A 60,978-nucleotide genomic window follows, 5' to 3' on the forward strand; every position below is an offset into this window, starting at 1 on the left:
TTCTGTTGCATCTTGATGTTAACTAGGTGTTGTGATGGTAAGTATGGATCATCAGTGGCTTTAGGTGTTGTCATCGATAACGTCTGAACATATGGTTGTGCATGCTGTAACTGACAAATTGCTTTCACAGAATCTGTACTAATGTTGGAGGTGTTGGTACGACCAAGTAGTTCTGGAAGTCTGGAAAGTGCATCTGCATCAGCGTTGTTGGCACCAGGTCGATAGACGATGTTAAAGTTGTAAGATGACAAACTAGCTATCCAACGATGACCAGTGGCGTCTAGCTTTGCTGTTGTTAAGACGTAAGTAAGTGGGTTGTTGTCTGTAACCACGGTAAATGTGTTGCCATAAAGGTAATCATGAAACTTCTCTGTTACTGACCATTTCAGAGCAAGGAATTCTAACTTGTGGACTGGGTAGTTCCTCTCAGTCTTGCTAAGTCCTCTGCTGGCATAAGCTATGGCTCTTTTCTTTCCTTCTTGTGATTGGTAAAGTATTGATCCAAGACCAAGCATAGATGCGTCTGTATGTAGTTCAAAAGGTTCCTTGTAACGTGGATAACCAAGAACAGGTGGCATCGCAAGTTGACTTTTGAGCTTCTGGAAGGCATCTTCTTGTGGCTTGTCCCAAACCCATGATGTAACTGTTGGCTTCTTAAGTTTTCGTTTACTATACTTCTTTGGTGCAGGCATCAAGTCTGTGAGCGGTCTTGCTATCTTGGAGAAATCTTTGACAAACTTGCGGTAATAGCCGACAAAACCAAGGAAGCGACGTACCTCTTCTGGCGTTGTTGGTCGAGGCCAGTTGATAACTTTCTCTAATTTATCTGGATCAGGTGAAATACCATCTTTAGAGACAATGTGACCGATGTACTTAACTTTGTCTTTGAAGAATGCACATTTCTTTGGCGAAAGCTTCAACTGTCATGGCTATCGTCCCGTGGAAAAAAAAGTACAGATACAAAACAAAGGAAATTAAACTTGACCGCGAAATATTAACAGCCAATCAAATACAATGATTCAAGTAAATCCCTAATGAATATTCATAAAATAACGTGAATATTACTATACATAAAAGTAAGGTTTGCAAGTAATAATTTAAACTGAATATACAATATTCAAAATATGTAATTAAATAGATGATTTTTACAATATATAAAATGATCATAAAAATCACTCTGCTACATTCTCCCCGATGTAGGAAAATGACTTCCACGTCATTCCGGTCTGTTTCCCCCTTCACTGAAGGTTGACGTCCTCGGCAAGCCATTAACCAGTTCGCATGATGTCGAGTATGGTTCTTGACAACTCAATCTCTAAAAAGTTTTTATTTTCAAACCCCAAATCTCAGAAGAATATGTCAATATAGGAGACACTTATACCGTCAATATAGGAGACACTTATACCGTCAATATAGGAGACACTTATACCGTCAATATAGGAGACGCTTATACCGTCAATATAGGAGACACTTGTACCATAAAAAGTTTTAGTTGTAAATCTTTTATAGGTATACTAATACATTACAAATTTCCGTATACAACGAATATGATATAGATTTCGCCACTGCATCAAGTTTAAAATGATATTTATCTGTTGAGAGGAACTGATAAAGTATCTTCATTCTAATGGAAAAGTATTGACCTGTTCACCTCAGCACTATTTATGTCTTTTTTCTGAGGAAAAAGTAACTGGATTTCCCTTCATAAATTTAAGGGACTGAGTATTTCACTCTTTATTCTCGGGAGAAAATATATCCTTGTAAATTCTTTCTGAATTTGTCTTAACCGCAAAACTAAGGGACATATGATACATACCTGTATATTCTCAGTGAAACGGACTGGCTATTACAGGTAACCTCTATATTCGATGGGGAAAGTATTTTCCTGCTTTATATCTTAGAGACTGAATATTTCCCTCTAAATTCGCTGGGGCAAGTATAATTGTATGGCATATCTTAAAGGGACTGATTATTTGCCTTTTATTCGCTGGGGAAAGTATAATTGTATGGCATATATATTAGGGACTGATTATTTGCCTTTTATTCGCTGGGGAAAGTATAATTGTATGGCATATCTTAGGGACTGACTATTTTCCTCTATATTCGCTGGGAAAAGTATTTACCTAAATATCTTATGGACTGATTATTTACCTCTTTCGCCATCTTGGAGTGTAAAAAACAGAGAACCTAAGGTCCAAATGTTTAATCAAATTAACAAAATTTGATACAATAATGCAGATAACTAATATGAATGCTCATTTAAGATAACAAAGTTATAAGATTATAACTTATAAATATTAATAATTTTAATTAGTGTAGATTATTTTTGCTTGATTTTTAATGTTTTTAAAAGGGCATTTTCAGGGGAGGTAATTCTGAAATAGTACATTTTCAGAAGGAACCTACATGGAATTTTGCTATTTTGTATTTTAGCCGGAAAAAACGTACTGTGCCTATTTTCTTTTAATATTCTCAAAGAGAAAAACAAAAATATTCTAAAATTTATTTGAAATCAATTTATAATATAAAAAAAATAAGATGTGGCATGATGGCAAACTGATGAGACAACTCTTCACAAGAGACCAACATGACACAGAAATTAACAACTATACCGTAGGTCACCGTACGGCCTTCAACAATGAGCATAGTCAGCTATAAAAGGCCCTGAAATGACAATGTAAAACAATTCAAACGAGAAAACTTAATCTATTTTACCGATTATTTGGTGTGTTTTTATTATTAGTTTAGTTAAGTTCAATATTGACTCGACTTTGTACTCTTTATTGTACCGAGTTTGAAGTCACATGGTTGTCACATGGCAGTATTGAAGCAAAAATATTACGAAATAAGTAAATTAAATTTTATATTTTCACCGGATTTTTCTCAACCAATAGCCTATTTTAATATTACCGACTTTTGATTCTGGAATTTATAAATTTTTTCTACACGTTACCTTCTTTGTGGTAGCACATCCTAGTACTTGGCCAAGCAAGATAAACTATACAAGATATTTTATATAATTTATAAGATATATCTTATGTAGTTTATGAAATACCTCATATAATTTATAAAGATATCTTATATAGTTTTTTGAGATATCTTATATTTTAAACCATATGAAATATTTTATGAACTATGTGAGGTGTCTTATAAAGTATATAGGATATCTTATAAAGTATATGATATATATGAGAAACAAATTTGGTTGATTATATAGGGAATCACTGAAGCGTGACGGGAGCGGGCCCCCTCTTAGGCAGTCAGTGGGCCCCCATTTATGAAAATTTCTAGATCCGCCACTGCAATTGTCTCAGAATTGTTTATCCTATATACCATAATATTAAGGTATATTAGGGGGGGGGGGGATCTGATGCAAGAGCCTGTGCGTATATGGTTCAACATTCTAGTTTCACATGAAAATGCAGAATGTATTTGCAGACTGAAATATTTTTATTTGGAATAATTTATTTTGATTTACTTGATTGTGCTGTTTCTGATTATATTATATATTTTCTTTCAGATTGCAATTGTGCAAGTCTTTTTCAAAAAAGATATATTTTTTGTATCTTTGCAACATTTTGGATTTTACGTGCCGTAGTAGACGATGCCATTCTAGTAGTACTTAAGACACCAATATTTCAACAAGTGATACCAAGGAGTGAAAATAAAAGCAATTATTTATTACTTTGGTATGCACCACCATTTTGGGCTCGAAACGATATGATTAAACCTCAGAAAGGATTGAAAAATTGTGTATTCAAAAATTGTGATATATTATTTGACAAGAGTTTGATAAATAAAAGCGATGTTTTGTTATTTCATCAGGCTGATCTGAAAACATATCCGCCATTTAGAACTGAAAATCAAATGTGGATATACATGACGTTAGAGTCTCCAGTACACATGCGCAAGGTCAATAGAAACCAACCGTGGAATGATGCATTCAACTGGACAATGAGCTATCGAAAAGATTCGGACATATTTACCCCCTATGCAAAATTGTCTAAAAGATTAACGCCTCTAAAAAAGAATTACACAGATATCTTTAAAAAGAAATCAAAGGACGTGGCTTGGATAGTTAGTAATTGTCTTGCACATTCAAAAAGGACGAGGTACGTGCAAATGATGAAGAAATATATCAATGTAGACATATTTGGAAACTGTGGAAAACCGTGCACCAGAACGGGCGATAACTGCATGAAAGAATTAAGTAGACACTATAAATTCTATCTTTCATTCGAAAATTCTTTGTGTGAAGATTATGTAACAGAAAAGGCATTCAAATTGTACAAGGACGATTTCAATATAGTTCCTGTAATAAGGGGAGCTCCTAATATTAAGGATATTTTACCAAATGATACCTTTATTTCTACCTCGGATTTTAATTCTACAAAAGTATTAGCTCTTTATCTCAGGGATGTAGCACTGAATAAAACCAAATATTTATCCTATCTTCAAGCTAAAGACAGGTATACGACCTATTCGATCCTCGACTCGCATGTAATAGAAGAGGGAGCATGCGCATTGTGTAAATTATTGAATAGTGATAACAAAAGAAAAGGTACTGTAAATGTAACCCAATGGGCGTTGAAGAAAAAATGCACCAGTCCTGTTGATATAACTTAATGATAATATACTCTATTGAAAATAAATAATTAATAAACAAAAACTGATTGAAGACTTTTCAAAAGATATACAAAATAGTTTATGATTCATATTGTAGTAGACACACGTCGTCAATGTATTTAAAAACAACAATTGCATAGAAGAAAAACATCTCATTACCCGGGAAGTCGGCCTTTTATTCAAACTAATATGTCACGATTGTTCGGATTATTAGGTCTTGTCTCTTTTCTGTGGAAGGACCTATTGATTTTGTTCTGATTATGGTCTTTTTTTCTTCCTCCGCCACTTTTATTTCTTGTGTGTAAATTTTCTTTCGCAATTAAAAGATGTATTTAATCATTTCGAGGACAATCAATCCTATTAGATGTAATTGACAATGATGGGTTGCTTCAGAAGACTAAATATTTCATATTTTTCATCCCGATCAGGCAAACTAGTTCTTTTATATATATCTTTAAAAGTTACAGAGGAGATCATAAAACAAGAAAAAGTCAAAATTTTAAATATGACCTTGACCTTTGACCTCAATTTCATTTTTGTGAACACATGATCTCAAATCAATATACCTAAGATCTCTATCACTTACCATTCATGCTATACATTAATCTACCACTTAAATATGTCAAATAGAGGAGGGGAAATAACTCTCATACGCAGTCTTTGTACAGCTTTTGTCATAAGTGGACAAAACATCCTGAAGATATATCGAGCAATTTGGTTAAATACATTTGTCGCTTTCTTCAGTGTTCGTGGAGATAACTACTACATATTGCAAAGTTTTCGGTTAAGCACTGTGTTTTTCAAAGGCACTTACACTGTACACGTGCGATGTCATATACAAAACATTGATTATTACTCCAACTTGGTACATGATATGGCCATATGGTCTTTTGCAAAATACTAATCTTGAACGTCATACAAATTATCACGAATCAAGACGCTGGTAATTTTGGGGTGAACCCCCTGAGGTATTCACGCTTATATATATTGATGAGTTTTGGAAGTGTATATGGGCCATTCGATATCCGTGGAATAAATGCTGTCCCTCTACCACGCAGCATTATATATTTCAACAATCAAATTTAATTTGCAGATTGGAAAATAAAACAATAAAGACTAGGCTGCAGTTTAAAAATCGTTTACATGTTAGAATCTTTTTGCCTTTTGACAAAACATATGTGTTCTTAATAATGTGATTGTTTATTAAATATCAAGTATAATATAATAACACAATTATATAATTCATGCTTTGAGATACACGTTGTGTGTGTAGTATTTAATACGGCGTGCTGTTGTGCATTGTGACAATAAACTTGGGAATACGGTTAATTGATTTATAATGTCCCAGAATAAACCGATCATTTCTGAACGTTTATTATTTGATATTCTGTATATTCATTGCAATGGATTAATTTTGAACAGAGACTGAATTTATTCCTAATAAAATAATTTTACATAATTAGAATGTTCATATATGTTTTAGTCAAGTTAGGAAAAGAGATGTTTTATTAGACCAAAAAACCATTTCAATTTTAAAATAAACTAGAACACACCCGCGAAATCGCGGGGAAATAGAGCGTATTTAAACTGTAAAAAAAAAATACTGACTGGAGAATTTCAGGAGAGATATCAAAAGTCAAAGGTACTTAGGGACTGGGCACATTTTTTGCCCTCCACCTATTTTCAAAATACCGATTTTTATACCTTCTGTTTTTCTGTAATCTATGAACATGCATATATACTTTAATTGCTATACAGAGAATTTCAGGAGAGGTATCAAAAGTCAAAGGTACTCAGGGACTGGGCACATTTTTTTGCCCTCCCCCTATTTTCCAAATACCGATTTTTATACCTTCTGTTTTTCTGTACTCTATGAACATGCATATATACTTTAATTACTATACAGAGAATTTCAGGAGAGGTATCAAAAGTCCAAGGTACTTGCATATATATATATATATATCAGTGAACGCCATGAATAGTAAAGAGCCCCCCCCCCCCCCTTCCCCAAACCCACCCAAGATAACCATTGGAATCTATAGTAAATTATAACAAATACAGTTATTCAGTTATTCATAGTAAATGTATGTATACAGAAATATATCCGCAGTGACCGCCGTTGATAGTAAACCATAGGCGGATCCCAAAAGGGGGGGGGGGGGGGCGTTGAAAAAAAATTTGTTGATTATATGGGGAATCACTGAAGCATGAGAGGAACGCCCCCCCCCCTTTTTAGGTCAGTCAGTGCCCCCCTCCCTTATGAAAAGTTCTGGATCCGCCACTGTAAACTAATTGATAGTAAATAGTATACACCTATTGACTGGGTGTGAGGGTAATAGCAAGTTTGTTGTCCCTGAGGTACCAACTATTGCTCGAGGCAAACTTGCTATTACCCGCACACCCAGTCATTAGGTGTTTTATTATACTGAACAACACAGCCATTAAGTATTTTATATATATACCAAATAAATAATTTTCTAAAAGTGTATATATATATCATCTGAAAGAAAACAAAAATGTCACATAACTTTATATGCACATGATGAACTATACTTTTTTTTATAATTCGTTTTGTATTAATAAATATTTCATTAATTTCAATCAAGACAAGAAATACTTATGTTAAACTTTCTGTGCTTAAAAAAAATTCTAGCTAAAATACACCAAACGCAAATTAACTTTTTATATACGGAGAGCGAACCCATATTAAGAATAAGGTACTATATTTTAGATCTTTAAAAAATTCCCAGTGAAGATTTTTTTTTCTTTTTTATAATTGCTTCTTATAAGTGAAATTACAATCAACACAAACAGATTCCACCGTTTACAATATTAGCGGGAGTTTGACGTTGCAAAGCATACGTAACCAAGCAGAGTAGTCAATGACATCATTATCGTCCAATGAAAAATAAGCATGAAAAGTACGGGAAAGATGATTATGAAACTATTAACCGGTGTAATAGTCTTTGAAACTATTGACTGGCAAATGGTTCTGTGGAATGAAATAGCACAACTATTTCATTACTTTTTATATAGAAAAAACACACTGAAGTATAATAACAAATATTATTCATTTTCGTTTTCCTCCCAAAATAACCCAAACTGATACACGTTAAGCAAGTATGATACATGCTAGAACTCAAAATGATAGCAGAAAGCAAATTTATATACTTTATTCATAGTCTTTGTATCATATGTTCAAGGTACAGAAAAGGAATTTATAGTAAATTATAACAAATACAGTTATTCATAGTAAACGTATGTAAGTATGTACAGAAATATATCTGCAGTGACCGCCATTGATTATAAACCATAGGCGGATCCCATGGGGGGGCCTGGAGGCCCTGCCCCCCATTTCGTTGAAAAAATTGGTTGATTATATGGAGAATCACTGAAGCATGAGAGGAACGCCCCCCTTTTTAGGTCAGTCAGTGCCCCCTCCCTTATGAAAAGTTCTGGATCCGCCACTATAAACTAATTGATAGTAAATAGCAAATATTATTCATTTTCGTTTTCCCCCCAAAATAACCCAAACTGAAACACGTTAAGCAAGGATGATACATGCTAGAACTCAAAATGACAGCAGAAAGCAAATTTATATACTTTATTCATAGTCTTTGTATGTTCAAAGTACAGAAAAACACAAACCGGAAGTCTAATCTGACTTAAAGTTTTGTCCAATGACGGGAAAATATCCGGACGCATTCTTTTTCGTTTTTATCCCAAAATAACCCCAACTGAATGATCATAAGAATGGATGACAAATGCGACTATACATGTTACCTATAGGACACAGAGGCATGATGATTAATTTATTGTGGAAGGAGGAGAAGCGACACCCAAAATGAGGTCTTCTCGTTTAATAGTATAGATGCATTCAGATTATAATGCAAACTGAATATTTACGTTTATATTATGATTGGTTTGTGCAATTTGTATTATACATACGGTTTCGTAGAAACTGGAATTTGCAAGTTAGGAAAAAATGATGAACACTCCGAAGTTATAAATAAAACAATCGAGCCTTAACATGTATAATCAAATAGTAGCTGTATATTATACATTTTTCTTTTCCAACCATACAACACTCAAAACACTGCTTTCAACTGACTTGTGCTGGAACTTGCACACAATTACTTACTTTTAATAAAGGTGTTTGAACATCACCAATATTCTATTCAGTCAATTATTTCAATTAAAAAACAAACACACAAAAAATCGGATGGTCGACCCGCCAGAAGTTTTGGGTTCACGTATTGCTTTTTTTTTAAAGCAACTTGTTTTCAATAATGATGTTTGGGAGGAAGAATAAATTCCTAAAAACTGTAAGATTGAGTCTTGCGTACTAAAGCTTTCGCTACAGGAAAAAAAGTGGTGGTAGGGACTCATTTTATGTTTTAAAAAACCCCACTAAAACAGTTCTACTAGTACTATGTATAGCTTAACATGTCAAGAGAAGAATTATTTGACATCTTACTGAATGAGTATAATTATTAATTATCCGAAATATTTTATATCTGTTCATGATTTCACTGTTTTGTTTTGTGTTGTTATACTCTTTTAGTCGTGCTTATTATATATATCATGTATATGGGCGTTTTTCAATAAAAGCGTACATTTCAGACCTAAAAAAAATGGAAAATCAACTTGTCTAAAATTTAATTTCAAGAGTTATTTTGAATACCTCTATAATAGACCTGTTTGTAAACAAAAAGTGCAATCTTAAATATTCTTTAAAATGATATTATTTTCATAATTTGTGTACTGTTTCGTAGGGGACATGTCCCCTACGAAACTTCTTCTAAACACACATATTTTTTGCAATTTTAAATGTTTCCTATAGACATTCCAGTTTGTTTACTTTAAATACTAGAAAAATATCATTTTTTTTCTGAATTAGGGAGCTACCATTTGATTTTTATGGGGGGGCTAGGATGAAATTTGAAAAAAATAGGCAGGACAGGAGTTTTGAGTAAAAAAAAAAGGCAGGATGAGAAACTTGTTAAAAAAAAAAGCCAGGATGACAATTTGTGTAAAAAAAGTCAGGATAAACTAGTAAAAAAAAAGGCAGGACCGAATAGTGTAAAAAATAAAAAGGCAGGACAGAGATTACAACTAAAAAAAAAAGCAGGACAAAATTTTTCATCCTAGCCCCCCCATAAAAATCAAATGGTAGCTCCCTTAGAAAATCATTTTTATCGATAAAGATTAGACAGTACTTCACATATGAAGGTTCAACTCATGTTACGTAGTGGACATTTTGATGCGTTTCGTAGTGGACAAAACCGTTTCGTAGTGGACAAAAAGTTTCGTAGTTGACATCAACCCTATTATATGTTAATAAAAACATAATAAAAATTACATGAAACTAACCCTTGTTATTTGTTTTGCACGAATATAATTGAAAAAAGATTAAAAAAAGACTACATGGTAGTGGTAGTGTCCACTACGAAACGTTTTTCTCCCATACTTGTTTCGTAGGGGACCGTTTCGTAAGGGACGTATTCGCATGCTTTATTTTTTTCCCACAATCCCTATATTGCAGTAGTAACAAGACTGATTGTATTCATCAAAGCATTTATCAAGCTGTACACTGATTTTTTTTTTCATAATTTTAAAACCAGATACTGAAGGAGATTTGACCCGTTTCGTAGGGGACATTATCAAAAATACGGTATCACTCTGGTCCATTTGATGTGCTCAATTTTTCTTACCAACAATTTAATTGCCGGTATAAAAGCATCACTTCTTTTGCAAACAAAAATTACATTGATTTTATAAAACTGTTTATTGGCAAATTTTAATGACTTCGTTTCGTAGTGGACAATTTGTGAGGGACACACCTTCTGAAATTAAAAAACCTATATTGAAAGCTGTTTATTAGAATATGTTGGCTCTGAACATACTTTTGAATTATTAAAGAACTTATGTAAAGTAAAAAAAACATTAATTTCTTCATTTTTTAACGATATTTTAGAGTATGAATGTTGAACAGGCGGTCTAGGGACATGCCATTTTGGTTGTTTTGGACCATTCAGGAGTCAATATCTTATCAATCCCTCTAAAAAATAAACTGTTTCTTTGCTTAAAAATGTTAAATCTAATTCAATGTACTGACTGCACAAAAAATTACTTGCAAAGATCAAACACATTTTTTTAAAAGTGGCTAGGACAAGAAAATACGTTTTTATTGAAAAACGCCCATATATACCTTATTCATATATTTAACAATAGTACGGGAGCACATGTATTTGTTTTAGTAAAACACGTGTGTTTGTTTATTGTTTACATCAACACGTGTTTTTAGAATACCTGTAATGTTTACAATACAATTCCATTGGACAATATTTTGTCGCATTGCGACTTAAAAACAGGTATTCTAGGTATCGTATGATTTTTGGCCCGTGTTTCTCGTGCTTGTTGTTTGATTAATAGTTATCCCATAAGGACGCGGTGTGTCAGTGTAAGATCACCCCGATGGCCGGAGGCCAGAGGGTGATCTAACACTGACACACCAAGTCCGACTGGGATAACTATTTTACATCCAAGCTGTTTTAGATTAGACGAAAAACCATTTACAATTCATAAAATCTAGTTTAGAACGCCACACAACCATAACAATATGCTTAATATATTACTATATGATGTATACCCTTTTTGACCCCCAAACACGATGAGTAGATATCAAACAATGTCAACTCGCCCCACTTGCCAATCGGCCCACACTATATCGCCACTTTATAAAAATATCGTCCCAATCTTGTTTACCGACTTGCCCCACTTTGAAAAAGTGTAAAATCAAATTGAACAATCAGTCTGAAAACTTACAAATTAACGTAAAAGGTTAAAACCCCACTAAATAAAGGTTTGACAACTCGCCCCACTTATAAAACATATCTTGCTTCCTTTAAGTATGTCAAATTACTATTATTTCGTATCCAGTCCTCCTGGTGTAGTGTTATGTGTCGTGGCTTGATATGCTAAAGGTCTTGAGTTCGAATCCCAGCATATCCACTGGATTTTTTCTACGTGAATTTTGATAGATAGTCTTTTCCGTAAAATTAATTAAGTTTTATAGTGGATTTTACATTCCCGCCAAAATGTTACAGAACAAAGGAAAGCATGCATAACAAAGAAACTCAAACTAGGGTGATCTGGCAGGGGTGATCCGGCTCAGATCACCCCTGTTAGAACAAAGGAGCTGGGATGTAATATAAATTAAATGGAATTTATAATGTTATTATTCGAAGTACTGCCTTACGCTGGTTAGCATACGCCGTACTTCTGCATTGCCTGTATGACCCCCCCCCCCCCCCCCCCCTCCCAACCTATCAACTAGACCATCTATTGTTTTTCATGTTGAAAGTAGTAATTTAGTTACAATGATTTATTTAACTTGTATTTCTCGTTTTGTAGATTGGTGTATATTTTGTATATATTATGGATGGCTGACTGTGATCGAGCCAGTATGACTGTTTTTTAGTAGTGTCTCAATAATGAGAATAAGCCGTTGTGTGCTTGGATGGCTTTGAAACGAACTGTTTGATTTAATATTTGATTTACATTCGTTAATAAAAGTATGCTACCCTCACAAGGAGAGCTCATTTCTGATACATGAGTTGAGTTTTATTCTCGAGGTTTTATTGTATAAATAATTTATGTTCGTTTATTAAGTCTGGCGAATTAGAACATACTTTTGGTTGACCTCTTCCAGACTCAACACAATTCGTTAGTTATCAAGAGCAATTTCTCATGACCTGCGCATATATATAAATAAAATACACATCATGAGGTTCCAAAAAAATGTTTTTAAAGTGTTTTCTATAAATTATTACAGTCCTAGAATTTGATTCATCCAGATCAAACAAGCTTTTTAAAAATCTACTACTTGTATTAACATTTATTTTTAGATTGACAAATATTTGTTGTATTTCGTATAAATAGGTCAGTATTGCTAAACACAATTTTCTAGTAGCAGTGTGATAAAAACACATGGATAGTTTATTAGTAAGTATATAATATATAGAATAACATTTGTTGTAGCAGAAAATTATATTGTGTATAAATTATACATTGATTATGTATTATTGATTGATTGATTTACGGTCGTGTTAATATTATGCACAAAAATAGAATAATTATTATTATAGCATGCATAGTACGATGTAGTAATTTGTAATGTTTTACACCGATTAGTCATTGCACCCATCCCGTACTGACAATTTACTAACATATTCACGCTAGTGCAGCTTGTTTTCAAACCAGAGATTGTTTGAGTGTTGTCTTCTAGGCGAGTGATATGAGAGCCAAATTTACATTTTTAATGCACCTACCTAACACACGGCTAAATTATATATCACTAGAAAGCTAAGAATGTGTACTTTCTAAATATCCCGGTCGTCAAAAGAAATTATGGTGCATTTTTTTTAAATCGAGGTCAAAGGTCATGGGTGCAATTTCAATTCACGGATACTTCCAGTTGTAAAATCGAGTCAAAACAAATGCAAAAACGAAACAATTTTATAGGAATGCTGTATTACTGTTGGGAAAATATATTTCTATCATAATATTAATTAATATTGGTTGATTTTAACGGTAACGCATGTTAAATATAACGTTTTCTCTCGGAGTCTTTGAAAATCAACATTTAAGTCACACAAATGTATCTGTAGTCGCCCTTGCATTATCTAAATCATATAATACCTCCATATCATTTGATTGCACGTATTTACAAACATATATATCTGCAAATTTGATATAAATAATCCGAAACAAAATATTTGAAGCAAGGGGAAAATATAACATATGACGTATTTTTAATTGTTTAGAAAAGTCCCATGATGAGCTGTTTATTAAAATTGAGGAAGCGAATGGTCTCCTGTTAGTTTGAAAGCCTGACAACCATAGAGCAGATTTTCTTTTATATATGTTGCAATATGTTGATATATAAAAAGAAGATGTGGTATGATTGCCAATGAGACAACTATCCACAAAAGACCAAAATGACACAGACATTAACAACTCATACATCACTAAATCAGATATGATAAGAGTACTAACAAACATAACTAAAATGAGTAAAGTGCTACTGGTATATTTATATCAACAAAATTTTACTTCAGTCGGCCGCCGTGTACCTTGAGATATATAATTAATCAAACAACACTTGACAAAGTAGTTTGTACTCTTTTTAAATAGTACACTAGTGATGACGTTCGGCTACTTTGGCACTAAGTATTACGGTTTTTTTTATCGTGTTTCACCGCTTCAAACGGAGGACAAGGCTATCCTAATATTGAACCTTTTATTTGGCTTTCTAATGTTAAAATCCCGTAGTCGAAACGTCGGACCAATGGGATGTTGGACCATTTAGGTGTCGGAATATTGCGATATCGGAATATTATAGCTTCATTTTAACTTGTAATCTCATCATTCTTATCGGTCAATATATCAATACAAAGACAACTTCCTTGGCATGGGCATATATCAGTACACGCTTTGCCCTTTTAAATATACATCTTCAGAGGTTTTGCTCAAAGCGGACACAAGATCTACTATATACAGATTGAATTAAAAATTTGGAATAGACATGAGGGATTTGTCAAAGAGACAACAAGCCACTAAAAAGCAGGCAACGGCCAAAAACCACCAATGGGTCGTCAACGCAGCAAGAAACTCCCAAACCCGGAGGCGTTCTTCAGCTGGCCCCTAAATAAAAATGTACTACTTTGAAATGATAATGGACGTCATACTAAGCTTCGAAATATACTCAAGAAGTTAAAATAAAAAATCATACAAAACTAAGAAAGGCACGATGCTCCTGACTTGGGACAGGCGCAAAATTGCGGCGGTGTTAAACATGTTTTTGGAAATCTCAACCCTCCCCCTATACCTATACCAATGCGTGAACAGATCAAATCTGTACAAAGTTGGATGACATCATACCGGACCGATGTTGCCTTTTAGCCAACCAAAGTCATACGGAGATCTTTTATTGTTTCTGTAGTTGGGTCGACATTGTCTTGGATAAAATTTTAACCCCCAGAAGAAAAATAATGCCATGTAGAATGTATACCCCATTTTCATTGTTTCTAATCTCCTGATCAGTCAAACTTGTTAATCAATAGTTATCAAAGGTGTGTCCATAAACACGGTGCATTGGTAGTGATAAACCTAAATGAAAAAGAGTAAAAAAAATATTTATAGATAATATACATTCTACTAAAGCCATACATCTAAGAACTTTGTCAATAGGAATATCGTACGCTTTATTAACTGCCGCAGATGTGCCATCATCCAAAAGACAACACAGAAATGTTTTTAAAGCAGGTGGCATAATTTCAATTGAATAATCCAGTGAAATAGTTTTAGATAATGGATATTCATCTGATTGGATTACAACTTTACCCTATATCTGCTTCCGTAAAGTAGCTGCACTAAGTGCTTGCAACCAGTTTCGCAGTCACTGCTCAGATCTTTAAATTTTACAGACCGAATATCACAGTCATTTTAAACGAGTAATTTTCCGTCATTACGGCATAAGACAAAATTATAGAGCTACTGTATACAATATTGGATGTACCTTGGCCTTGTTGAAGCTGTATACATGTAACTATGAAGCTGATAATATGTTGTGTAGTTTTCTCGGCGGCGATCCTCGGGCAGAAATTAAGCCCGGTTAACTGATCAAGTAATTGAAGTTGTTAACCAGAATACTTCCTTGTGTACAGGCACGTCATCTTTAATCGTCGAAATGTTAGTAAAAGCTGTTTTATGTTTTAAAAGAACTAAATAGCTCTTTAATTTCTGATTTCAAATTTTGTAGCAAATATTTAGAGATGCAAGCTCGATGGTATAAAGATTTAATAGTAAAATTATCATGAGTTATTTTGTAAATCAGATCATTGTAGGAGATATATGTAGTAACACTCAATACAGCTTGAGTTTGCTCCTCAGAGGATACGTTATGAAGTTGTGTAACTTGCTTATAGGCTTTATACATTTGCAAAATATACACACAGACAAATCAGAATGAGTTGTAGATCTACTGTCCTCGTTGATATATGAGAAGATCTACTGGTCGGTAGAATTGGTACATGTAGTACAAAGTCTTTGTACAGACAAAACAGAAGTTGATAGGTTGTGCTTACTTTTGAAATATTTATAGCAACTCTTATGATATTTTGTATTTTCAAATGGGATGTTTTCATTTTTTTCATATTCATCGACCAGTCTTCTGTAAACTTCATCTTTTCGTTTTCCCACTGCGGCAATACAACTGTATCTTCATTTAAGTGTTAACTACATAGTTTCTATGCAGTAAATATATGACAGACTATGCATCTGTGTCAATAAATGGATAGTTTTTTTGCTTTTCAGCAAAGTAAGGGTTTCATTGTGAACTGGACTGTGAAAATTTGACACGACTCGGAAGATTTTCTACAATTTTCCGATACGATTCCTTATTTAGAAAGAGGTGAATTCTACAGAACTCAAAAACTATGTTTTACTTTTATTTGATCTTTATTTTGGACGATTTTATATCTATTTAAGCTACACTGAAGTTAAAGATAGAAATAAAACCGTTTAAATATGATTTATCGTACTCTAGTAGCACTATTAAGTACACGGAAATCGACTAATATATTCAGTAAAAAACGATAACGAAATAGATAAGGGATTACGGAAATTATAGTGATTTTACCCAACATCATAAAATTACAGAAATTCGTGATTTTAAGAAATGTTGAGATAAAGTCTTGATCTTGAATGAAAAAAACGATAACTGATGAGTAATTTGGTGTCATCTAAAACGGATAGATTGCAAAAACATTTAATAAAAATTTAATTGTAGATCCGAAAAGGTCGGGATTATGAAAATTTTCGTACAAAATGTCAAATATTTAGAAGGAATAAAAAAGCATGCGGACTTACAGTTGTAAATGTTGTTTTTCATTATTTTAAGAATCTAATTCACTTAATTATTCTGTCTAAAAGAAGAGATACGACTAATTTCTTTTGCTTGAAAAACATGTCGTAATTATATAATTTTCAACTAATTTCTGAAATAAACGTCAATTTTACAAAAACTGCACCGTACGATTTTGTGACGACCGGGCAAAAATCAAAGTTTAATCATTATTCTTTCATTTAAAAAAAAAAATAGCCGTGTGTTAAGTGGGTGCATTAAAGTCCTTAACTAGACGTCTTTTTCAAATATTACACTCGCCTATTCGGCAAATGTTGGTTATAAAAATATACATGGACATCCCTGTCCGTCTCCCACCCGGCGGCAGTAAAACGCTTGTCGTTCGGCTGTAAGGGGTGTATAGTGGCGGATCCAGAAATTTTCATATAAAGTGGGGGCCCACTGACTGCCTAAGACATGTAAGAGGGGGGCCCGCTCCGGTAATGCTTCAGTGATTCCCTATAATCCAACCAAATTCTTCCCAGAAAGGGGGGAGGTGTGGACCCCCTGGCGCCCTCTATTAAAATCCTCCTCGGGGTGTACTACTGATGAATACGCAGACACGTCCAGTCGAAATGGGGAAACATTCTGCTCCTATTTAACATATTTTCATTTAAAGTGGTAGTAAAAATTTCTTATCCCTTCATCCCAGTCAACTATTACATGTGATCACATGTATACCATGTATACTGAGGAGGGGCAATAGGGGGTCCGTTAACATGTTAACAACACCTCGATTTGGGCAAAAACAGTTAAAAAAAAATGCAAAAATGCTGATAACAGTTAATAAATAAAGTAGGTTGAAAACAGTTAACAGCTTAAATTGATCTCAGAAAAAGTTAACAACACCTTGAAAAGGGCCATAACAGGTTAACACAAAAAGGTCATTGTAGGTAGATCTGAGTACAATTTGGTAAAATGCCATGACTTTTAACGAAAAAAAATCCAATTAAAAGTAACCATAGCTATAATTAAAATGCAGACCCATAGATTTTGAAAGAGCAGGGTCAATAAAGCAACAGTAGGAGCTGACTTGTAAGAAGTCTATCATAATGCATTAAACCGGCAACATGAAGCTACTTAAAAGGAGGGAGGGCGGCATAGCGGAATTAAAACCGCCCTTGACACAAGGTGAGGAACGAATTTCACAAATCCAGAACTTATTATACCAGGTAAGGAACAAATCTCACAAACATGGAACTTATTTTACTAGGTAAGGAACAAATTTCACCAACCCAGAACTTATTTCACCAAGTAAAGTGTGGAACTTATTTCATAGAGATGGAACAAATTATATAGAAATTGTCTGTGAAAAAAGTTCTCCCAGAACATATTTCCTGTGAAATTAGTTCCACTGGAACTTTTTTCACAGGAACAAATTTTGGCTCACATATACAGATGAACAGTGAAGGATGAGCCGGAGTGGGTCTCATTTGGGGTCTAAGCGTGACGCGGGATTGCCGATTTTTTGTAAGCATGACACGTGAAAGTGAAATTATTGTGTCGTGAAAACGGGATATGAGGTCTTGCGGGACCCGGAAAATAACAAAAAAATGAGAATTGCTTACGTACATAGTGTAAGCGGGATACGGGAATCTGACAAAACAGTAAGCGGGATCCGGGATCAGAACCCCTCAATGATACCCCCATGAGAGAGGGACATCAAATGCATTGATTGTCAAACAAAAATGGGGTCCAACTTCCAGCCAACCCCCCCCCCCCCCCCCCCCCCCCCCCCACACACACACACAATGACCCACCACTGTTGAAAGGACTTCAGGTGAACTTTCCCTGTGTTTGTTTTTCTAACAGGCAATAACAAGCTTAATATGTATAGACTTCAAAGCTTATTAATGTCACTGGAAATTGAATATTTGAACATATGTTATCGAACATTAAATTTTGCTTAAAATAGTGGCTATACATTTTACACATTCCAAAAAGTAATAAAGTTGTTCATAAAACTATATGTACAGTTTTTGGGGAAAGAGGGCTTCAAGCCGTCAATTCCCTAATGGGGTTGGCCAGAGTATCATTCCCTCAGGTCAATCATTTTGTTTTGATAGTTTGGGAACCCCCTCAAAACGTCATACTGAAATTGAATGATTACAAGGAGAACAGATTGACTTTAAATACATTTTTTACACATTTCCCTTCTGTTTCTCGTGAAATTATCGTATATTGAACTTTCCCTTACACTATATACGTTTCTTTTACAGTCCGGAAAAATCAGTATTACGAAATATTCTAAATATATCTAACTTAGTGACGTCATTGTTGGAATGCCACACTACACAGGGATATCCTTTATTCATTATAAAAATCATTCACAGTATTGTATACTAATTAAAAATCCGTATTTGTTAAATGTAAACCTAATGGTGTTTGCTGTAGTGTAGATGATTCACACACCAACATGCAATGCTTTTGTAACGGAGGGGGTCGGTGACGACACCTCCCGGGACGTGTAGTGGCCAGTACTTCGCCCCTTATTCGATCCTCGGGATACCTGATATCAGATTATGGCTGAACAACAGACAATATTTCAAATGAAACTATATTTTATTTACAAATGTACAATAATTGCATGAATTTAAACAAAGTCGGAAATAAACAGGAGTCAGAAAACTTTCTTAAATGGAGTTCAAAAATAAAGTAATTTCAAATGTAAAAATGAAAATAGAGTGTTCCCAGAGTTAAGTCTTTTAAGTAAAATAAAGTAAATTTGCTTCGCGTTGTGTTTTAAAGTAGCAAAATTGCACCAAAAAGGGGTGACTAACTCTGGCGAACTGCACCGAAGTGGTGGCTAACTCTGAACTCGGGTGGCCTGATGAGGTCGGCGAGTATTTGGAGGCCTGTGCAAGGCCGACTCCGACTGAATATCAAATGATATCCTAAACTTGTCATTAAACAGGCTAACTTTTACATAAAAGGTACTGAAGAAAAGTTAAATAAATGAATATTCTTAAAACATTATTAAAACATCAAAAGTTAAATACTAAAACAGTTAAATTAACAATCTTTACTTTTATCTTACTATATTTAAATCAAATTTAACTTAAAATAAACATTTAAATACTAAATAATTAATCTGTCCAAATTAAGGGGAATTAATCAGGCACATCAAAGCACATCTATTACACTTTAATCTGAGGCTATAATCAGACAAGTAATAGCTTTTCTAAAAAGCTTGCCGTATTTTAGCTGATTATATTGAGATCAGTGGTTTGTGAGTATGTTATTTTTATTGGAATATTGCACTCCAAGCAATATGAATGCATAGCGCTTTTTTTCTACTAATTTGTGATTTTAGTTGTATTATTGGTGGACCAGGGTTATATTAATGGAAGGAGACTTGATAAAATGGGGAATGATCGATATTTATAATAAAATGCATACTGTGTCTATAATCAACTTGATAAAAGAGCATATAACCTACATGTACTTTTGAGGATTACTACTTGACAAAATGGACTAATACAGAAGGCCTTTCAAATTTGAGAATGATACATCTTATACTTACATGTATAGAAGTGATTGATATCTTTAATATCTGACTTTTGTCTTTGAAGATGCAATTAGTTTTGACGGTACAAGTTAAATGTTGTTATTACTAATTTCCAGATGTAGTAATACTTGAAAAAGATGGTTTTATGGTAATGGGATTTGAAATGAAATATTAATTGCAAATCATTTTCTTCAACATGTTGTCACCTGTCTTATATTTTTGAATATATCACGTTGTGGTTTGTGATCTTGACAATTTTTTTTTTAAGTTCCAGTGGCGGATTCAAGGGGGGGAGGGGTTTGTCCGATCAATGCATTTGAATAAGGACATATAGTTGGAACCCCCCCCCCCCCTTTGTCCTGGGTTGGAACCTCCCCTTTTTAAAATGGCTGGATCCGCCCCTGATTTCTGTAGATGAGAGCTTCATATTAGTATTAGCCTTTTATAGTGCTTTATATTTGGTTGCACATGTAATCAAGCTTTTGTTACTTTGAATATTTATATTTTCATATCTGATGGCAACCATTTCATGTTATACATATAGTCAGGATTATTAGTTAGTTTTACTTGTTAATGTTTATTGTCATGATCAGTGGCGGATCCAGAAATTTTATAAGTGGGGGCTGGTTGACTGCCTAAGAGGAGCCTGCTCCCGTCACACTTCAGTGATTCCTTGAAAAGGGGGGCCCCCTAAATCTACCTCTGGTGATTGATATGGACTAAATAGAATTGCTGTTTGGTGTGAACCAGGCTTTGCGTCGAAGACCATACTACAACTTATAATGGTTTACTTTTATAAATTGTGACTTGGATAGACAGTTGTCTTTGGTACTTTAATATGAGATCCATTTATATCTATCTACAAGATTGAGAACATTTTTTTGTAATAAATTTAAAACATATATTTAATTCTGTAATACCTGATAATATTTATCAGTTATTTGTGCTTTTTTCATTTGATGTTTACTCTCTGATAATGTCAGTATAATTTGATTGGTTGTGATAAAAAAATTGGGTCAGTTTGCAATTGTGGATCTTCTTTCCCCTTTCATTCATAAAATTGCGCATGAAATTTATCACAAAAATTGCACCAGTAATTTGGTGAATGAAACACTTGTCATATTGTTTTAAAGTCAGAAGCTGAGTTAGAGGGTTTTTCAGGGGGGGGGGGGGGGCTGGGCTGCCCCTTTTATTAGAGAAATTTGGTTGTTTATATAGGGAATCACTGGAGCATGACTGGAGCGGGCCCCTTCTTAGGCAGTCAGTGGGCCCCTGCTTATGAAAATTTCTGGATCCACCACTGAAAGTTTCAGTAAAGTTAGACTAGCTTTTTTGACATATTATGTTGAAATTTGAACAAAAAATGAATGAAAACCCTAATAATTTTTTAAAAAATGCACTATTATTAAAAGCTTTCCTTGCTTATTCACAAGGACGTGACATATCCTCCATGCTATTCCGATCTGAGTTTTTGTTCATACATAGTCTGGTGCTGTTCCAATGCAAGTAGTCTTCTTTTTTTTCTGTTTCTTGAGAAGTATTTGGTTTACCTGTTCAGTCACTATAAAGTGTTACAATTCATATTTAAAGGCAACACATAAATAGTGACCAAAAAGGTACCGCTATCACATGAGAGAAGCTAGGAAAAGTAAAATGTATACATTTTAAATATTTTTGTGGGAGCATGAAATGTAGTACACATATAGATAGATATTCATAGACCATAGAACAAATAAGCAAACAAATTCAAAGGAAATGTAAATGTAAGATGAATAATGAAAAAAGATGAACCATGGCCAGGAGCCCAAACTTGACAGCATTTGGTGTTGAACAGGTTAAATGTCTGCATTTACAATAAATATAGCCTTTGTTAGAGGTGAGCCAGGTCATCTTTCCCTTAATCAGCCATATTAAAGGTACAATGTAACCGCATATTTCTGGGCTGGGCTGAAAATTAAATGAACATGACTTTGAAAAATGCTAAAATTTTTAGAATAAAGAAATACACCAAATCTATTGGGGAGACATCTATTAAAATGTTTGAATATGAAGTTGACAAGAACTAAGCTTTTCAGATAATATACATGTACAGACTATAACAATCAGCCTAAAGACTCTTTGCCTACTGAAATGTTTGCTTACACAGTGCTTTCCTAAAATGATTTAAAATCAGTGCGATAGTTTTCATGAAGAATGCTGAGCGTACAGGTATTATGACAAAATAATAATAATAAATGTTATGTTACATGTATCTACCCAAATAAGTACAATTATATAAAAATTCTTGACTTCTAAAACAATGATTAATCTCCTGATTTATATCTTATCACTCTATTTCGAAGCTGTGTGAAAAATAAAGAAATTTGACTTATCAGTATGCTTCCATCCACTGATGAAAATTCCATCTGAGTTGATTTATTATTTATTATTGTGCTTTGAATACACCTTATTGCTACAATATGTACATGTCCGCCATTACTAAATGTACATCACGAATGTTCCTAGTCAAATAATTATGACGTCTGGCAAGGCTATTTTAATTTTTTTCTGGGACGCCTTCTTAGAACTGACGTCTGGCAAGGCTATTTTATTCTTTTTCTGGGAAGTCATAACACGGAAGCCATTTTTTACATATGGACTTTGAGAGTAAATTTTGGGGGGAACTTTGCGACCTAATTTATCGTAGGAAGGCGTCCCAGAAAAAAAAAAGTCTTGCCAGCCGTCATAAATTAATTATTAGGACTAAAATGTTCCACGTAAAATTTTGATGGTATAATAATAAATATCTGATCAGTGGCGGATCTAGAAATTTTTATAAGTGGCGACCCACTGACTGCCTAAGAGGGGGCCCACTTTAGTCATGCTCCAGTGATTCCCTATATAAGCAACCAAATTTTTTCCCAAAAAGGTCAGCTGGGACAATTCAGGGAGGAGACTTCTCCCGTCATGCTTCAGTGATTCCCTGCATAATTAACCAAATAGTAATTATATCATCACGAAAAAATGTACTAATTGTAAGACCTGATGATGTGAATAAATTGAAATCAGACATATCAAATGCAGTTCTCAGTCCTGTTGATATATCAATGGACAATGACTGCTTATACTATAATAGTCCCAGGTCAAACAACCAAATTTTGAACCGCCCTCTAAATCCGCCTCTGACAACTCATAAGAATCATCATGTATGAGTATACATCAAACTGTCTACCCCACATGCGAACATCTTTTGGGAGCTCGCTGTGTTGCAAGTATTTTGGGTTTGAAGGAAATAAGATGCATGTAATTTGCTGCCTTCAATAATAATATCATCTATAGTCGGGATCCCTCTATATAGTCGAATACGTCCAGCTAGAGGGGTTAGATCTGAGACCAATATGTATTATAGTACATGTAGTCTCAGGTTAGACATACAACTGTATCGAGCTTTGTTGACACAGGCACTTGTTTCTATCCATAAGAAGGTCGACTATCCATATAAATCTATTTATATGGATAGTCGACCTTCGTATGGATAGAAACAAGTGCCTGTGTTTGTTGATATAAAGTCGTTCACCTAAGGACATATTTTTCTTATTTTTTCTGTACACTTAGCTTTGATTTTTTATTACCATGCATTGTCAAGCTTGGTAACTCATAATTGTTTCTCAGTGATAATAATGCACAATACAAAGTAATTACTGTATGGGATGTCAACAGTAAAATTGCAAAAGCTGACACAATAGGCCACTGTAACCCTTGTCGATAACTATACCGTGATGCTTGGTGTAGGCTTCTTTGCACACAAGGAACCATATGGCTCACCTTGTGAGTTTTGTATTCTTCTAATCAGTCAGCTGTTGTTCTGGTTTTGTTTATTTACACCAGAAATCAATGAAGCGATGAAAGCGCGGGAAATAACATCTCCGGTAAATTCCGTGATTTTAATATTTTCTAATCAACATGTACAAGCAATGAAAAATAAATGGTTTATATTATTTCTATACTAAGAGCATACGTTTTGTGTATTTATTCTTTGAAATCTATGCTTACGAAGAAATCTAACATTCAGTATCTCAATCATTTAATCGTTTTAATATACACTGTTTAAAGTGTAGATTGTGTGTATTACTGTTCTTTTTTTAAGTAGATCAATGATACATAAATATACAGCCTCGTACCAAAATTGCAACATAATTTCAAGATAACATGATTTTATTATCACAGAATTGTATTGATTTAATTGATTGCACTAAATTGACAGTGCTTCGTTAATAAACATTATAGCTCTTTACGATAGCAAATGAACACTTCATTACAATTTATACCGATGACCTACTATAATGATTTTTATCCGACCGCACATACGGACGCGTTGACACATAATGCATACCACTCATTTATAGCCAATCAGACGTTAATATGACCTTCATTTCCCCCATAATCATTCCGGAAACAGCCACGAAGCAGCCATTAAATAGTATTTATAACCAATGAAATACCATTAACAGTTTTACCCGAACCTGACGTCTAGCCTCTGACTAATCAGACCGTATCACCATGGTGATACGGTAATAATTTGTAGGTCAACTTTCGCGGTAAACAATGTCAATGGGAGAGAAACGTCAGTTTTCATTGTTTCTGTCAAGTTCTGTTTTTAGAATCTTCCTCCAATTCAGGAGCACCTCAATTGATGAGTACTTATACACTAAAATCAAAGTAAATGTTTCTGAACACTTAAAATGTGACATTTAGTGTATGATAAGTAGTCTTCTATATAAAAAAAAATTGTGTACCAACATAATTATTGAAATGGTTAAAAAAAAATTAAAAAAATAAAATGTTGCTTTTTGTAGTTTATACCTATTGAGATTGGGGAGAGCAACTGCAGTTTTCATTCTTTCTGTAAAGTTATGTTTTTAGAATCTTTCTCCAATTCAGGAGCACCTCAATTGATGAGTTATTACCCACTAAAATGAAAGTTAATGTATCTAAACACTAAAAATGTCACATTAAGTATATATATGATAAGTAGTCATCAATTAAAAAATAATTTTGCGTACCAACATAATTATTGTAGTGGTAATTTTTTTGTCATTTTTTTTTATAAATATTGCTTTTTGTAGTTTAAAGCTATTCATGAATTTTACAGATATATCAAAATGTGGGATCTGGAAACAAACTTCACACAGCTTATATCAATCGTATTTGATTTTATAAGTACATGTATCCCTGTGATGAGAGTTGTAACTGGGAACTTTATCAATGGAAAATTAAACCTGAATAGATTTTTCAGTCCTCACTTTCTTGAGAATACTGTCACAAAAAATTGAGAAAGGTCTTAGCCTGCCCTTCAGTTGTACATAATAAAAATTCTAAAATATATTGTAGTAGTTGTTAAATTCAATTGAATTTTAGATAATTAACTTCCAACTTTAATCAAATGTTTTGATTTAGAAGGTGCAGATCTCATTGGTCCAAATGGTCTCTATGATGAATTCTTGACTAAGGAAATGAAATAACAATAAACAACAATTAGTTTCATTATTGTCAGCCTTTCTATATGTTCTAGCTGTTCTTTTGTTCATTCTTTGTATGTAGACTATCAAAAGATACCCCCTTAAAATTGAAACAATGGCCGTCTTTTCCCTCAGAGCTCTTCAGCTCTTTGATTATATCATTATAGACTATATTTACTTGCATAAGAAATCAAATTTAAACCATATAATGACTCAAATAACTGTGTAGGATCAGAATGGCAAAAGAAACAAGCTGATTATAAAAAAAGGGGGACCATGAAAATACTCGAATGGCTAAGAAGTCAGCAATGAATAAAAGCAAAACACACATTGTATAATCATAGATCCTGTATACAACCAAAAGCAACAATCATTGAATTCAGTCTCAGTTAAAAAAAAATATACAAAATTGTATAATTGTAGCCTGATTACCACGTTTTAAATACATCGAACTTGTAAATTGCTCATTGTTGAAACAACACGTTTGTTCTTTTCTAGGTTCAGACTATTTGTATATGTTGTGTAATAAAATAGATATTTTGAATTCTGCTTTCAGATGTATTTGCTCTTGATCTTTTTCTTAATACAAGAGTACACTACAATCAATTTAAAAGGTATGTATATTTATAGATATGTCTTAATATATCCGTATACCACAATGAAATTGGTTGAATGGCAAAACAATTTAAATTTTACTATTTATTTAATTTAATATTTTATTCCACACTTAGATGCATTATGTTTTTCGGTCTGTGCGTCCGTTTGTCCGTCTGTCCCTCTTCAGGTTCAAGTTTTTGTTCAAGGTAGTTTTTGATGAAGTTGAAGTTCATTCAACTTGAAACTTAGTACACGTGCTCCATATGATACGATCTTTTTTATGTTATTGCCATATCAGATCTAGAGTTTTGGCTCCATGCAATTTCACGGTCAACGGAACATAGAAAATGATACTGTCCCCCTTCAGGTTAAAGTTTTTGGTCACTTCTGAGTTCAGAATTATGTTTTTTGGTCGCTTCAGGTTAAAGACTTTTATGAATTTGAAGTCTAATCAACTTGAAAACTTAGTACACATATTCCCTATGATATGATCTTTCTAATTTAAATGCCAAATTGGAGTTTTGACCCGAATTTCACGGGTTACTGAACATAGAAAATAGTGCGAGTGGGCCATTCGTGTACTATGGACACATTCTTGTTGTCTTTATTTTAGATATTGTTCATTGTAAATTGAAGATGAAACTTGCATATATCCTGTGTAAGCCCTCTTGACAGTTTTCACTTAAGGTAGATTATAGTTAAATATTTCTTAAGATAGAATTTCTAAACTTTTGCAAAAATTCAGATTTTCTATGCTTTTTGCAAAAATATAATAAAAAGTGTTGGCAACCTTGATATTTTCCAAGCTATAAGTCGTTGAAAATTGCCTTAATTTGGTTAGATTGTCCATGAAGAAACACATGTGTGTGCATAATAAGAAATCTATGCGATAGAATTTGAAATAAATTGTGAGAAGATAGGTTTTATAATATGTTTTAAAGATGCTCCGCAGGGCGCAGCTTTATACGACCGCAGAGGTCGAACCATGAACTGTTGGGGCAAGTATTGACACACAACATTCAAGCTGGATATAGCTCTGAATTTGGACTGTGATTAAATAGTTGACACAGCATATATAGGTTTCGGACACAGAATGAATGTTGTCTAATGAACTTAAAATATTTTTTTGACTTTGCTGTTGAATATTAATCCTCTCAAAAAAAAAATATTTGAAGAAATTTTCTTTTTAATTTCTGAAATCTGAAATGAGAAGAATTGAACCCCGCCCCCATTTTTTTCGCCTCCCCCTTTCCCTTATTCCATAAATGATCTCAATTGCTAATTGAGTTTGCAACAATAACTACTCATTTAAATACATCATAAAATATTAAATACAAAATGTCATACAGTCATGGTTAAAATTAATATTAATAAATAGTAACTTCTAAAAAAATAAATGGGGAATGTGTCCAAAGGGACACAGATTATGCCCCCCCCCCCCCCCCCCCCCCAATAAGCATATAACGTTATAAAGGGACATAACTCAAGAACTGTAGAAGTGAAGCTGCCAAAAATTGAACTTCAAACTGAGTTTAGAGGTAATAAGCATTATATACACATTTCATTAAATTTAGTTGAGGCAAACTTAAGTGATCTTAAGTTAAGAGAACAGAAATTCTTCAATTTTTATACGATTTTTTGGTCGTATATTGGTATCACGTTGGCGTCGTTGTCTGCGTCGTCGTCGTCCGAATACTTTCAGTTTTCGCACTCTAACTTTAGTAAAAGTGAATAGAAATCTATGAAATTTAAACATAAGGTTTATGACCACAAAAGGAAGGTTGTGATTGATTTTGGGAGTTTTGGTCCCAAGATTTTAGGAATTAGGGACCAAAAAGGGCCCAAACAAGCATTTTCTTGGTTTTCGCACAATAACTTTAGTATAAGTAAATAGAAATCAATTAAATTTAAACACAAGGTTTATAACCACAAAAGGAAGGTTGGGATTGATTTTGGGAGTTGAGGTCCCAACAATTTAGGAATTAGGGGCCAAAAAGGGGCCCAAATAAGCATTTTTCTTGGTTTTCGCACCATAACTTTAGTATAAGTAAAAAGAAATCTATGAAATTTTAACACGAGGTTTATGACTATAAAAGGAAGGTTGGTATTGATTTTGGGAGTTTTGGTCCCAACAGTTTAGGAATAAGGGGCCCAAAGGGTCCAAAATTAAACTTTGTTTGATTTCATCAAAAATTGAATAATTGGGGTTCTTTGATATGCTGAAATATATCCCAAACTTCTACTTATGGTATTTAACATTGTGGTACAATTTCAGAACAACTGAAATACTTATAATACACAACTCGTTGTCCTGACACTAGATAAATGCTTGTTTTGGGCCCCTAATTCCTAAACCTTAGGGACCATAACCCCAAAAAATCAATCCCAAGCTTCCTTTTGTGGTTATAAACATTGTGTTATAATTTTATTGATTTCTATTTACTTATACTAAAGTTATTATCCGGAAACCATCCGTCTTCGCACGACGCTGACGACGACAACGTGATCCAACAATATACGACCGCAAAAATTTGTGTGGTCGTATAAAAATGATGTCACCGAACTTGCTTTCATGCTGCAAGTAAAACAATTCCCTTAAAATTTATGTATAGCATTGGTTTCGCCACACTTTATATATTTAGCAATCTAATTAAAAACCGATCTCTCATCGCTCCCGTTTTCTGATATTCCCACCCCTAACCGTTAATATATATGTTCCTGGTTCCACGCGACATATCAGAAAACAGGAGCGATGAAAGATAGGTTTTTAATTAGATTGTATATTTAGATAAAGACGGTAACAGTTTTCTTGTCCACCCCCCCCCCCCCCCCCCCCGCTCCACCCCCAAATTGATTAAACCAAGATCATTGAAACTTCACAAGATGCCGTTTGCACTCATATTGAAGCTTTTAACTACGATAAAGATGTCGTTTTATTGTTTTAACCTCGTTGAGTCTTTCAAAGATAGTCCTTATAAAAATAAGGGGATGTGATTTGATTGTCAATGAGACAATAATCCAACGAAGTTCAAATAAAGTGGATGTAAGCAACAATAGGCAACCTTACGACCTTCAACAATACTAAACATACAGTAAAAGGAGCAGTGCATGAATTTCATTTTGAAGTAGGGGTAAATGTTATAGGACAACACACATACACACACAACGATTGAAAACATGTAAGAATTACTTTACTAGTATACTATATTGTCAGAACCTCAACGTACACACCTGAATTTGAGTGGCCTTATATTTTGGTAAAGATTCAAGACCTTTCCCCCTTTTTTTAAATTTTAATTGTTTCATAGTTTGACAAGAATAGACATGTATTCCAATAACGACAGTTTTCATTTGTAACGGGATTTCAAACTCTCAACAAACTATGGGTAACACGAGCAGACCAAGGTTAACTTATATAGTCGCAAGTCGCATCTTTCTTTTGGATAACTTCAGTTGTTGAACATATATAACCGCCAATGAGACAACTCTCCACCAGAAACCAAATGACTTAGAAGTTGACAACACATGTTTAATAGTCGGATAAGAGAGAAACGAATGCATATGTATAGTCCCTCCCCCGGAAATTAAAATTCACATAGAAAACGTAACAATGTGTAAGTAGGTAAAAAACTTTTATTAACGTCATTTCCCTTTTCAAGTGGGAACAGCGGTCTTGATGTTTATACATTAAGAAAAGGCAGGGTAGATCAATTTAACCGCATGTTTACCATGTTTATTAAAAATACTATTCACAAAAAGGATGGTCGTGTGCTTATAAATTATCATTAAACTTCACAAAGCGTCACTGCTGAACCTGCCTCACTGCTGAACCTACGTCACTGCTGAACCTGCGTCACTACTGAACCTTAAAATATCTTACTGTTATGTTGTAGTAGCTTTTCACAAAGCGTCACTGCTGAACCTTAAAATATCTTACTGTTATGTTGTAGTAGCTCTTCACAAAGCGTCACTGCTGAACCTTAAAATATCTTACTGTTATGTTGTAGTAGCTCTTCACAAAGCGTCACTGCTGAACCTTAAAATATCTTACTGTTATGTTGTAGTAGCTCTTCACAAAGCGTCACTGCTGAACCTTAAAATATCTTACTGTTATGTTGTAGTAGCTCTTCACAAAGCGTCACTGCTGAACCTTAACATATCTTACTGTTATGTTGTAGTAGCTCTTCACAAAGCGTCACTGCTGAACCTTAAAATATCTTACTGTTATGTTGTAGTAGCTCTTCACAAAGCGTCACTGCTGAACCTTAACATATCTTACTGTTATGTTGTAGTAGCTCTTCACAAAGCGTCACTGCTGAACCTTAACATATCTTACTGTTATGTTGTAGTAGCTCTTCACAAAGCGTCACTGCTGAACCTTAAAATATCTTACTGTTATGTTGTAGTAGCTCTTCACAAAGCGTCACTGCTGAACCTTAAAATATCTTACTGTTATGTTGTAGTAGCTCTTCACAAAACGTCACTGCTGAACCTTAAAATATCTTACTGTTATGTTGTAGTAGCTCATTTAAGTACTGGTAATTGCAACACACAAGTCCTATCAACCAGCGAAGAAGAAACTGTGCAACTCGTTCTGAAGAGAAATGGAAGCCGACATTTCCCCGATATAAATGGTTGTTATTATGCAATTAAACTGAACAGTAACTACGGTTATAGATATGAAAAGCTAGTAGTTAACGTTTCCATGGATATTCCAAAGGACTGCCCATATGCTATAGAAATATACCCAGGGGATCCAACCACCAATAGACGTATAAAGGTATTTTATAGTCCTATAAATACTTTGTTTAAGTCATCTGTTTTTAAACAATTTTTCCCTCGATTTTATTTTAGAATAGTTTTAGACATATATATAATATAGGGTTTAGTTTTTTTAACATAAATGTATTTGCATCATACAGCAGTATAGTAGGTTTTTTTTCTTTATATATTCGCTATTGATTGATGTGTAAACCATTCTAAGCTCGTTTAAAACAGTGTGAAAAAAAAGACTGTTTTGAAATTACCAGGAATACCGTGAACAAACCTGTACGAATATTATGATGAAAAATATTAGTCAATATATATACCTAAAAGAATATTTTCGACTGGTTACCTTTAAACAATATATGATTGTTCATAATTTCCCCGATCTTTGATTTCATTATGATCAACACGCACTCGGGTTGCAATAAATCAGAATTTTTATTCAAATTATAATTTTCAAAATTTTGCAGAAGTACATTTCATATGAAGCTATGATTATTTGCGCAATAAATTTCTAAAGTGCATGTGTTTGTTCTTACAGAAAATAAAATGTGATAGTGATCCATATTGGATAGGCCCTTTCCCAACTAAGGATATTTTCTTGCGCTATGTTTATTCCAAGAGAGAAGACGTGAATGAAGACGTGAATGACATTCTATTGACAAACGTCAGCTTCAAACATTGTAGTGATTGTTTTCAAACACCAAAGGTGTCTTCAGTTAGAAACCGAAGCAAGTATTCCTATGTTATACATGTAGTATAGAGAAATAATAAAAAAGATAAAGGTGGTATTGATTGGTTGATCGCGTCAGCGCAAAAGCAAATAATATCGCGACGCGCAGTGAAAATCATAAACTTAATATGATTTATGTTATGATAAGTTCCTAATAATGTATTTGTTGTGGTATTAAATGGACGTTTCTAAACAAATGGATGCATTTATAGATCAATATCACTATTTAGTTTCTTGACGTTTGCTACAAAACACAAATCTAGATCATCGAGGTGATATTTAGAAATGTGTAAAATTTTGTATGCAGTGTTCTTGAATACACTCAGTTACATTTCAGTGCCATTATCAAGAACTTTAAAAAAAAATACATAGGGATCATGCGTTGCGGCTTTCTTAGATCCAACCCTGCAATTTAAAAGGTATACTCGTCACTATATCTACTGTCCGCCCATATGACTCGAATAGAGGATAAATAAAGATTTTGTCAGATGCCTTTGCTTTGGTGGTATTGCATATGTTGTCTTTTATTTTGGGGAGTGTGAGACATGCTTTTACATTTTTACATTGAAGAAAGTTTTCAAAATCTCTTCCTGTGGGACGGGAGATCTCTTCCTGTGGGACGGGAGATGACATGGCACAAAGAATATCCATGACGTTCCAATATAAAAAAGAAGATGTGGCATGATTGCCAATGAGACAACTGTCCACAAGAGACCAAAATGACACAGACATTAACAACTATAGGTCACCGTACGGCCTTCAACAATGAGCAAAGCCCATACCGCATAGTCAGCTATAAAGGGCCCCGATATGACAATGTAAAACAATTCAAACTGACATTATTTACAAGTGGTAGTCACAAATTCAATTACTCAATGACATAAAGACACTGGGTTCACCAAGTTTTAAGAACTAAGTTTTATTAAATACATTGATTACAAAATACATAAAAAATGATTAGCAAATGAACAATTTAACCTTTTTTTCTATGTTACTGTATTCGCCTACTATGGTAGCCCGTTGGTTTTCCTGTTTGAATGGTTTTACACTTGTCTAGTAATTTTTTGGGGGCCCTTTATAGCTTGCTGTCCGGTATAATTTATTTTATTTTTGTTGTTTTTATGATATATTGTGTTTCTCATTGTAGTTCGTTAAAACTAGTCATTCCAAAATCGACAGGTGTTTTTTGTTATTTTTCAAATCTTTCAATATAGCTGCATTTGGCATTACGAGTAATCAACCGAATAACTTTTGAAATAACTTTATAACTCTGTGTGAAAAAAAAGATCGTAATGTAGATTTTGAAAGTTATTATAGTTCATTAATATACTCTTTGAAGATGCAAGTTAGCATTAGCATTTCCCATAGGCGGATCCAGGGGAGGCGCCCGGGCACCCCCTTTCGTTAAAAAAAATGGTTGATTACATAGGAAATCACTGAATCTTTTAGTTCAGTTATAATTCCTTCCTGTTTAGGAACACTCGGATGAGACCGATAAATTATATCGAAAGTAAAAGGTAACTTACTGCCTTTGAAGATCTTTGAATAAATAATGGACTTGATATTGAGGGTAAATAAGGCTCTTACACCCTACCTCTTTTTTCGATTAAAAGTTTGAATTAGCTCACATATGAAATTTGATAACTTTTTAATATAAATAATTACTTGCATGTCATTATGTATGCATGTAGTAAATTAAAATTCCTTTTATTTACAGTCACAGATTATTGTGGACAACACATTTGTTTAGCGGACAAAGATTTGCTGTATGTACACGAACGATATGGTTCCCGTACTTCAGATTTCCTTCCCTCCGCATATTTACGCAATGCTAACAGAATATCCGGTATTTGTCCATATTGCAGAAGAATACAATTCACGGTTAAAGACTCTATACAACTATGTTTAAAAGCGTATGCAGGAACTAGATATTGGGATGAGGGGAAAGGTTGTGGTGTTTCATTGGAGATAGACGGAAGAACTGCACTGGTATTAATTATACACATTATTTAATTTAAACACGCCTCCGGATGTGGGAATTTGACGCTGCATTGAAGACATATTGTAGGCCTTTGGTGGTTGTCTGCTCTTTGGTTGGGTTGTTGTCTCTTTGACACATTCCCCATTTCCATTCTCAATTTTAATTTTAAAAAATCTTTAAATACTTGCTTGAAAAACTCATATTGTTGCAACACAAGCTATCTACCTTAATATCTGTATTACAGAATAATGTAAGCAGACGTGAAGCAGGATTCGCATACCCTTCCGGAGCACCAGAGATCCCGTCCATATTTGGTGGTTTCGTGTTGCCCAATCTTTAGTTTTCTTTGGTTTGTTTTGTGTACAGTTACTGTTGTTTTTCTTTGGTCAATGTCCAGCTTTTAGCCATGATATTTTTAGTTTAATTTTCGATGTATGAGTTTGAGTATCCCTTTGGTATCTGTTTTGTACATGAAACACATAAGAATTAAATAGCCGGTTTGGAAATAAAATACCATCTTATCAGCCAAATTAACTGAGTAATATAAGTTCTATATCATATTATATACTTATTGTACAAAGCTAGTTATATCAGTCCCCTAAAAACACTAAACAAAAAAAAAACAAAAAAAAAACGAACACCAAACTCAAACGAAACAACAGAAATATATACATTGTATATACTTACCAAGTAGTTTTTCAAAGATGCCAACGATAAAGTAATTTACTTTTCTTAATATTTATGTTTTTAATAGATTCATTTGTCCCAGATGCTTACAAAGCACACCTCTCTATAGATATCACAAGATGTGGTATGAGTGTCGATGAGACAACCCTCCATCCAAGTCACAATTTATCAAAGTAAACCATTATAGGTCAAGGTACAGTCTTCAACACAGAGCCTTGGCTCACCGAACAGCAGTCTATAAAGGGCAATAAAAAATACTAATGTTAAACCATTCAAACAGGAAAACTTTTGTTTAGTTTAGTTTATCAACTTTACTTAACTTTACTTTATTAATTTTCATTCTAATATTACATATATATATATATATATATATATATGTTAAAGGCATTTTCTAAATTTAGGCATTTTGTAAAATGCCTGAAAACTTTAGGCATTTTCTATAATGCCTGCAAGATTCAGTCATTATACATAATGACTAAATTTTCTAGGCATTTTACAAAATGCCTGAAAAAATTGAAAGGCATTTTACAAAATGCCTGAAATTATTTTATCGAATAAAAACTTAAGAAAAACAATTGAAAGAGGGACGAAAGATACCAAAGGGACAGTCAAACTAATAAATCTAAAACAAACTGACAACGCCATGGCTAAAAATGAAAAACAATAGTACACATGACACAACATAGAAAACTAAAAAATAAACAACACGAATCCCACCAAAAACTAGGGGTGATCTCAGGTGCTCCGGAAGCTTTGAACACCAGAGCTGTTTTATTTATGATAATTACTGAATTAAAAAAGAAGAGCTTTTATAAAAAATAATCCAGAATACATTTTTCTGAATTATTACAAATAAACTCATCATAGATACCAGGACCAACATTTTATATTGAATTATTACAAATAAACTCATAATAGATACCAGGACCAAAATTTTATATTTACGCCAGACGCGCGTTTCGTCTACAAAAGACTCATCAGTGACGCTCGAATATAAAAATTTGAAAGACAAATAAAGTACGAAGTTGAAGAACATTGAGGACCAAACATTCCTTAAAGTTTTCCAAAACACAGCTAAGGTAATCTTTTCCTGAGGTAGAAAAGCCTTAGTTTTTTTCAAAAATTCAAAGTTTTGCTAACAGTTAATTTATAATTATGAGCATATCGCATTGATAACTCAAGTCAACACAGTTGACTACAATTCACACAAGCACAGAACTTGACAGTTTTGTATATTTCTCAAAATGTTAGCACGACAGAACTGTACACAATATTTCACCTGTTTTAGGCAAATACATTGTTTGGCGTAAAATCTAATTTAGCACTCCGACCACATTAGGAAAAATCAGGATCATCACACTTTTAATTCTTTCATTACCTTTACTGATATCACCCTTAACTTTAGGCAACATAAGGTTTTGCAATAAGCACACACGTCACCAATGAATATCTTCTTTTTCATATGTTCCCAAAAAATCAAAACTATATTATCCGCATCTTTTGACCTATAGCTTTAGACGGACTCAAACAGATCTGCCAATGAAGGGTGATCCCTCTTTTTCTTGAAACGCTTCTCCTCTCAATGCACTGTTATTTTTTCTTTTCTTCGTCGATTTTTAGCTATCCTAGCCAAAGGAGTCAAATTAGCTATTCTCATCTGGGCGGCTGTCTTCCGTCTTCGTCATTTAACTTTTACAAGAATGATATCATATGGAACTACTAGGTTAAATTTAACCAAACTTGGCCACAATCATCATTAGAGTATCTTGTATTAAAATAAACAGCAATCCGTCAATTAAAAACAAACTTTTCTCTACTTCAAATGTTTCACTTTACTGTTTTGAAACTACATTTTCTAAACATGCGATTGTAAATGTTGTTCTATTGACAGAATAATTTGTATGTTTGCCATTTTGACAAAATAGTCATAAATTCACTGTTAGTATCATAAATACAGAGGGAGTACATGTACATACTTAACACGTAGTTTCACTAAAAAGAACATATCATAAGGTATAAAAAAAATTCCGATCTGGTTTTTGGAGCAAAACTAAGTTCTACCGAACTATTAGTTATTTTCTTTGCAAGATATTGTGCTTTTGTCAACTTTTGCCATACGCATCTCAATGATATCCTCCTTCTACAAATTGCCTGAAAATCAACAGGCAATTTGTGGAATTTTGCTTCAAAATTTCAGTCATTTTACAAAATGACTAGGTATTTTTAGTCATTTTGTATAATGCCTGTCAAGGTTAGGCATTTTCTAAATTGCCTGAAAATTCAGTCATTTTACAAAATGCCTAAATTTAGAAAATGCCTGTAACATATATATATATATATATATATATATGTTACAGTATATATATATATATATATATATGTTACAGTGAATTTGTATAATCAGGGATTATGTAGAATTCCTGATTTTTCAGGGAATATGTAGAATCACTAAAATCATTAGTAATTATATATAATCCCTGAAAATTACCAGTGATTTTACATAATCACTGAACATTTTATTAATTATTCTACAAATTCCCTAATATGATTTCAGGGATTATGAATAATTTAATGATCCTTTGTTTGATAAAAAAAATAATACAGACAACTTATATTTTTTTCTTTCATTAATTCCTTGCCAGATGAAATAATTTTGCTTTTAAACACAGAGGATGATCTAAAAGATATAACCAACACAGGGTTTCGAGATAAAGTTGAAGACTTCAAAATTAATAATATCAACATTCCCTTTATAGCAATAGCTTTACATGTATTGTTTGTTTATAAAAAGCCAGCGTCAAATGAATATTCAGGTAAAAATAAAGATGTGGTGTTATTGCCAATGTCAACAAGAGACCAAAATGACACAGAAATTAACATTTGTAGGTCACCGTACGGCCTTCAACAATGAGCAAAGCCCATACCGCATAGTCAGCTATAAAAGGCCCCGAAATGACATTGTAAAACAATTCAAAGGAGAAAACTAACGGCCATATTTATGCTCTATTCTTAAATCCACAAAGCATGTTATTTGTGATGCATGTAAAGCAAATGGTGAAGAAGATTATGGAACATCTGTTTTGCCAGTGTGTGTTTTTTTTTTGTGTTAAAATGAACAAGACATTCAAACTGTGAGAACTTAGGCATCTAAATGTAGGAAAAACAGGCAGAACTTAGGATTGACACATAGAAACAAATTTTAGAGGAAGCTTGCATTTGATGTAATATTCTCATAGCAATTCCACATGGTAAAAAAGGAAAGGGAAACCCGAAAAACATAATGACAATTGTTTAAAAAAAGGTCTGAAAATGGATTTCGCCTGACTACAAAACATTGTATCTTTCTTGCTCGAACCGGTTCAAGGTTGCAAATTCCCATCTTTTGTTTGGGGGGGGGGGGGGTACCTTCTGATGTTTTACTGAACACTTTATTTCACTTAGGCGTTTCGTTAAAATCTGATTCGATATGTGCAGGAAAAGGTTTTCTAAAATATGGATATTGTGGTAAAAACAGATGTGAAGCATATTATTTTGATATATTGTGTTTCACAATTTCATGTAGTGTGCCTAACATTTTCAAAAATTTGGGTTATCATTTTATTATATTGTGCTTAACATTTTACAATTTATGTTACTTTATAATGATGTTTTTATGTGATTTTATAGAATAAATAATTTCAATTTTATTCATTTTCTTTATAAGTAAAACTATTTTTATCATTTCAGTTATTATGTAGAATCCCTGACGTTTTTTCTAGTGATTATACATAATCCCTGAAAATTTTAGTGATTATATATAATCCCTAAACTAGCCAGTGATTCTACATAATCCCTGAAAATTTCAGGGATTCTACATAATCACTGATTATACAAATTCACTGTAACATATATACTCATGTTTGTCTTCATAAAGAATATTTTGAGTTGTAGACCCTGAACAGTGGATTACACTGGACGTGGTGTCTTCCATGGGAATTAAAAGGAAAAACAGTGAAATTTACCTTTGGTGTGGATTCTAAATGGAATTGCGCTCTGGTGTCAGATAGAAGATGTGCAGTTGAAATACAAATAGTTTCCCTAAACAAAATTTCACAGTTATGCCATCAATCAACAACTTTAAGGCCAAAAAGTAAAGTCATAAAAATTGTTTATTTTATTAAACAAATAATTTATCAATTCAAAAAAAAATATTTTCATGTCTTTTTTTAAAAATGAAAATTAATCATGAAAAGAGAATTCTAAAAAAGTATGTAATTATGTTAATATTTTTTTCATTAAGTTTGAAGCATTTTCATAGTTTCACATTTTCATAGTTTCACATTTTCATAGTTTCACATTTCTACAAATATCAGATGCAGCACTATCATTAATTTCCATGCCCTAATGTTGCATTTCTTCACCAACCACGTAATTATATTTAAATTTAAACTCGCTAAAAGTAGGAAAATACCAGGTGGAAAATAAATGAATTTATAACTGCGGCCTTATGTGAGCATGTGATTGTTAATGTCTGTGTCATTTTGGTCTTTTGTGGATAGTTGTCTCATTGGCAATCATACCACATCTTCTTTTTTATATGTGAGATGCGAGTTAAACATATGTGCTGCCTCAAACTTCAAAGATATCCTACTGTATCATGCATGTGTATTGAGTGATTGACTGTTTATTTTGCTTAAAGTCTGAGGTTTTACCAATTCGGCAATCTTCGGTAGAATCCGCTACTCTCCTTCTATCCTTAAATGAGGGTACGGAATCGGCCGAGTTGAGACGAATGAGGCATTACCTACTTTTGCAAGTAGGATAACTGTTGTACTGACCTTAAAGTGTTAACAAATCTAAAATTATAAGTATTACAAATGTTGAATTTTCATTAAAATCCTATGTTGTGGTACGCTACACTCCTAGTGCTGGAGAATATTGTAGCGAAAACTAGCAGCTTTAGAAGTACGTTCATCAGGTAATATTTCCGAAATGTTCCAGATTTATTTATTCTGTTTTTTTTATATGATTTTAGTTTTTGCTCACTGTAGTTGCTAAATTCATTTTCCTTAGAGCTTAAGTAAATAGTTGTCTCATTTTCAATCATATCACATCTCCATATTTTATATCAATTGAAAAGACATAGATCACCTACATGTTATATATAAGATGCTAAAATGAAAAAAAAGCCTCATTTAAAAAACAACAACAATCACACAATGTAATGTTCAGTATTGTGTATATTGTCTATGTTAGGAAGGTTTGCTACTCAGTTTCAAAATAACAAGGATTTCAAATGACTGTTCTAAATAGGTGGAACTAATTAGAGAAACTAAAACAGCTGGAAAATGATATGTGTCAGTGTGCATGTTTTTGACATAAAGAACATTGAAAATTTGGCGGGAAACACTTTTCTCTTGACTTTTCATTCCTTTAACATTGGCCTCTATTTTTCTTTAAACTGTGAAAAAATAGGATTTAATAAGATTATTAAAATGGCCTTTTTAAAGGTGTATGCATGGAATGAAAATATAAAGAGAAAAATGGGATTAATGGACACAAATTTTAGAAGCACTTTGATGGATAAAACAAGAGGATTCCGTAAATCTGACAAAATGTCATTAAACTGAGTAGCAAACCTCGTCAAGTCTTTTTCCTTCTAATTTAATTTTATAAGATCTCATTAATCTTACAGGATATTCTACTACTACACAGTCATACCAGTGGTCATCATGGAGTTCAAATAATGATGGTGTTGACAATTATGATTCCTCATCATCCGACAGTGATGACCATAGTAGATTTCCGATAATTGTACTCTGTGCAGTTGGGTGTATAGTTGGACTGACTATTTGTTGCACGTGTTGTAAAAATCTCTGCACTTCCAAATCTACAAGACGGGACGAACCTTACTTAAATCAAGGTATGACTAATTTTTTTTCAGAGGAGTTGAAAAAGAGGCGGAAGTTACACATGTACCAAAGGAACACAATCAAAATTCATAAGTCGAAGATAGACCTATAAAACCACGGAAATAAAGACTAACAATCATACAGACAAACATCATTGTACAAAACACTAGTGATTATTTAAGTAAATAATTCTGTATCATGTTAATGTTTTTTCCATTTGATAAGGGACTTGCCGTTTTAAAATTTCCTTGTTCGATATTTTTTGTTATTTTGGATAATTATGTCTATTATAAATTAATAATCACTGTTGGAGTGATCATACTGTTTTTATACGTTGGCATATACGCCCGCTCCGTCCGTACGTCCAAAATCTTTGCTCACATTTTCTTTGTTTTTAGATACGTATATTCAAATTTAAAAGGATATTCAAAATGAAAAAAAAAAGGATTGTGATTTTAAAGGTTAGTTAAAGTAAGTGCCATCACTGCGTTTGAAGCACGCATACAAACTTAATTCATTGCTTGATTAATTGTCGTTTGTTTAACATGGCAAATTTTGATTTACATTTTCTGGACGAGAGAAAAAAATAACGATAAAAACAAGTAAGCCCTTGTATAAGGGGTCGACTGCGAAGATAAGTGGGAAATTTGGAAAGCAGCCCAATGGGACATTATATCTAGGATATAATGAATAGGAATTTCTTTTTTGACTTACAACAGGTCACCTTCGAACCCCAATCCAAAACAAATTGTTGCAATGATTCTTTACTTTCAGAGAGCAGGGCACACACTTTACACGTGACATTGGTATTAAACGTCCCCATTATGACCGTACGTTATGAGAAATTATACAGCTTTCTCTGCCAAATGCATCTTCCTTTTTTACTGCCTGTCGGCTGAACACTGGTATGACCATTTTTTTTATAACCAAGTCATCCTTGGCGTCAAACATGTCAAACAGAGGTCAACAGTTTGTATAACATTTAGATGCTTATAACATATTTATAAAAAAAATATCAATATTTTCTTACAAATGATTTTTATACACCCATTTGCCAGACGTTTTATGGTATACCGTTGTCCGTCTGTCGGTCGCCCAAAACGTCTGACGATAACTTTGAAAAGTCATAAATTAATTTGCAATAAACTTTGTTAAATTGTTAATATATATATATTGACTTGAGCTCCCTTTCCTTTTCTTTTTGATAAATTTTAGATTTTACGTTTCCGAGATATGGGGTTTTATTTGTTAAAAAAGTGAGCTTTCCCAGTTTTCGCACAATAACTCAAATAGCTTATGTGGTTTAATTGATTTAAAAAGGGAGATATCCACATTTTCGGATAATAACTCAAAATAACTTTTCGTAGTTTTTGTGAAACTTCTGTGGATTATTTATATGTATAGATGTAATTAATTAGCTCCCTTTTGATTTTATACATTTTAGATTTTCTGTTTCCGAGATATGTGATTTTGATCATAAAAACGGTGGTTTTCCAGTTTTCGATGCTTTGAGCAGTTTTTTTTATGAAACTTTCGTGACTAGTTTATATCTATTAAATAACCCCCTTGTAGTTTTTTTTAAATTTACATTTATATAATTTTATAAATTTCTGATATGACATTGAGGAGTTATGAAACTTTATTCTTTGAAATGCGACTGGTGTATCATGTCCTCATGGCGCATCTCTTTATTAATAGATACGGTATATCTACCTGCTTAACATAACATGATCAATTTGTTCAATGTACTTTCCAGATTTCAAATATTGATAAATATATCTTTCACTTCAGAAATTAACATGTACAGCCATATGCCTCAAAACGGTTTATCTAGAAGGAGATCTAATGAACCTAGTGAAACACAGAATATGTTACACAGTCAGATAATAGAACCAGAAAGTACAGCATTCGACCCGTTAGCACCGCCATTGTATGATTCAGTAACAATACCAACGGAAGAAATTTTTACTTCCGCTTCTGATGATAACACGCATGTAGAACATCGGGACTCTCCTGAATACAACATCAGTAATATACCTCCTATCGTTACTGCCCCTCCGTCATATGAAGATGCATGCAAATATTATCAGCTAAATTAGTAGTATTTAGGAACCATATAAGACATTTTTACTATATCAATGTTTCATATAAACTATTACCTCTAACATCAAGGTAAGAATATGCAAAATATTTGTACCAATCGATTAATACGAGGAGGCAAATATATTATACAAGAACGATACCAGCCTTACTTGCACAGCTAGGGTAATAACTGATATTTATGTTAAAGTTTAGCAACTATGATATCATATTGCCTGGCAACGTTAAGGCAGAAGAGTGCTTTATTTAAATAGACAGATGACTAAATGCTGAGAGTAAACAAGAACAGGAAAGAAAGTAGCGTACAAAATCACGGTAAAATACCAGTACAGTTTATAATAACAAATACGTAAATATCGTTGATAGAAAAACATTATCTTCCTATTACCTAATCAGTGGGCATCATTGAGATTGACATAGTCGTGTGGATTCAATAGTGACAAGAGAACAAAATTCATTTCAATATAAACCTGTGCTTTTAAAATAATCCTAACACATATCGGACTCTCCTCTTTGAAAGAAAACATTAGACATGGAAATGTCAAATCAGCAGCTGTACTTTGGATTAGATTTCATACAGATCATCATGTGTGCGAAGAAACGTTCTTTAGTAATGGGGTAGAGAATATGGATGCAATAACCAAAGTAAAGTTTTAGAGAATATCGATACAATAAACAAAGTAAAGTTATGGAGAGTATCGATGCAATAAACAAAGTAAAGTTGTGGAGAGTATCGATGCAATAAACAAAGTAAAGTTGTGGAGAGTATCGATGCAATAAACAAAGTAAAGTTGTGGAGAATATCGATGCAATATAAACCAGAGTAGAGATGTAGAAAATATCGATGCAGATAAGAATAACTCTGGTATCAAATTAACACTACAACTCGCTGCATTACAGTAAAGACAACATTAGTATACCACTGTTAATTAGCATGATTAGGGAAGCATCTTCCGTTTGTGATATACTTTGACAAATTTAAATACTCCAATTTTGTTTGTATTTGATAGTTACTATCTTTTTTATATAATTTTGTTTTCCTATTAAATTTGAAAATGCCAAATGCCAAGGAATGTGTTAACAATACATAGGAATTTATCATCTGAGGTAATAATAATAATAATAATTATAATATAAGAATAATAATGAAAAAAAATGATAATCGTTCTTCTGATAGAATTTTTTAAAATACAAATCGAAAACCTATAAACAATTCCTCCTAATTATGTCCATATCATGACAAAAGTACAACGCATGCCATCACCTTGAGCAAAGTGGTTGACTACAGTAGAGACACTCTTTATTAAACACAAGTCAATTACAAAATACAAACCCTAAACATTCTGTAGAAAAATTAACAAGTTTTATACAAAATAACATTTACAAAATTTGGAGAAAAATTACACAAAAAGACATGTATATGGCAAACACCTTATGTAAACCAATCAATAAAAAAGGCGCATATATACATGTATCAAAGTTAAGATTTCCAACACGACGAACAATAAGTTTGATACAGGTCAAATTTCGTTCATAGACAAGGTTCTTATTTACCTGCTGTTAATTCCGAAGAAAAACAATTCATGTGCTTTGATACGATTGTCAACTAGTCATCAGTAGTCAAAACAGAAACTAAAGTTCACTGTAAGGTTTTTGAACACGAGAAAAATGTATACCAATAAAGTATAAAAGGGGTCAAATATAGCAAAATTACATACAATTTTTACAAGCAAACCAAAGGTCTAGACAACAAATGAGATACAAATTATAAAAATCGAGAAATGAAAAACACTTATGAACCACATCAACAAACGACAATCACTAAACATCATTTTCCTCACTTAGGACAGGTCCAAATAAATGCAGTCAACATGTTTACTAGCGACCATCTGCTATTCCTTTCCTGAGACATGGACGTGGATGTAAAATAATAAATGATGTTTTCCTGACTGAAATATCAATCTATTAATTTCTAGCTTTTGTTAGTCTTTTGAGCTGTATTATTTTTTATATTGGTTTATTTATATGTTTCAGAGTTAATTTTTTTGTCCATTTCACTTAACTAGTTTACATTATTGTTAAGTAACCAGTGAATGTTAGTCTCCGTTTGCGGGAATTCTCGCTGCGTTGACGACCCGTTGGTGGCCTTGAGAAGTCCTTGATATATCTAATTTCAACGAACTCAGAGCTAAGACGTCATAAACCGTCGAAGAAAAGAACCACTTTACTCAATGACATTGTAAGGCTAGAAGTGTTAATTTATACACATCACCACGTATTAAGTAAGATGATGAAAAAAAACCCATATATACCGATATAAAGAGCTAGTACTTTAAGATCTTATAACAGTGTTAAATTGAATACTTTACGAATACGTTTATTCATAGAATAAATATGTTTACATGGATCGCGTCTGGTTAACTTTTTCATTAAAATGAGAATATTGGCAATTTTAATTGATGACAAAAAGGCAATAAACGCTGCGGGCTAGTACATTTGTACTGTTCACATTATATGCAAAATAACTGACATCAAATAACTAAATTTATTAATAAGGTTCTCTAGTTTAAAGTGGGACTTTCAACAGTGTGTAATTTTATATCGTATAGCCAGATACGAAAGATCTGGAAATGACATGACAGCACAGCACAAAAACAACATATACATACACAATGCAAACCCAACAAAATAAACTAACTATGCAAGAGTACTAAAAGTTTCTGAAAACTAGTTGTATATAGACAATTGCTTAAAAGTTATTTATTTCTAGACTAAAATACAAATCAGTACAAGTCCAACTAAATGTCAAGACGTCATAAATTAACCAATAAGAAAAAAAAAAGAACAAACTTTGTGAAATGAACGAGTGTTGAACTTCAAGTGATAATAAATGCATAGCACCACATATCATTCATATTGAGAAAGATATGAATTGATGAAAACATAAGATCTTTTGACAGTGTCAACTTTTAAGAATAAGTTTACATAAAAGAACATTAGTTTACATGGAACGTATCATATAGTTCACTTAAAAATTAAAAATAAATAGTTATCAAAGGTACAAGGATTATAATTTAGTACGCCAAACGCGCGTTTCGTCTACATAAGACTCAACAGTGACGCTCATATCAAAATATTTATAAAGCCAAACAAGTTCAAAGTTGAAGAGCATTGAGGATAAAAATCCAAAAGGTTGTTCCAAATACGGCTAAGGTAATCTATGCCTGGGATAAGAAAATCCTTAGTTTTTCGAATAATTCAAAGTTTGTAAACAGGAAATTTACATAAAAAAAAATGACCACATTATTGAAGTGTTGACTAGCTTATCGAAAACTAAGTATGAGTAAGGAATAACAACTATTTATTATATGTTATGTTATTAAGGTAATACGGAAAAAAAACCGAGTAAGTCAATTGTCAGTAAATTAGCCAAAAAGCTAGTGAAAGTCATTATTTTCATCTTTATACGAGTATACATTTATTATGTCATAATGACGACGTTATGGTTCTAATGCATCGTAGGTTGATGATTGTTTTTTTTTCGAAAGACAAGTTTACTTGTCCTTAAAGATGAATGATAACTGTTATCACTATAAAACTTACATTTTAGCAACATTTGGGGTCAGTACTGATCCTTGGTTACATACACCTATGTTATGAAATAAAAAACCACGAAAGCATCCCAAAACCATCTAGGTATCAAACAATTCTGCTGTAAAAAAAAACACCTGCTATTGTTGCAAAACGACAAAATTATCAGCACCAGATTTGCATTCCACCAACAAATTGATTTTCAATGATTATTGACTGAACACATTTGAAAATTCTTGAAAATCCATAGTTTATTAACAAATTAAAATGAAGGAATTTTGACTAAAATGGACAAAAAGTATAGTCAAAGTCGAGCAAGGAATCAGATCTTTGAAGGAGAGAGATATATTTCATTATTCTATACAATTCCAAATACTTTTATTGTAAGTTTAAGGGCATACAATAAAGTTTTGATCCCATATTGAAATTTTGCTAACAATTTGAATAAAGGGTATATTTTGCCTAATTAAATCAAATATGTTACAACAACAAAAATATACGTTCATGTGCTATTTTTTTTTTTTAGAAAAATGAGGTCCAAATTTTATATATTTGCTCAAAATTCGAATGTGTGGACGTATTTTTCTTATACATAACTTTTTTGTCTTAAAAGATAAACACAAGCTGTTTTTTTGTTAAATTATTTGTAAATTCTGTTTTTTTTATAAATGTCCTTTTTGTTTTTCAAATAACTCATATTTATCAAATGTTCACGAATGTAGAAAATAAATGTCATTTTTTGCTGTATATTTATCGAATTTCAATAAATTGCACTATTTACGTTTTCATGAAAATTGGCACAGATAATCTTCTTACGTGATCAAACCATATGGTATTTTAAAAAAGATGGGTCCATGAACTCGTTTTCAAGTTAGATAAGTTTGAATGACAAAAATCATTCGAAAACTGAATCTATTACCACAAGTCATAGTTTGACGTCCCGAAAATAACAATTACGTTAGACACGTCATTACCTTCCCTGTAACTGTATCGTATGCTCTTAAATAATACAAAATCCTAATTTTATGTCAGTGCCATAGTACTGGATATTGGGCTGGTTATACCCTCGAGAACTTACAGTCAACTAGCAAAAGCATCAACCCAGAGTTAGTTATAGCATTTTAGTACCAATTTTTCTTATCCCATTTGCATTTCAACAATAATTGTCTCTTTAGTGATGCTCGAGGCCAAAAAATTTGAAAATGAAAACATTATCAAACTAAATGACAAAAAGTATAGACAAAGCCGAGTCTTTGTATGAAAGTGATATATTCTTTAATTTAAGATAGTGATTAGAATCTTTTAACAAGAACACAAAATCCGTATTGTCATCACTGTTAGAAAGAAAATTTAGCTGGTTATACCACCGAGTACTTACAGTCAAGTAGCAAAAGGTTAAACCCAGTGGTGGTAATATCATTAACAATTTTTCTGCTTCCATGTGCATTTGCACAAAAAATGTCTATTCCGTTATGCTCGAGGACAACATTTTTTGGAAATCCAAACATTATCAATCTAAATGAAGAGCTATGAACCAAACAAAACAAAAACTATAGTCAAAGCCGGGCAAGAAATTAGAAGTTACAGAGTTTTGTATAAAAGCGATACATATATTTTTTTTCATTTTACATAACTTCCAGAATCTCTTTTCAGCAAGTTTAATAACACAAAATCCGTAATTTCATGCTTGTTCAGAAGTACGGACTACTGGGCTGATGATACCCGCGATAACTACAGTCCAACAGAGGTATCAATCCATTGGTAGATATATATCAGTAACACTACTTTGTAATCAGCACCATATGTTCGTGTCGACAGTTAATATATATTTAGTGATGTTTGAAGCTAGATCTTGAATATCTTAAAAGATTATTAAAAGGATGAAACGTTATAGACCGGAATGGAGTAGTACTCCACCAGCGGAAGCATCGCCCCAACGTGTTATTTTTGATGTTTCTGAATTATTCTCATTACAGCAACATTTCGAAATCCTTATGATACCCATGCAGTCTACCAGTCCTCCAGCAGATGTATCGACTATATTATTGAAAGTGTGATGTTGTCTGTTCTCTATTTTTAGAATCATCACAATAACATTTGAAGATCCTCTATAAATTCGTTGTGTTCTGTGGTGACCATCATTGAATAGTTAAACTCATTATTCTTACGCCTTTCAAAACAACACATGTATTTTCGTAAGAATTAACAAATACTATAATTATGATGATTAATGCGGGTGTTTAATTCATTGTCTCAGATACTTATGTGAACGGTTTTCATCCGCTGAACAACAAACCATTGAATGTAAAATACGTATTTTTTGTTTTTAAACGAATACTCGTGTATCGCTCGATTAAACGAATACTCGAGTATCGCTCGATTAAACGAATACTCGAGTATTGCTCGATTAAACGAATAATCGATTATTAATTGTTCACCGAGTTGGACATCCATATTAAGAAGTATAACTATACACATGATATGCACATATTTATTAAAGCATTGCAAATATTTTTTTCTGTTTTGCTCCCTTGTTTGATTCATGTAAAAAAATAGCCAGACGAAATAATCAATGAAGAAGTGAAGGATTATAGTTTGCGTGAACTAATTACCTACAAAATATGTTATCAGTTGTCCTTTGCAGATGTTCGTTTTTTATTAGACCTTCCAGTTTTAAATCTTACGCAGTCAAAATATATAAACACGCAAACAACAGAGACGAGAAATGTAGCGCCTGTCAATCCCATTGTCTTTGCGGAGGTTCTATCTTCATAAACACTTTGTAAAGTTCTCCTATATGCTAAAAATAGAAAAGTATATTAACTTTTAAATGACATTCGGTAGGGAAAAAAATGAACTAGCTTACGCAAAAAAATATAAAAGGGAGGATTACGAAAACAAACTAAAAAGATAAAGGTGAGAGCAAGGATGGAATCATAGCGTAAGAATAAAATGAATATTTTGCGTGATAGATATCAGATGATATTCTGAAATCGGGCACGTAATTCATGAGGCTTTGTTGTCATGTTAAATTGCATGGATTTATTTTAATTTTTTTGGCAAAACCATCTTGAAATTTTCATTTCGTTAAAAGTGAGTATGCTGATAATTGAACAGAATCAAATACCTGTACTCTGTACTTGTCCTCAAGGTTTTAAAGAATAATCAACTGTAATTTGATAATCACCAAAATGTTGTTAGCGTAACTTAAACAAAGGTGACAGTTGGTACAAACATATATATAATTTATACATTTGATTCAACGTTTATAAGCATATTATAACTATTTATATATCATTTAAATCAGTGTCATTATATATTATCAAAACTACTTCTTACAGGTTGTATTTTTCCGATTAATCGTTAAGTCTTCTCGTAATTGTCGAATCTTTGATGTAACATCGATAATCGTATCACATGGTTTGTAACAATGGGTAACTGCATCGAGCTGAATTGGTTTTAAACAGCTTGAATGACATATAAGATTCGCTCGGTCAACTGAAATAAAATATTTTTGTATTTCATTAACATCATAAAATTGTGTAAACAATCACACATGTCAAAACATACCATTTGATTTGAAACTAGGTAAACTAGTCATGTTTTTCAAAGCAACATTTGTAGTATATGAAAAAACGTAAAATCGTTGCTCCACATTATCCCGAAAAGACAGGGTTACCAAAGACCGCCATGTATCACTATATCGCGTTTTTGTCAAACCACAATCGATGTAAATGTATATCGACTAGCCAATAAATCTAAATATAACAGAAATACAAGAAAAACGTATCGCCGAGCTAAACATCGACTTAATCGTGGTATTTGCAACGTATGGAGCTCATTCAAAGACAAATATCAAAACAACATCTATCGAAATATTTTAATTTTGTTTGGATGAATCTTCTCCCTTTGTTGCATTTCAGTGTTAAGCTTATTATTTTCAAAAGTCGTAAGGATATCTAAACATTTCTGAAGTATTTTACCTAACCCCGTGTCAGTAAGCGACCGCCACATTTATATATGTAAAACTGTATCGACAGCTAAAATTAACCGAATCCGGTTATCAATTGTATTATGAAGAAAATATTTTTTTTGCCAAGAGTACCATCTTTTAACTCATTGTAACTATGAGATTCTTATATGATACTCTTTATAAACCACGGACTTAATCTACATGATTATCGCTTAAAAAACCTCGACGTCATTTGTTACCATTTTTTTGCAGCATATATAGAAAATTGTAGGAAAACTGTATAAAGTGTACTTCATAATTTTGTACCTCCGCAAGAATAGTCGGAAATTCTGTATTTCAAGTTCAAAGCAAATGGATTAGACACAAGTTTTCAACTTAGGTCCGTCTTCTCCATTCAGGTGTTTACTACTTTTTGTTAACTGCTTCCGCAACTTATGTCAATTAACTAGTAAAAACGGGGAGAAAAAAGACTGGATATATTTCATTAATATCATATAATCAAGAATAAACAGAATGTTGAGAACTTGCGTCGCCGACGAATTTTAATTGTAATTGTTCGCCCTTGTGACTTTCCTCACAATCGAAACTAAAGAACATGTTTCTATATATTAAACGGGTTGATTAAGCGATTCTACTTTTAATAATTTCCTATTATAACAAACAAAAGGTTAACCACATATTTATGCTGATTTACTTACATTTAACTGAAACAGACATGCTGTCAGCAATAAGTTCTGTGTAAACTGTATAATATGATATAATATAATGTATCAAAATAGGGTCAAAAGTAAGCTGCAAATGATAAAAACGATTATGATGACAGATAGTTCTTTTTAGATCTTAGTTAAAACATTAAAGATCACATATATGATGTGCGGACAAGCTGAATAAAGTAAAAAGTTTGTGAATGGGTCGGTTTAGTTTATATATCACAAAACTACGTGAAACATTTTTTTGACAAATATAAAAAAAATAATACATAACAATTACATGTATTATTACTATCGCCGGCGTTATAATGATTTTTACTCGTGAGGTAAAAGACCCGCTTGCACATTCGTTGTTTGTGCCAAGAAGCTCACTATTGTAATAAGACTTTGAATAATTTTAAATAATCACATTGCTGATTTGTTGCTACTGCAGCCTCTAAAAGGATGAACAATTTAAACAACCCTAGGCCTGTAAAAAGCAGTTGTATCAGGAATCTAAAATCAATGCCAAAATGGAACAGTTAGCTATCAGAATGGAATAATTTGTCACAATGCTATTTTTAGTTTGCTTTCAACAAACCAAGTCATGTTACAGTTTTGTTGTAAATAGCAACAGAGTAACATGTCACTTACATGCAAATGATACGAAACGGTAAAATAAATGCATACATCTTATCAGTTGTTTCATGTTTAAAAAAATGTCGGTTTGTGACAGACTTTTAACGTTAAAACAAACTGTTTTGTTAAATCAGAAACGATATATGTGCAAAGCCTAAAATTAAGTATTTTTATCTTTCACCCAAGGATGTAACACTAACCTTTTAATTTTTTTCTATTTGATTACAGTCATATGTTGACGTAAGAATAGTGCCATGCACTAACTTGTACATAACAATCGAAAATACGTTATCGTATACATGTAGTTGTATCATGATATAAACACTATATTGATGATGAAAAGGGCTTCAATCTCATGAAAATATTTAACTTATTGTTTTCTTTTTTAAACTAACTCACTTTGTGAAAAGCGCACTCGAGTTGATATGGGACTATACAGAATTGCTGGCTTATCTGAAAGGTAATATCCTTCCCAAGGACATCCTGCAACATTGTGTGTATCGTAAACCATTAGCCAGCCCGCATCACTAGCACATCCGCCCCAAACCGAGTTTATATAAAAACTCCTATAAATGTTCAGAAATCCTTGAAGTCTGTATAAAAAATGAAAATAAATCATCACTTCATATATTATCATGATTATGAACAGGTAAATACATTTTGTACATGAAAATTAACAGTAACCGTAATAACAATGGTAGATGTTGTTATTATTATACTGCCTTTAAATATAAAAAAAAAATTAACAGTTCTTCGAACATCGCATAATTCATTTGAAATCCTGTATTTGTACAGTAAAATTGCTAACTACTAGTGCTAGCGTCGTGTGATGTATCCTAAAATAAACAGTGTCGGAGTCCAATATTGTGAAGAGCTTGAATAAATTTTAGTATATTCTTTTGGGGATCCACATATATCCAACATTTTATAAAAACCCAATATGCCTCTGATGCTTCTCAATGAGACCATGAAGCACCATGATATATAGTGATAGAACTAATGAGTGTGACAGGTGTCACATATGCATGAGGTTTGCTAACATTCTGGCTTCGTTGGGATTTGTTGTGCTGTTTTAGTTTTTCTTTGTTGTGGTTTGTTAGCTGTTGCTTGACTTTTCATTGTTTTTTTTTTATCTTTTTTTACCATGACATTGTCAGGTTTTCTTTCGTCTTATGAGTATGAATATTTACCAGTTTTTGACAATATATTCATGTCTAATATATGTTTTCAATGTATTCAATATCGTCATTGCAGCAGTACCTTTGTCTGTGTGTTTTAATTCACCTTTAAATAACAAAATGTTAGTTCTCGAAAGTCTTATGTATAATTCTATATCTTAACCAGCAAAGTTTTGATTATTTACGGTGTGCAATGCATTTCCTACGTAAGTATATTGACCTGTCATGTCCAGTGTATATTCACTCTCAAGAGTTGATTGAAAAAATAGTTCATGGGGGCTTGAATATATCGTGATTTTACCACAGGTTGGCCCTTTATGACAAATATTTTACCCTGAGCGACAGCGAGAGGTAAAAAATCGACATAAAGGGACAACCCGTGGTAAAATCACGATACATTCAAGCCCCCATGAATTATTTCGATTCTTATAGGACAAATACGGCAATTCTTTTGGGTCGAAGCGTTCTAGGTGGAAGCAAATGTTTGCCGTTCCCATACATAAACGCACTTTTAAATTGCCGTAAAAGAACGGATGAAACTGAATTAGTGACATGCTTCTATTTACAATGACGTATTTAGATAGTTTTGAATGAATTTAAATGAGAATTTTCTTATATATATATGTCTTATTTGTTTTAAAAAATGGCTTTTAACCCCGCCACATTGTTTATGTATGTGCCTGTCCCAAGTCAGGAGCCTGTAATTCAGTGGTTGTCGTTTGTTTATATGTTACATATTTGTTTTTCGTTCATATTTTTTTTATATAAATAAGGCCGTTAGATTTCTCGTTTGAATTGTTTTACATTGTCTTATTATAGCTGACTATTCGGTATGGGCTTTGCTCATTGTTGAAGATCGTACGGTGACCTATAGTTGTTAATGTCTGTGTAATTTTGGTCTTTTGTGGATAGTTGTATCATTGGCAATCATACCATATCTTCTTTTTTTATATACCACATTTTTAGATTTGTTTGTTAATGTTTACTTGTTGTGATGATTTTCGGTTTCACAAGCGTGTATTTTCCCGTAAAATGCATATATTCTTACATGATCGTTCTATGACGTCGGGAAGCTCATTCATAAAAAAAAAACATATGATTTGGAAGTACGATCGGAACAGCCCACCGGCAGGCAATATATTCATATTTTACAACGGGTGTGTACTCAAAGAGTTTGAATGACGTCATGTTAGAATGATAAATAACGAACGTCAAACTCTGCTACATAACAAAAACTCATAAACAATAAGATTAAGGATAGTATGTAACACAACAACATGAACAAGCTGGACAGAGAAATAGATGGTATTTTAAGAATCCAATGAACAATTTAAGACACATAATACCGATTTTTGTATTAACTACAAAACACAATGGTTCTTTTTAAATCTGTGTCATAAAAAGCCGACCATAAGCTTATTGTTATAACAATCTTGATATATGCTGTTTTATCTATGACATTTTCTTTTCTAGAAAAAAATAATGTTTCAATTTAAGTGGCATGTGAAATTAGAATTTAAATTATTATTTCTTCTATTTGAATGTTAGACATACGCAATGGTTAGATTGACTATTACTGAATATGTTCAAAATGTATATTCGTGTTGATAAAAAAGAACCGATTATAACAAATCACACCAACCACAATACATACTTTCAAAACAATTTTACTATGGTACAAAATAGTTACCGAAAAGAATAGATATCTTTTTTTAATTCTCGATAATTAATTTACTTAACCTCAAGCCCGAAAATGAAAAATAAACTTAAAACATGTTAAACTGTTTACTCTTTACTCATTGTGCCTTGGTTGGAGGGTTGTCTCATTGACTCTTACACCGCATTTTCTTATTGATATCAAATGTATTTTTGTCGTGTTTAAAATGTTGTGTAGCTTAAATTGTGTGGGCTTATTCATATGAATTAGAAACTAAGTTATAACAAAATTGATCACTTACAAAACACTATTAATTAAACTCTATCATTTTTTGCAACACATAAATTCTTTTATTCATTTTTACTCTTTAAAGCCAATATGCAGTCTTGATTATTATTACGAGCTAATCCGGAACGGCAGAAATTGCATAATGTTAAGGTATACGTAGCAGAGTATTAATTTGCAAAAAGAGTGTTGGTCTTAAGAATTTTATAATGTTGAAATACTTTGGTTAGATTTAAAATTTCCTAGGTATTAAGTATTTATTTGTCTGTGCAAATTACAGATTATGTACTGCAGGAAATCCCCTGTGAGAAGTCTTCATGTATCAGTTAAATAACCATTTGAAATGTCTGCCTGGATAAAATAACTAGTGATTTAAATGTTAATCTGTTCGTATAAATTCATTTAATATTGAATGAGCTTATGCACGCTTTTATTCTGAAAACAGATTACAGAACATATACGTCAATAGGCATAATATGGTCTAATCTCATGTAAATGGAATGGCTTTTGTAAATGTCACCAAAGATGATAAAAAAATCGAGTGATCACGATGTTACATCATCAATTTTAATTACCCTATTCAATCTAAAACCAAAGATTACTGAAGAGATTCTTGAATACATTAAAGGAAACATGGTTAAGTTCTAATAACACATTTCGATTAGGATTTGATTTTATTGGCATCTGACGATATCGATTACATTACGGATTCAACATTTAGAGTTCTCAATTGAGTAGATACATCGCATTACTGTCAATATTAAATCATATGATAAACCTTAATAAATTCGGAAACAAAATAAGAAGATATGACCGTTGGCGCTAGAAAGATAAAAAAGAACAGTAATCTGCAGGTTTGAAAATGCGAACCAATAATTCTGGTTACATTTTTCAGATTATTTTTAATCGATAAATCAATAAGGCTAATGCCTCTTTTGAAACTATTTAAGATATAAATAAAGGCAACAGCAGTATACCGCTATTCGAAATTTATAAATTGATTGAGAAAAACAAATCCGGGTTACACACTATAACTTAGGGAAACACGACAAATATAAGAGGAGATCAACGACAAAACAGGAAAACTAAAATGCAAGACACACAGAACCACTTAAATGCAACACACATAGAAACGAACGATAAGATAACAATAGCCATTTTTCCTGACTTGGTATATAAGTCGTGGCATTTTAAACTAAAACAAGCTAGTTCTTGTCTGTTAGTCGTCTTCATATTATACGCGTGACTTAGTTCATTTAGATGAAAAACAGGATCATTGTATTTAGATACATGGACATACCCATAAATTGAGAAGACATTCGTTGGTATGTTGCTTGTTGAATTCTGCAAATCTGTATAGCTTGAATTTTGTAACCGTTCTTTAAGAAACCAGTCAGTCTTGTTACTTTCTTTTCCGTCAAATAGGAAGAATGCAACCTCTGTTCCATTTTTGTGGATGGCCAATCGAACCTTTTTAAAAAAAAAAATCATATATAAATTGAATAATTGAAAAGTGCAAACTTATAAATGCAATTTTAATATAAGATTAATTCCAATTGATATAATAAATGCAAACTATAATTAATATTTGTACGAGTTCTCAAAAACTTATGGCATTGTCTTTCATTTAAAAAAGACTTCAAAGATGCCTCCTTAAAAGTAAAAGTACACATTCTAAAGAGTAAAATAACAAAAATACCGAATTCGACAGGAAAGCCAAAATGGGAAGTCCCTCATCAAATGGCAAATCTAAATGCAGAAATACACCATACTAATTTCTTTGAAATATGTCTTATTTATTCAAAAAAAAACCTGACGCCAAGATAAAATTTTAAAAAGACAAACAACAGTAAGTAAATATGAAATAAGAAAAATAAATAAAGACTGAGCAACACGAAACACACCAAAACCGACTCTTTCTGTATCATATGCCTTTTTATATAACTTCGAAATATCATGAAACAAAAATACTGTGTATATGCTTGGCATTTACATGCTCAAAGGTACTTGCAATATTGATGTGTATGGACTAAATTTCAAAATTAAAAGTTAAAATGAACATTTTTAAAAAAACCAAGTAGAACATATTTTATTGTAATGTAAGAAGTATGTTTTAAGAACTTCTCTCTTCTCTCGGATACAATTTGTGTGAACGTATTTGTTTTCCAAGAAATAATTTTTTTTTGAGAAACATATGTATATCTAGCAACACTGTTTATAAAGGCAACCTTTAATATAACATTGTACACATATCATTTTATTTCATTTCTATTTCTCAAGTTAAATGTGTTTGAATTTAACATAGACGAAACGCTCGACTGGCGTATAGAACTATAATCATGGTACCTTTGATAATTATTTGATGGTACATCGATCTTATGATTTCATATATTTGATATTGCTAACATGTACCTGTACAATTCCGACTGAATTCCATTTATTAACAATTTCCGATTTGAAATGTTCTTTGATTGGTTGCGTTAGAGACTGTGCTTGTGCGTTGTCAACATTCAAAACACTGTCGCCCGTGTAGAGGTCATACACATTTCCAGGACCTGAATGATATACACAGGCTAATTTCACTCACATCAATTTCACGTGAAGTTAAATTCAAGTGAATCTCACGTGAAATTCACATCAATTTCACATCAAACGAGCTTATACGTGAAACTCACGTGAAAACAATTTTTGTAAGTTTTATGTGATTCTTGTGTGAAACTCATGTGAATTTCACATGAAAATCACGTAAAATTTTTCATGTGAAATTGACATGAATTTGTAAAATAGAGTAATTCAAATAACATCTTAATTTTTAAATTTAATTAAAATCATGAAAAATATCATTTTTTTTGTTGTAAATTTCACGTGAAATTCATGTGAAAATTTCACATCAGATTCATGTGAATCTCAAATTACGTGAAATTCACATGAAAATTTTCACGTGAGTTTCATGTATAAGCTCGATTGAGGTGAATCTTACATGAAATTCACATGAAAAATTTCACGTAAGATTGATTTGAAATTCATGTGAGCAAATTTTGTCTGTGTACCAAAGAGATAGGTAAATGATTAACATACTGACTCAGGTAGCACTCAATAATGAGGTATGTAGTCTCACAATTTGGTCTATGTTTATTTTACAAAAATAAAAAAAAAAGTGTGCAATTAAATTCATTTTCTGATAGCCGAAAATTATTATAGCCTTCATACATGTTGTTAATATAAAAAAAGAAGATGTGGTATGATTGCCTATGAGATAACTGTCCACAAGAGACCAAAATGACACAGACATTTAAAACAACTATAGGTTACTGAACGGCCTTCATCAATGAGCAAAGCCCATACAGCATAGACAGCTATAAAAGGCCCCGATATGACAATGTAAAACAATTGAAACGAGAAAACTAACGGCCTTATTTAAATAAGAAAATGAACGAAAAACAAATATGTAACACATAAACAAACGACAACCACTGAATTACAGGCTCCTTACTTGGGACAGGCACATACATAAATAATGTGGCGGTGTTAAACATGTTAGCGGGATCCCAACCCTCCTCTAACCTGGGACAGTGGTATAACAGTACCACATAAAAGTTTATCGGAACTTCAAGATTTAGTAATTCAAGTATTTTCTTTTGACCGTTGGTATTGTCGTATCCGTTATGAGGTAGCTGTTAATGCTTGAAATTGCAGAAACCAATGAGGCGTTTAATAAGTGGTTTAATAGAATATACTGAAATGCTATTGCAAATCAAATTTTTGAGTCTTACCCATTACGATAAAAAGTTGTCACATTGTTGTAAGTTATCAAGACATTAAGTTGTTGATGTTGATGTAATATTTATCATGATAACGATGGTGTAAGATGACAGCCTTTTTTTACATTTTTCATTTCGGGGCCTTTTATAGATGGCTATACAGTTTTGTCTTTGTTCATTGTTGAAGGCCGTACGGGTGACCTACAAATGTTAATTTCGGTGTCGTTTTGGATTAATACTAACCAATTAAATATGAACAAATACAGTATAAAAAGAGTAGCGTTTACGACATCCAATATCCTTTCAATATTAACTTTATTGTCTCAGATATCAGACATACTTAATCAAACAAAACTTTATAAATTGCATGCGTCACACGCACTTTTCTGGAATTATCTTTGCAAGAACAGAAAAATCACAATGTTTGACAGCAAAAGATATTCAAGAGCCAGAAAAGACAAAGAACTAACTATATGACTAAAAAGAACTTACAAATAGTCGGCAATTAGTTTGGGGTCAATTAAGAAGTTGAAACCTCAGTTTCTAAATACTTCATTAATTTGTGACCGGACAATTTAGGATTTGTTTTGGTGCAAAATTCATGTCAGAATCGAAGTATTAAAAATGAAACTTAAATTTTTTAACTGTTTACTGTTTTGCTAAAAAAAACCAATCATTACTAAAACAATTATTAAAATCAAATTAGGTGGCGCTTAATTTATTCAAAGATACAATTGCAACTAACTATCCTGGTATTATAATAATAATTATTATTACTTTAAAATTTATTAATGTTAAAAAAAGTAATAGTACAAATATGTTTAAAACGTTAAATATACCTACCACCTGTTGCTACTTTGAAAACCATATGCCAGTCTTCCTCGCCAACAATATGTAGTGTTAAACATGTTAAAAGCAACTCACAAAAGCAAACCACATGCACAGTGTTCATGATCATTCTTATATCAATATTAAGTAAAAACAAAGTAATTAGTATTACATTGATAGCATCCCCTCACATATGCTTTAGTAGAATATTGGATGATAATTTTACCATATGATTTCGAAAAGCTCTATCGTACCAGGTTTAAGTACTGTATACCTTATGTCAATAATGATTGATTGAAAACATAAACATAGCAACGAAGACTTTTATCTTCAACAGCTCCATTCCTAATTAAAATTTGCTATACAATTTAATTTTCCAAAAGTCGGTAAGTTTAAAGTTAAATCGGTTTTATTCATATTGTATTGAGTAGTAAGTATATTTACAAAATGTATTCATTTGTATTGTTAGATTCCACAAGTATTTTCAATGGTAAATAACTAATGCTTGTTTTATAAAAAACGAAACTGTGAAGTTGACTGAATATTTTAATAATAAACGACATCTTTTGTTAATGAACGTTATTAATTGATTAAATAATGAATCATTACTATTTAGATTATACATTGTCAATAGTATACACCTATTGACTGGGTGGCGGGGAAATATCAAGTTTAATGGTTCCGAAGACGAGGGCAATAGTTGGTATGCGAAGTTTTTTTTATGTGCCGACATTATCAACATAATATATATGACAGGTATAAGTATTTATAATAATTTCCGATTACAACAGTTCTGCAATAGGTTCAATTTTTATTTAATCAACAAATTCATTAATAAGTGGTAAAACTTTTTAGTAGGATTTCCTGAATTCAAATTATACAAATAAAATAGGTACCACTGTTAAAAGACAGATAAAAATCACAATAGAAATATGATTTGCACTTGGACAACTATCCCCTATATACTACAGGGTAGGGATGATTACAACTTTAGGTCACTAACGGTCTTCAACAATGAAATTAAACAAAACACATTTTGTATAGCTAACTTTAAAAGGTTCACGAATGACAAATTAATAAAGGATAAAGCAGTCATTTGACGAGTGCCACATGTGGAGTAAGTTATGCGTATTCTTACGGAACTGATGAGATCAACTCCAAGTTTGATGGGGTTCGCATTCCTCAAAATTTATATTTCTATGATGTGTTTTGTGAACTGTTGTTTCGTCTTTGAGTCTTTTCCCCCCTTGACGTTTGAATGTCCCCTTGGGCATCTTTTGCCTCTGTTTGATCTTATTTGATACATTCAATTTTGTCTGATGTTATTGACCTCTACTAAGTAACATTTTTACATTGAACACAACAATATAAAATCGACAAATAAACAAACGATCACTCAATTCTGATATTGTTTTTCACAGTATGACTGATCATATATTACATGCATATCAGTCAATTATTGAGAGAGACCAAATCTTATTTTAAAACTGGTTATACCCGTAATGTAATATCAAAATGATTAAAGACGAGAAATATAAAATAATCAAAAAATAAACAGAAAAGTTCTTTGAAGATCAAAAACCATAATCATGTATACAAAATAAGCAATTAGCAATCAGACGTAAATATATCAACTATATTAAGATGAATTGATCGGTTGTTTGTTCCTTTCATATCGTTATTTGCATTAAAAGAATGTAACGCAGAAAAGAACAATAACACATAGCGAAAATTAAAAATAACGAATGCGCTGAAATTATAATTTATTAGTAAAAGCAGGAAGCTTTTTGTAGTTCTTATCTGGATCCTTAAGTTTGATAAATACCTCATAAATAAGTTAAAGAGAAGATACTAATAACAAATAGTTATACCAAGAAATTAAACCTCGTTAAGAAAAAGTCGGTTATATTTTTTTGCATGTTTAAAAGGGATATGTTTGCAATGTTTGTATGTAAATTAGATCAGGACCTGGTAATACACTGACAATAGTGTTTGTTCTTGAAGGCTGTTGTCCACTCGTT

The 60,978-nt window shown here is 32.5% G+C and overlaps 3 protein-coding genes across 4 annotated transcripts in view; 2 read left to right on the forward strand and 1 right to left on the reverse strand.

Annotated features, from left to right (window-relative positions):
• Positions 1–4,965, forward strand: part of LOC139481724 (4-galactosyl-N-acetylglucosaminide 3-alpha-L-fucosyltransferase FUT5-like) — a 12,143-nt gene extending 7,178 nt beyond the window's left edge. Inside the window, exon 2 of the mRNA XM_071265212.1 lies at positions 3,521–4,965. Within this exon, the coding sequence (XP_071121313.1) occupies positions 3,521–4,626 (1,106 nt within the window). The 3' untranslated portion in view covers positions 4,627–4,965. The remainder of the gene's footprint in view (positions 1–3,520) is intronic.
• Positions 4,966–12,539: 7,574 nt separating this feature from the next.
• LOC139481725 (uncharacterized) lies at positions 12,540–43,425 on the forward strand. Of its 2 annotated transcripts, none has more exons than XM_071265213.1 (8): positions 12,540–12,633; positions 26,157–26,214; positions 30,718–30,977; positions 31,506–31,695; positions 33,415–33,686; positions 38,296–38,494; positions 40,040–40,267; positions 42,048–43,425. In XM_071265213.1, exons 1-8 carry the CDS (start codon positions 12,619–12,621, stop codon positions 42,353–42,355), a joined length of 1,530 nt encoding a protein of 509 aa, XP_071121314.1. In that variant the 5' UTR covers positions 12,540–12,618; the 3' UTR covers positions 42,356–43,425. The 2 variants fall into 2 exon arrangements, with proteins under 2 accessions (XP_071121314.1, XP_071121315.1); XM_071265214.1 differs by having other exon boundaries at positions 12,542–12,633; positions 30,721–30,977.
• A 4,857-nt stretch (positions 43,426–48,282) lies between these two features.
• On the reverse strand, positions 48,283–55,834 carry LOC139482899 (uncharacterized). The gene is made up of 5 exons (XM_071266928.1): positions 55,669–55,834; positions 51,648–51,841; positions 50,619–50,663; positions 49,287–49,445; positions 48,283–48,747 (listed from the first exon to the last, which is right to left on the reverse strand). The coding sequence occupies exons 2-5, from the start codon at positions 51,757–51,759 to the stop codon at positions 48,575–48,577; spliced, it is 489 nt and encodes a 162-aa protein (XP_071123029.1). The 5' UTR covers positions 51,760–51,841; positions 55,669–55,834; the 3' UTR covers positions 48,283–48,574.
• Between the last annotated feature and the right edge of the window lie 5,144 nt (positions 55,835–60,978).

Source organism: Mytilus edulis, chromosome 7 (assembly GCF_963676685.1).
Source record: "Mytilus edulis chromosome 7, xbMytEdul2.2, whole genome shotgun sequence".
NCBI classification, from domain to species: domain Eukaryota; kingdom Metazoa; phylum Mollusca; class Bivalvia; order Mytilida; family Mytilidae; genus Mytilus; species Mytilus edulis.

Excerpts from the sequence above, each read along its gene's own strand:
- LOC139482899 (XM_071266928.1), bottom strand. The coding sequence starts at position 51,759 with ATGGTTTACGATACACACAATGTTGCAGGATGTCCTTGGGAAGGATAT. Across the intron at positions 49,446-50,618 it reads CATGTCTGTTTCAGTTAAAT|TTGACCGAGCGAATCTTATA; the intron begins GTAAGTAAATCA and ends ATTTTATTTCAG. Across the intron at positions 48,748-49,286 it reads TAATCGGAAAAATACAACCT|CATATAGGAGAACTTTACAA; the intron begins GTAAGAAGTAGT and ends TTCTATTTTTAG.
- LOC139481725 (XM_071265213.1), top strand. Across the intron at positions 38,495-40,039 it reads AACAACTTTAAGGCCAAAAA|GATATTCTACTACTACACAG; the intron begins GTAAAGTCATAA and ends TTAATCTTACAG. Across the intron at positions 40,268-42,047 it reads CGAACCTTACTTAAATCAAG|AAATTAACATGTACAGCCAT; the intron begins GTATGACTAATT and ends CTTTCACTTCAG.